At 44.0% G+C, this 69,650-nt stretch overlaps 1 protein-coding gene across 1 annotated transcript; it reads left to right on the forward strand.

The window, feature by feature from the left end:
* The first annotated feature begins 878 nt into the window (after window positions 1–878).
* LOC129822275 (G protein-activated inward rectifier potassium channel 4-like) lies at window positions 879–40,660 on the forward strand. The gene is made up of 4 exons (XM_055880414.1): window positions 879–1,354; window positions 13,672–13,754; window positions 17,868–18,741; window positions 38,732–40,660. Exons 2-4 carry the CDS (start codon window positions 13,692–13,694, stop codon window positions 39,088–39,090), a joined length of 1,296 nt encoding a protein of 431 aa, XP_055736389.1. The 5' UTR covers window positions 879–1,354; window positions 13,672–13,691; the 3' UTR covers window positions 39,091–40,660.
* The last annotated feature ends 28,990 nt before the right edge of the window (window positions 40,661–69,650 follow it).

Here is a 69,650-nt window from a genome sequence, read left to right on the forward strand (position 1 = left end):
TTTTGGTCAATTGTGTTTTCAATTTCATCAAGTGTCTTGTTGGCATAATTCATTTTTTTGCGTTTCAGTGTTTGTTTATACAGTTTCAGAGTTTCAAAGTATTCATAGCGTTGCTCTGGGTTATTTTGCTGCTTATACTGTTCATTTGATTTTTGTCTTAGGTGTTTTCTAATTGTTTTACATTTGTTATCAAATCATTTTTCAGAAACATTTTGGTTTTTGTTTCTGATGTTGCATTTCTTTGGTTTTCTGAAATTTGCTTTTGACGCTGCTTTTTGGAATATGCAATTCATGTTTTGAGTAGTAGAATTGACACCTTCTTTATTGTCTTGGTATTGTGAGTTATTGAAGAGCTGTATAGAGTTCATCATTTCATTTGCGTTCGCTGTTTCAATTAATCTTTCTGCACTGTTTTTAGCCCATCTGTACGATTGGTTTAGGTTGTAGAGTTTATTGGGCTGTTTTTTTATTGAATATTGCTGGCTAATTTCCTCTCTCTCTCTCTCTCTCTCTCTCTCTCTCTCTCTCTCTCTCTCTCTCTCTCTCTCTCTCTCTCTCTCTCTCTCTCTCTCTCTATCTCTCTCTCTCTCTCTCTCTCTCTCTCTCTCTCTCTCTCTCTCTCTCTCTCACTCTCTCTCTACCTCACTCTCTCTCTCTACCTCACTCTCTCTCTCTCTCTACCTCACTCTCTCTACCTCACTCTCTCTCTCTCTACCTCACTCTCTCTCTCTCTACCTCACTCTCCCTATACTCCCTTTCTCTCTCCCTATACTCACTGAGCGGCAAGTGGCTAGAGTATTGGGCCAGTAATCAGATCCAATCCCCGAGCTGACATGGTAAAAATCTGTCATTCTGCCCCTGAGCAAAGCAGTTAACCAACTGTTCTCTGGGCGCCGTGGATTTTGATTAAGGCAGCCCCCCACACCTCTCTGATTCAGAGGAGTTGGGTTAAATGCGCAAGACACATTTCAGTTGAATACATTCAGTTGGACAACTGACTAGGTACCTCCCTACTCTCTGCCTCTCACAGTGTTTTTCTCTTCCCAGCTCATTCCTCTTTGCCTGCAGAGTGAAACGTGCCATGTGGCACAGGCACACACACGTAAAGGATAAATCCTAAGAGAAAAGATCTCTGCGTGGAAGTAAGAGAAGGGCAAGAGGGTGAGGGGGTGGTCGGGGGAGGAAACACACACTCAAGCACATAGGACTAGAGCGGTGAAAAGGAAAAGAGAAGAGCTGGGAGGCAGAAGTGCTGCTGAACAAAGCAAGGGAAGGAGAGGGGAGTCCATGGGAGAGTAGCAGCCGTAAAATGCCTCGACGGGAGCCTGCCAGCTGCTCCTGTGGCCACCTAAAGGTAAGACTCATGTTAGACTGAGAAAATGTAGGGAGACACGACCGGAGCAGAGAGAGAAGGAGGGAGAGAAAGTATAGCCTAACGCTGTGGTTATAGGGTACCCTTGGGCTGCAGCTGAGCCGTTCGATCTGCCTTTGAATGCGATGCCATGCTGTCATTACCTTCCGTAATTCATCACCTCGCCATCATCCATTTAGCCGCGTGTCAGATCAAAGTGTGTACGTGAATTAAAACCATATAGTATGGTTGCTATGCTCCCTAAGAGAGAGATACCTCAGATACCTCCAGCCTGCACTGCCTGCGACCTCTTTCCCATCACAGCCTGCTTGTGTTCTATATCACTAATGTCACTACAGTGCATTTGTTTGCCCTCATTCTGAGAGCTAGGTAATCAAAAAACAATGGGTTTCCAGCCCTGTCAGACCAATGTGAGATGCTGCTGAGGCTACTGCCTAGTTGCCTGATGCGAGAGGATGCTTTAATTCACCTATTGTGGAATGCAGGATTTTTAACGAGTGCAGCAGCCAACAGTGTGGGGGTTTACTACAGGGGGTGACAGCACATCGTTGTGTTGTGTTTCCGATTCCACACATTCAATGAAAGAAGGTGGTGAGAGAGGGATAGAGAGAGACAGAGAGAGAGAGAGCGAGAGAGAGAGGCCATTATCTGTTTGCAGTAGCTTTTCGCTGGAATATCGGAGACTAGTCAAGAATTTAGAGCAAATCATTTGCATTGATTCCGTTGGAGCACTCGCTGAGCCGGGGATTAGAGAAGCTGGTTTCAGGGCTGTGATGTGCTATTGTCTGCTCTTATAGGCTATCCTGGTTGAGTGCACTCTGCACAAAATATCTTTAGTTGTCCCTGTAAAACTTTCTTGACAATGGGGTCTGTGGCCATGTCCAACGGGCATGTTTTTCCTACGCAATGTTCCCGGGAATGTTCTCAGCAGGGAATGCAGAGGTGGTTTAAAAGTGTTCAGTATGTGATCATTATTTTTTCTAACATTTCCCATTGAGCAGTGTAAAGGTAGGGCTAACAGGCAAATGCTATAGGAGAAGGATGGTGCAGAACAGTAGTATATAGCACATATTTTATTCTATGCTCACCTTTTTAACCTTTTGATTAAGTTTGTGTGTGTTTATGTGTGTGTGTAACCAGTCCATTGGTATAGGTATCACTTCAATATGACATGAACTGTTGATGAAACGGTGCAGCCTGGACGGCTGTTTGATTGTTGCACGGGGTGAAAGTTGAAGCACCGTAAGTGATTTTGATGGATGGACCTTTGACCTTGTAAACTGCATTAGAGTTATGCTGTAACTCCTTTTGGAAAGCCATCATTATCAGCCAGCCTCTGTGCATCACCTCAGTCAACCACTGAAACCAACCCAGTCTCTCTCATGTTGTGGACTGAGGTTCGATTCAGCCCAGAACGCTAGCCCAAATCTAATGAGACATTGAGATGAGATTACTGTGTGTGTGAATAATTAATTGTGTCAATTTATTTTGTGAAAGCCAGGTTTCTGGATAAGGTGGTAGGCATGGCTGTGATAAAAAGCAGCCCATCCCCGCCTGTATTGCAGCAATGCATCTGTGTCAGGAGCTTAGCCAAGCGTGAACAATTCTTTGTATTAAGTGCTATGGAAACTGTGTCTGTATGATTTGAAAAGAAGGCTACTGCGGCCCTGTAAAGCCACTCAGCTAGGCAGAATGGGAGAGCATTTCTTGTCCAGGTTAATTGGCCGTTACCGAGGTGGAGGTGGAAGTGGGAGGAGAGTAATAATTGGGCATGCTCTAATTTGTCCAGTGTCACCGACTGGAGAACAATGTGGGATGACATTGAGGTTTTAGAGACAGAGCTCCTTGTAAAAGCAGTGATGTGCTTTATCTTGAAGGGCATTATGGGGATTAAGATGCTGCAGCTCGTACGGACTGGAGCTCCATTGTTAAAGGGCGGCTGAACTTCCTGATTTGGCCCCGTTTCAGATTTGGTTTGTTAAGAAATGCTAGAGGCCATGACTGAATTCAAAAGTTAGTTGGTTTCGTGGTGTCGTTTGATCTGGGTGACTCCTGTGTGTTTGCCGGTGGGAAGAGTTAGCCAAATTATTTAGCCAATTGGCTTCACCTGGCTGTTGTGAAACAGTAGCAAAATTGGTTTGACTTTGGATATCCTATCTCTGGGTCGATCTTGTCAATAAATGACACAGTATTTTCTGTAAATGAGACAGTATTTTCATGGTACACGTCTTTTAAGCTCTCATTAAATGCTTTCAACATCTGTATGTTCATTTCTAGAAATTATAGTTGGAGCTTTTTAAGTTGTTGAAATTTGGAGCTATTGTAATTTGAACATATCCATTGTGTAATTTTGGATGAGACTGAATTTATGACCCAAATTATCCCATTTGCACTTTGTAATACGTTTTGATAGTAAAACAAATGTTTCGGACTCATTTCGATGCCACATACAGTCGGCTGTTTTCCAAACGTGAAGTTGGATTTTAGGGGCAGTTGCTCTTTAACTCTGATAAAGACATTCTAGAGGAGATCTCATGATACTGTTCCTTGTGGCCAGCTAGTTAACATGCAGGTCAAGTTAGTTGAACCTTATCTCTCTTAGGGTCAGACTGGTGCATCAGTCCTTTCTCAGTATGTGTTCACCTTAAGTTACCTTGGCTAAAACCATCTGCCTCATGACCATATTATTATTATTTACTTCAGAAATTTATTCATGACTTTATAGCCCGTGCATCAATCGAATTAACATAATACAATTATCCCCATCAAATCCGTCAGTTTAAGCTAGAGATATCTGGGGGTTTATATGGGCTGCCTCTCAATCCACCGCATCCGCCTATGTCGTCCTTTCTCATCTGTGGTGGAAAGTTGCAGAGCTACAGTCCTGTTTGTCAGACCAGTAGACATCGCAAAAATCAGTCTTCTCACAAAAACGTCTGTAGACTCTCACAAACATGATGGTGTTCTCTGTTTTGCTCCACGACCCCCACAAGTGTCACAGACTCGTCTGAAGGTAACCTATACAAATGTATGGAAGTACGGAGGGAGTTTTGTGCCAACAAAAAAAAAGAGTTTAAATATGTGTCCAAAAAACTAAAATATTTCCTGAGCTTTCTTATATCACCTAGATATATGACAGACACTTCAAAACCTTATTCCTCATTATTTATTTTTGTCTAGCCTTTTTTTGCCATTTATGAATGTGTTATTCAATGTGTTTCTATGGGCTACAGTAGAAAAGGCCAATATAAATGTTTTTAAAATAAAACATTTTAAATCCAAAAATTCGAATTCAAATAGTTAAATGATCCATGGTATGACCGTCTTAAAACAATGTTAGGTTAGTAGAACCCTTTCATATGACAATATTCATGTATTATTTGTTCTATAATTTGAACCAGTAGTGGTGTCTCCTGGAGAATCATAATTAGAACCCTTGCTATCATTAAGGTGAAATAAGTTAACAACTTGTTGACTTAACCATCTCCAGACGGCTTTTCCTTTGCGTACACATCTATCTATGGGGCCCAGTGTGAGCATCCATCACCCAGGGTGAGAAGTTTCCCTCGGTCACAGCCCATTAACACAGGGAAAGAGACATATGTTCAGCATAACGGGCTCAAGGCTTATTGAGTGACACCATGGATGTTCTGATATGGTATGCGGTAGTGAGAAGGAGCGGCCTCCTCAAAGGACTGGTGCAGGGACAGTGCGAGGTGCCGCAAGAATTCTAATTAGGTCTGTGTAACCTTTGGCTCTTTCTGCATGCGCTCAGCACCCCCTCCTCTCTTCCTCTCCTGCTTTCTACCTCCTCTTGTCCATCCATCCCTCACTCTCTCACTCCTGTGAATGTGGGCTCTGGGCCGTAAATCACAATAAGAGGCTGACAAGCCACCTGATAAATGCGGGACATGGTGTTGGAGCTCCTGTCCTCTTCTTTAACCCCATCCTCCTCTCCTATCACATTCATGTCCTACAGGACTGCTCTGGTCCAGTGGACTGGGTGTTGTTGGCTTGGCCTGGTGCTCAGTCCATCCAGCATCACTCAACAGTGTTGGGGAGTCTGGGGCATCACTTTTATAAATACACGTACCCTTAGCACAGGGGCGCGAGAGGACGAGATTCGAGCAAGCAGCAGTTATTCCTGGCTGTGGCTGTGTGGTGTTTAGTTTTTTGGTCCGTTGTCAGTTCATTAGACTAATAGTCTCCAGTGTGGGCAGGACGTCTAGCTGAGGCGGTGTCAATTGCTCAGGAGAAGGTGATCCGTGAGAGATGATACAAGTACTAGACTGTATACGCTCAAGACCGGCTATCAGCCACGAGGAGGGGAAAAAGGAATCTGGGCCTGAAGCCAAGCTTGCTGGCATTCACAGGCTTTGGAGATATTTTTAGTAATTTGCCCTGACCGACCTCAAAGTGTCATAAGTGAGCAAAGATAGGGATGAAGCGCAGCACTGTGAGCCACTTGTCTTATGCCTCGATCACACAGTGTCCGTACATTTTGGCACACCAGAAATACATTAATTTCCAATGGAACACTTTGCTTGCCTGATAGCATTGCGTTGCAGAGGCAGTTGCAGTGTGTTCTGTGTGGTGCATACGCTGGAATTATCAAACGTATGCATCAAACTGTATGCGTAGACGGCTTGACAGAAATGGTAGCAGAAGTGGAATGTTGAACTTTTGTTGCACACATATCAAGATTATGCTGCCTACCATTTTGCGCAATGATGCTCTCAGTGTGATTGAGGCATTAGCCTGTGACTAACTCATGAATGAGAGCCTAGTAACCATGACGCTGCTGCTGAGAGTTGGCTCTGGGAAGAAGAAGCAGGGAGGGGGAGAGAGGAGCAGGGGAGGGGAGGGGAAGTTCCAGTAGGCTCCCAATGCTGGGCTACAGAAATGACAGAGACATTGGAACAACTTATTCCACTAGATAAGATATCTATCTTCTGCACTGATTGTGCAGATCCTCCCAGTGCAGATATTATTGATGACTCAGCTCTCTCTCTCTTTTCTCCCCTCTGTCAGACCTATGCTTTGTTTTGATGACTCCTCAGAATTGAATTTTCTGTGGAAAATAGAAAGCTTCTGTATGACCTCAGAATATATGGATCAGTGCCCCCAAATAGCATAATTTGTATTGTAAACCAAAGTGTTACTGCAGAATTAGCAGTCTCTCACTGCACTCATCATTCTCTGCAGAATGCACAGTACTGTGGTATACTGTAGCTTGTTCACAGATCTAGCTTGAAACCATTTGCAAAACATGCACGTCTCATGGATATTTTCAGGCAGGAAATGTGCTTGTTTGAGTCCCCTTTTAAAGAGCTTTGATTACCTTCAAATGATGTAAGATAATCGAGAAAATGAAGTGCTCCAAACCCAGTTATCTTGTTGATCAAGTTTTGTGTCTTCTCAGGCAGAGTAATGACTAGTGGCTAATCTAAAGCCTCATTATTATGGTCCTCCAGAGGCCAGTTTAACTCTGTTGGCCGACGGCCGTGTTATTGGAGCAGTATTTAATATTGATACTAGCCTTGTCCTGGCCACCTAACTCCTCACAACTAGCCCTCACATTTCCAAACTGCACAGTGGGCTGACATCGACTACATTTTAAAGAGCCTCTAATGAAGATAATTAAACCTTGCAATAGCTGTTTGTGTAACTCAAACAAAGACATGGACTGTCCTCAAAAAACATAATGTGTACAGGTGGAAACATTATGAGAGAGAGAGAGAGAGAGAGAGAGAGAGAGAGAGAGAGAGAGAGAGAGAGAGAGAGAGAGAGAGAGAGAGAGGAGAGAGAGAGGAGAGAGAGAGAGAGAGAGAGAGAGAGAGAGAGAGAGAGAGAGAGAGAGAGAGAGAGAGAGAGAGAGAGAGAGAGAGAGAGAGAGAGGAGAGAGAGAGAGAGAGAGAGAGAGAGAGAGAGAGAGAGAGAGAGAGAGAGAGAGAGAGAGAGAGAGAGAGAGAGAGAGAGAGAGAGAGAGAGAGAGAGCAATTGCAGGTTTACTTCTCCGCCACCAACAGATGAGCACTCACTCTATCAGAGCCTAAACCCAATTCACCCAAAGTTACCCTCTTAAAGATAAAACGCTGATCTGGAATCTGTGTTTGCACAACCGCTGGTGAGTCTGCAGTGAGAGCAGAGCAGCAATCAAACACAGGCAGAGTATGCACACAGGTCCTGGGTTCACCAGTCACTGGAGAGATGTTTAATGCATGAAAGCCTAAACTGACTTGGAAAGCAGGACCTGGCGACACTATAACGCATTCACTATTCTGGGCCTTGTGTGTCTTGTATTCCTGTCTGTCTGTCTCAAATGCCTGTCACGTCGCTCTGCCCTTTGCTTTAGATCCGTCAATGTCAACACTGTATTCCTGTGTGGATCTCATGTGTGACGTGGGCCATCGCTCCTCCACCCCGCTTTGCATTTTCTCTCCATGATGCCTTGCCTTGCATCTATCACTGATCAAAATGGAGCAATGTTAGAGCATGACGACAGAGACAAATCAGATGGTGTTGTTATTCTCAGGTAGAAGCAATCTGGTGATTGCTTTCTGATTGGCAGAGGTGGAATTAAGACACTATTATTCGAGTCACAAGGTTTGAGACTCTAGTCGAGTCCCAAGTAGAATGGGTCGAATCTCGAGTCAAGTCCAAGTTGTGCATTCTAAGAGCAAGTCGATTCTAATCATACGTTTTTTCAAGTCAAGTCTCAAGTATAAGAAATAAGCTATACATGCAATGAGTTGTCTATTTATTGAGGCTACCAGACAGCACTTTTCATTATTTTGTCTACAACATATTTTGATTATGTAATAATTCATTTTAACAACAAATTCCAAATGCAAGCTTCATAAGTAAATGATGCATTTCAAGCAATTTTGACATACTAGTAATTACTAGCATAGTCAAGTTTTGACTATGCTAGTAATTGTTGCTTGAGGCTCCATTGCTGGTGAGTTTGCAAAGTAAACAGTTGATATTCTTGATCACAAATATTTTGTAGCTGCATATTTATTTATGGCAATGCTCTCCTTACAATTTGATGTTTGTGTTGCACCCGATCCTATAGCTGTATAGCAAATCAGAAATCTGTCGGCTAGCTCAGTGATTCTCAAAGTTTTTGACCCCCATTCCCAAAAAAGCAGTGGTTCAAAGCTTACGAGCATTGCGCACACAATGGCTGCGCAAATGTAGTCTGTCAATACAGCCAGAAATGGCAATGCATTTTCAAAACTCAAGATACAGAAATAAACAATTTTTTTACACCTGCATTTGAGCTGAAAGTGATTCATGTTAGCAGCCAATATCAAGTAGGGATATCATGCCGTCACTTCTCTAAGCAAGAAGAATCATACAGCCTAACTACCTGTGCACAGGAGGTTGCAGGATCAGATGGAAAGCATGGTCTGTCTGCACCAAACACTATCACTTTGGAGGGCTGCCTGCCCGAAGAATGCTTGTCAACTGGGTAGCCCTTTTCTTCCTCACAAATACTGTTATTAATTCACCAGAATATTTCTTCATCCCACAATACTGAAAGCAGTGAGATGTTACAGCTGTCTTTAGACATGTACCCAGTAACCACCCAAACCTTGAGAATGTTTTAACTTATTGTGTGCATAATGTTGCTGCTACCGTCTCTTATGACCGAAAATAACTTCTGGACATCAGAAAATCGATCACTTACCACGGACTGGAAGAAACTTTTTCCTTTAACAAGTCCGACGAGAAGTATATCCTGCTTTCACTGGAACAGGCCCAGATCCACGCCTTTTCCGTTAAGAAAAGACGCTGGAAAAGGGGACGCAGATTGGGAATCCTTCTGAGAAGTCGGAGGCGAGCGAGTAAACTCCCAACTCCATCCTCCTTGCTAACGTGCAATCGTTAGAAAATAAAATTGATGACCTATTATTAAGATTATCCTACCAACTAAACATTAAAAACTGTAACATCCTATGTTTCACTGAGATGTGGCTGAACGAAGAAAAGGAAAATATAGAGCTGGTAGAATTTTCCATGCACCGGCAGAACAGAGACACTACCTCTGGTAAGACAAGGGGTGAGGGTGTGTGTCTTTTTGTCAATAACAGCTGGTGTGCGATGTCTAATATTAAAGAAGTCTCAAGGTATTGCTAGCCTGAGGTAGAGTACCTTAAGATAAGTTGTCAACCACACTATCTACCAAGAGAGTTCTCATCTATATTATTCGTAGCCGTCTATTTACCACCACAAAGCGAAGCTGTCACCAAGACTGCTCTCAACCAACTCTATAAGGCCATAAGAAAATGCTCACCCAGAAATGGCGCTCCTAATGGCCGGGGACTTCAATGCAGGCAAACTTAAATCAGTTTTACCAAATGTTTACCAGCATGTCACATGTGCAACCAGGGGGAAAGAAATCCTAGACCACATTTACTCCACACACAGAGATACATAAAAAGCTCTCCCCCACCCTCCATTTGGCAAATCTGACCACAATCATATCCTCCTGATTCCTGAATTCAATAAAAAACTAAAGCAGGAAGTACAAGTGGCTCGCTCAATACAGAGCTGGTCAGATGACGCGGAAGCTACACTACAGGACTGTTTTGCTAGCACAGACTGGAATATGTTTTGGGATTCATATGACTGAGGAATACACCACCTCAGTCATTGGCTTCATCAATAAGTGCATCGACGACGTAGTCTCCACAGTGACTGTGCGTACATATCCCAACCAGAAGCCATGGATTACAGAAAACATCCGAATCGAACTAAAGGCTGAGCTGCCACTTTCAAGGAGCGGGAGACTAATCTGGACGCTTATAAGAAATCCAGCTACGCCCTCAGACGAACCATCAAACAAGCAAAGCGTCAATACATGATTAAGATTGAATCCTACTACACCGACTCTGACGCTCGTCGGATGTGGCAGGGCTTGAAAACTATTACGGACTACAAAGGGAAACCCAGACATGAGCTGCCCAGTGACACGAGCCTAACAGACGAGCTAAATACCTTTTTATGCTCGAATCAAGGCAAGCAACACTGAAGCATGCATGAGCGCACCAGCTGTTCTGAATGACTGTGTGATAACGCTCCCAGTAGCCTATGTGAACAAAACATTTAAACAGGTCAACATTCATAAAGCTGCTGGGCCAGACGGATTACTAGGACGTGTACTCAAAGCATGCACGGACCAACTGTCAAGTGTCTTCACTGACATTTTCAACCTCTCCCTGACCGAGTCTGTAATACCTGCATGTTTCAAGCAGACCACCATAGTCCCTGTGCCCAAGGAAGCGAAGGTAACCTTCCTAATTGATTACAGACCCATGGCACTCACGTCGGTAGCCATGAAGTGCTTTGAAAGGCTGGTCATGGCTCACATCAACCGCATCCTCCCGGACACCCTAGACCCACTCCAATTCGCAAAGCGCCCCAACAGATCCACAGATGACGCAATCTCAATCACACTCCACACCGCCCTTTCTCACCTGGACAAAAGAAACACCTATGTGAGAATGCTGTTCATCAACTACAGCTCAGCGTTCAACACCATAGTGCCCATGAAGCTCATCACTAAGCTAAGGACTCTGGGACTAAACACCTCCCTCTGCAACTGGATCCTGGACTTCCTGACGGGCCGCCCCAAGCTGGTAAGAGTAGGCAACAATACATCTGCCACGCTGATCCTTAACACCTCAGGGGTATGTACTTAGTCCCCTCCTGTACTCCCTGTTCACCCACGACTGCGTGGCCAAACACGACTCCAACACCATCATTAAGTTTGCTGACGACACAACAGTGGTAGGCCTGATCACCGACAACGATGAGACGGCCTATAGGGAGGAGGTCAGAGAACTGGCAGTGTGTTGTCAGGACAACAACCTCTCCCTCAATGTGAGTAAGACAAAAGAGATGATTGTGGACTACAGGAAAAGGCGGGCCGAACAGGCCCCCATTAACATTGACGGGGCTGCGGGTCGAGAGTTTCAAGTTCCTTGGTGCCCACATCACCAACGAACCATCATGGTCCAAACATACCAAGACAGTCGTGGAGAGGGCACGACAAAACCTTTTCCCCCTCAGGAGAATGAAAAGATTTGTCATGGGCCCCCAGATCCTCAAAAGTTTCTACAGCTGCACCATCGAGAGCATCCTGACTGGTTGAATCACCGCCAGGTATGGCAACTGCTCGTCATCTGACCGTAAGGCGCGACAGAGGGTAGTGCGAACGGCCCAGTACATCACTGGGGCCAAGCTTCCTGCCATCCAGGACCTATTTAAGAGGCAGTGTCAGAGGAAAGCCAATAAAATTGTCAGAGACTCCAGTTACCCAAGTTATAGACTGTTTAATCTGCTACCGCACGGCAAGCGGTACCGGAGCGCCAAGTCTAGGACCAAAAGGCTCCTCAACAGCTTCTACCCCCAAGCCATCAGACTGCTGAACAATTAATATAAATTGCCACTGGACAATTTACATTGACCCCCCCTCGTGTACACTGCTGCTACTCATACTGCTGCACACTGACTCGGTACTGGTGCCCCCTGTATATAGCCTCATTATTGTTATTCTTATTGTGTTCTTTTTTATTATTACTTTTTATTTTAGCCTACTTGGTAAATATTTTCTTCTTCTTGAACTGCACTGTTGGTTAAGGGCTTGTAAGTAAGCATTTCACGGTAAAGTCTACACTTGTTGTATTTGGCACATGTGACCCTAGATGCCTCACAAGTCCTCAACTTGCAGCTTCATTAAATAGTACCCGCAAAACACCAGTCTCAACGTCAACAGTGAAGAGACGAATCCAGGATGCTGGCCTTCTAGGCAGTTAAAGTCGAGTCCCAAGTCTTGAGGCTCCAAGTCCGAGTCAAGTCTCAAATTCTATTTTCTATCAAGTCGAGTCTCAAGTCATCAAATTTGTGACTCGAGTCTCACTCGAGTCCAAGTCATGTGCCTTGGGTCCACACCTCTGCTGGTTGGTGATTATGGAACACATAGTTCATACTCTCTGTCACTCTATTGGATTATTTTTAAACACCAGTGACCCTATCAGTCATTACACTTTTATATAACTGAAATGGTGTTGTGAAATTGCAGCTAAAATTAGTCCCTATCGACTTGCCCTCTCCCACTCTCATATCTGTAGTGCTGACGTCCCGTATGTGTTATTTAATCCTATTGCCAAAAAATATTATTCATAATTTTTTCCCCCTCTGTCAGTTTGAGTATGCAATTGATGTTTAAAAATACAATTTCTAGCACATTAAAATCAGAGCACAGATACTGCAGTCTGTCACTAGATCAATGTATTACACCAATAGACCTAAAACAACAACAAAGAAACCACATTTACTGTTCGAAAAGAAGTCTTCGAAACTACATCAAATCACATGTCATGGTGTTACTTCAAAAAAAGCGAAAGAGTTATTATTGTAGGCACATGGGAAGTTTAAACAAAGAAATTAAGACATAAAAATCTGCTGTGAACAGATTGTGAAGGGTCCAGGCTGGTGATTATTGTGATTCAAGTAGTGGTCAGCTTGTCCGTGCAGCATCAGGGCTTTTAACAGTTGGGTTGGTGTTCAGCCCAGGCAGCGTACTGGCACTGATGTGTTCTCCTCCTCTCCTCCTCGGGGGGATAACAAAGGTTGAACATGGTAGCTACTGACAGCTGAGACTGCTTCATTCAGAGATTACAAATTAGCTAACAGAGTGAGTCCCATTTCTCATGTGAGTCCAGAGTTACTCCACACATTAGCATTCTGTGTTGGTGAAAAATGTCTGTCATATTATGATGAACTGAGGCTCTGTTTTAATGTCCTCACTACTGACTTCACTGTCCTCACATATCACCTACTGTAGCACGAAGTAATGAATGAAGTAATGTACTGGATTTGCATTCTTAATGGAATAATAGTATGATTGTTGGAATATACTGTTTTAGCCTAGATTTGACATGAAAATGGAGACCTGAGCATGCATTGTTAAGATTCAGGCTCACTGTTAGTAGTGGTTCCTATTCAAACAGATGACTGGCATAGTAGTATTGATTTCGTTAAAGTGATTGACATGATATGTGTAGAAAACTATTTTTTGGCAGGGTTATCAGTCAATGCAGTATTGACTATGCAGAATTTTTCCTGACCCTTGATTTTTCCTGATTGATCTTAAGGGATATATTGTGAAAAACAATCTATTGTTGAGATTTGATTGATGCATAATTCTGTGCATTAATGAAAGTGAAATGCTGAATTCATTGGATATTCCCAGCTTGTTGAATCTCCATCTCCCTCTCTCCCCACAGGTGTTGAGCTCCACCTGAGGATGGCAGGAGATTCTCAAGTCCACATGGATCACGACATGGAGATAGGAGTCACACCCACAGCAGTAAGAACATGTTTTCCATACACACACACATTCCTCTCCCTCCCCCAATTGTCCTGTGTGAAACTGCTGGGAGGTAGAGAGAGAGCGAGGAAGAGGGAAAGAAAGAGGGGGTGGTGAAAGATGGAAGTGTCTGGTGTAAGGGGAAAATATAAGGGGACGAGGGGGAAACATTGTGGATCATGAGTTTCCTATTAGAAGGGTGATCATGTGTGTACCTGACTGTCTCTGCGGAAGAGGATGGATGGTTCAGCCCACTACCATGGAGAAGGAAAGAGAGGATGATTGTGAGAAAATGACTCACATGTCCTGATAATGGATGGTGAAATAGTCCAGGTTATTTGTCTTTATTCCAGAGGCGATTTAATTTATTCTTCCTGAGTGTGGTGAGGCAAACCAATTGTGGAAAAACACCAGCACACAGCAACTGCTAATTAATTTGTTTATGGAGTATCCGCCCTGGGGACGTCATTGACTCTGGGCTGGCTGCACTACTGTAGCACTGTCTGTGATGGCTTCATCAATCACTCAATTAGGAATTTCTTTAACACTCTCAAATGGAAACAAATAGGTCCATTGTCTTTGATTTAGGACTGTACAGGTACAGATGTAGGATCTTAATTTGTTCACCCTGTTGGAGGATAACTTGCAATGCAGGAAATGTAAAATGTGTAGTGTATTCAAGGTTTAAAAAATATTCTGAAGTTTGTAATTTCCACTTTGAAATTTACAAAAAATGTAGCAACCCCTACAAAAATGTCCATTCTAATCCACATGATAATTCACATTTCCTGTTGCTAAATGATTATTTTCCTGCTGTAGAAAAATGGCTCAAATTAAATGAAGACATTACATTTTCAAGTAACCCCTGCTTTCTCCCAAACACACGTCACAGGATCCCAATGTCATTGAGTGACTAATTGCTGTATTGGTCAATGGGTGTTGTCTTTCACTTCACTGTCAAAACTTTCATTACTATATAATATAATAAAGCAACATCTGGTACATGGAATACTTTCCTAATGTGCGTGTGTTTATAGAACTACAATTAAGAGTCCCTAGCTAGAATTTCAAACAGTAGCTATGTTTCCATTAACTTGTCCAGTGATTTTTTTTGTCGACATTTACAAAATGTTCAAAGAAAATAGGTTTGACAATTGTCTGCTATGGTGCGTTTCCATTTAACTATCTTGTGTCAACAAAAACAGCTGGCCGAAATGACGTCACAGCTAAAAAGAATCTACAGTGTTGATTAAAAATGAAGTGGTTGATGTATTTCCATTACCTATTTAGACAAATTGCCGATTAATAAATTGGTGACAGGCTGTATGCCCTCCCACCTATCCGTTTCATGTCTCAGGTAGCCCATAAAAACCAGCATGGATGGAATGCAAGAATTGACTAATTTACCATATTCTAATAATTCTCGTGTCAACGTATCGCCACGGTCCGTGCCATGGTGAAACTTGCACACCTGTAGATGTGAAATAATTGGATGGTGAAACTTGCATTCAGCCAACCACAAAAGTCAAAGCAAATAAGCCATTTTTGAAAGTCAGGACAAGGATCCTACAAAGATAGATTTAACAGGCAGTAGGCATTTCAAATTAAATGTGGAGTGGGGCTTCATCGTTACGTGTTGACATCACATGGACTGTGTACCTTCAAAATTATTGGGCAAGCATTTAATCGAAAAAACCCTTTTCCATCATAATTTGTCGCAATATATAAAGTTTATTGCTCGACCCCTGTCGAATGGATAAAAATGTTGTAGATCTTTACAGAATTCCTCCTATATCTGCTGTTTCCATTAAGTGTCACAATTACTTTTTGTTTTGCTTTTGTCGAATAAACCTGGGTCAATGGAAACCTGCTTACATTATTCAGATCTATATTTAAATCATTTGCAGGACTATAGCATGTATTTTCAAGGGCCTGTCTTTAATTTGAATTCCTCCAATTGAACATAGGGAGCCATTCTTTCAGTTTTGGAGCTGGATCTGAATCATACTCAATGCAGGTTGCAAAAAAAAGAGACTAGATTAGCAGCCTCCTATGTTCCTATCCAGGCCTGCCAGTGTCCCATAGGGAGTGAGGTACAGGAGAGGCGCAGCAGTGGAAACAGATCGCCTGTCTGGAGCTGGGCCAACAATGAGGAATGAAGGCCCCATACCCTTGTGGTCTCTCTCTCTTCTCCCTCTCACAGTCATGATGCACCATGTGCTTGGAGAGACACTCTCTCACACAATGTTATGGGAGCAGTGCAGCTACAGTATCAGGACCCTTCATTTCAATTAGCCAGGGCAGCGGTTCCCAAACTTGTTATAGTCCCGTACCCCTTCAAACATTCAACCTCCAGCTGCATACCCCATAAGAAACATAAGAATGAGTGAGTTTTTGCCACAACCCGGCTCATGGTAAGGGACAAAGAGTTCTTATAAGACCAGGGCAAAAATAATAATATAATAATAATCAATACTTTTGCTTTATTTAACCATCTTACATAGAAAACCTTACTTGCTAACCGAAAATGGTGAATAACTCACCACAGATTAATGAGAAGGGTGTGCTTGAAAGGATGCACATAACTCTACAATGCTGGGTTGTATTGGAGAGAGTCTCAGTCTTAAATCATTTTCCACATACAGTCTGTGCCTGTATTTAGTTTTCATGCTAGTGAGGGTCAAGAATCCACTCTCACATAGGTACGTGGTTGCAAAGGGCATCAGTGTCTTAACAGCGCAATTTGCCAGGGCAGGATACTCTGAGCGCAGCCCAATCCAGAAATCTGGCAGTGGCTTCTGATTAAATTACATTTTCACAGAACCGCTTGTTGCAATTTCGATGATCCTCTCTTGTTCAGATATCGGTAAGTGGACTGGAGGCAGGGCATGAAAGGGATAACGAATCCAGTTGTTTGTGTCATCCGTTTCGGGAAAGTACCTGCGTAATTGCACACCCAACTCACTCAGGTGCTTCACTATATCACATCTGACATTGTCCGTGAGCTTGAGTACATTTGCACAAAAAAATCATACAATTATGGAAAGACCTGTGTGTTGTCCTTGTTAATGTAGACAGAGAAGCATTCCAACTTCTTAATCATAGCCTTAATTTTGTCCCGCACATTGAATATAGTTTCAGAGAGTCCCTGTAATCCTAGATTCAGATCATTCAGGAATGTCAGGCATTCCCTTGGTAGCATGAGCCTCTCGCTGGGTGCTGCAGTGTACCCAAGTGGCGTCGAGAGCAACTGCTTGCATGCGCGTTACTACTCCTCTATGTCTACCTGTCATTTCTTTAGCGCCATCAGTACAGATACCAACATGAGCAGCAGCTACGTTTGGTTACATACGGACCGTTAGTGGAATTCCTACAAGAGAGTAATGGTTAATGTGATTGGATGTTAATTATTTGACTAGGCTACCTGTATTTGACATTGTGATGTTATTTCACTGAACACTAGATGGTTTAATTTTATTTTTGCCAGTGAAACAAGGCTACTCAGGCAAGAGAAAAACCTCACCCAAATGTATAGCCCCGTTGGAAAATATAAATGGACTGTTTTTAAATGTGAATCACGTTTTTATTTGGCGTAACCCCTGACGGCATTGCACGTACCCCAATGAGGGTGGCAGTTGAAGGTGGTTGAGGATGAAGTCAAAGCAATTACTTAAAAGGTTGAGAATGTGTATTTTCTCATATAACATGACAGTGTGACAGCACTGCAATGCACACATTGTAGCAACAAGGGTAATATGAGGAAATTCCACACAGACATTTCACACAGACATATGAAGACATTTCACACATTTTAGCAACAAGGGTAATAGGAGGACATTTCACACATTGTAGCAAGAAGGGTAATATGAGGACGTTTCACACATTGTAGCAACAAGGGTAATATGAGGACATTGCACATGAATAGAGGCAGACATTTTTGCTGACCTGTTGACCTGACCAGGAAAAACAATGGTCTCAAGCGATAGACTGTAACGAGAACCCAGTGTTATTCCTGAACAGGTCACTCCTGGCTCCACACATTAACTACTGAAGACAATGATATTGTGACCAATGTCTCAGCGGAACTGTCTCTCTTCCTCTCTGTGTCTCCAGGTGCAAAAGCTTCCCAAACACATGCGGGAGACCCAGATCTCCACCGAGCGCACCCACCTCATCTCCGACTCTGTCAAGAAGCCCCGGCAACGCTATGTGCAGAAAGACGGCAAGTGCAACGTTCACCACGGTAACGTGCAGGAGACCTACCGTTACCTTAGCGACCTGTTCACCACCCTGGTCGACCTGCGCTGGCGCTTCAGCCTCTTCATCTTCACTCTGGTGTACGTGGTCAACTGGCTGTTCTTCGGCCTGCTGTGGTACATCATCGCCCTGATCCGAGGGGACCTGTGGCACAGCGACGAGGAGGGCTGGACCCCCTGCGTTGAGAACCTCAACAGCTTCGTTTCGGCCTTCCTCTTCTCCATCGAGACGGAGACCACCATTGGCTATGGCTACCGCGTCATCACAGAGAAGTGCCCTGAGGGCATCATCCTGCTGCTGATACAGGCCATCCTGGGCTCCATCGTCAATGCCATGATGGTGGGCTGCATGTTTGTGAAGATCTCACAGCCCAAAAACCGTGCCGAGACGCTCATGTTCTCCCACAAGGCGGTGATTTCTGTGCGGGACAACAAGCTGTGTCTCATGTTCAGAGTCGGGGACCTGCGTAACTCCCACATCGTGGAGGCCTCCATCCGGGCCAAGCTGATCCGCTCACAGCAGACCAAGGAGGGGGAGTTCATCCCTCTCAACCAGACGGACATCAACATCGGCTTCGACACGGGAGACGACCGGCTCTTCCTGGTCTCCCCACTCATAATCTCCCACGAGATCAACGAGAAGAGCCCCTTCTGGGAGCTGTCCCAGGCACAGATGGATAAGGAGGAGTTTGAGATCGTGGTCATCCTGGAGGGCATGGTCGAAGCTACGGGTACGTCCTCTTGAACCAAGGCTAATAGGTCACCAGAGTATAGGGCACCAGGTTAGTGGTCACCTGAGTGAAGTTCACTAGTGTATTGGACCCCTAGCCCATAGACCCCTCATGTAGACCTGAAACAATTAGATAGTTATATAAGCAATATGGTAGTAGCGCCACCTTGTCTTCTGATAGGCTTGGTGGAATTGACCAATAATTTAGCATCTACACTAGTGAATAGGGGGTAGGGGACAGCTTGGTGTTGTTTCTGAATAGGGCCTTGGTCAGTTCCATTTCAACTCTTGTCTGTTCAGTAAACCCATTGTGGTTCTCCATATTCATTGATAATGTCATGTCTTTCATTCAACAAACCAGACAATTTCCAACCCATACAAACACAATTTCTAAAGGTACCATGTGGTTTGGATCTGCATATACAGTAATAAATATATTTACCAACTCAGGTAAATATGGTTGTTCTAGTTTCATAAGAGACCATGTAAAAATAAAAAATATATAGCTTTTTGAGGGCATAGGTTATGTCCTGTTACCTTGACCATCTTTGTAATTTTCCACAAAGACAAATGACCCCAAAAATAACAGTGGGCAGGGTCTTTATTTGGAAGGTTGTTGCAGGTAGGCAAATGTTTCCACATCCATACTGAGGCCCGCATCTCCCCTATGTTGGTGCATCAGGGAGGCCTCTTTGAGATGTTTGTTTGTTAAAGGAAGGAGCGTTAGCCTCCCACGCTGGTCTGTGTTTAGGGAGAGGTGTTGCAGTAATGAAAGAAACTGCTCCAGGGGGTTGCAGACAGTACTGGTCTGGCTAACGTATTCTCTTCTCTGGAATGTTACCACCAAAAACACAGAACCACCTTTTTATACACGTCTGTAAAATAGCCAGGAATTCACATTTAAATTCAAACTGTAAAAAAAACTGGCCCATGCCTAGTGAGTTGCATCCCAGAGACTTGAACTATTTGCATTCACGAGATCCCCAGCTAGCTTCCTGGTAGCCTTGGAAGTCTTTGTGTTGATTGAGGAAATCTGTTTATCACAGTAGCAGAGGGAATGCCGACACTTGTACAGCCCTGGCCACACTCCACTGCTAATTCCTTATTTGCTCCAAATATGTTCCTGTGGTGAATTAGTCCACTCAGGTAAACATTGTATGTGCAAGCCTAACGCATTGTGTATTGGCCTTTGTTCAAGGACAGATTATAATGCACTAATCTAAATAATAATGCATTATACATGTCACTTGCTTACTTTATTCAGTAGGGTCATGATTTTTCTTCTTCCTAGTAGATATTAATGTTTTTAAAAAGAAAGGGGAAACAAGGCACTCTTCATGTAATTACAATGCCTTTATTTGTATGGCATGTTCAATGGAACAAATATTTAAAAACTCATTTAAGTGACGCATTTCGGCAGCATGGCCTTCGTCAGGGAATACAAAGATACAATGATGCAATTATTTCTTTGTGCTCCTTGATGAAGGTCTAGCCCAAAGGCAAGCAGATGGCGATATTGAGTCGCTTCATTTTACAGTCCAAAGGGAATGTATGCAGCCTGCTATACACTCGTATTCCCGTGGACCGGTTCGTACATAAAACATTCTCCATTCAGGTAGCAAAGACGTCAATTTCCTCCTTAACTCGATTTAATGGCGAGAAGGTGGAAAAAAACGGGGAAAATAAGCATACTTTCTTCATGAATCACCTTTTTCCACCACCATACTGGACTGGCTCAGCCAATCAGGTTGCAGCAGTCTGTTGTTTACCCTGAATATACGCAATGTCAGGAAGTAGCATTAGCCACCCAAGCGTATTGGTGGGAAATTGTTTAGAATAGTCAGTTTGTAACTCCACAGTTTGTAACTCCACTTACTACTTGTAGCGGTATAGTCTGTTTGTTTGAGTTGTTGGTTTGGCTAGCTTATTGTTCCAGTCGGGAGCTAACTAGCACTCACTCATGTGGCTGCTAGCGCCGTCATGAAAAGGGACATGAGAGAAGCTCTACAATATTAGGTTTTTCTAAGTACAGAGAACGCTCAAGAGCAGGCAACATTTAAAAATAATATTTAGACCTGTTTTACTTTTCTTTAATGTAGTTTTATAATATTCTAAAACAAGCAGACAACAATAAAATTCTGTTTGAAAAAACAAACATTTTAGCTGTGAGGCAATTGGGTAACATAGGTAACCACAGGTTGTTTTCCCCACAGGCGAACGGGTCCACGACGTTCTATCTAATACCGACTGGGACTACTGCACATGCAGCAAATACCCTACCTAAAAAAAATTGGGATTAAAATAAGAGCTATATATTGGTAAGACACCAAGAGAAAACCAAAGTACTATTTAGACACTATTCATATATACACATATTAATATTCCTATATGCAGTACAGTTAAATTCGATCTTTAGAAAGAGGAGAGGATCTGTGATACAATATGTTTTTTTAATCTTTTTTTTCTTAAATTAAGCTTGCTTTTTGCCTGAGTAACCGATGGTGGCAGAGCATTACGCGATAGCATGACTCTATAAATAACTGGGTGACGCATTAAATCTGGTCAAAATCATTCATTTTGGTTTGGGTAACGTGAAGAAACCCATTGTGGCGTGTCTGGTGGGACATGTCTGTTTGAAGTGTATGCAGGTAGCCTAGCGGTTAAGCGATTTGGGCCAGTAACTGAATAGTTAATGGTTTGAATCCCTGAGCTGACTAGGTAAAAAATGTGCCGATGTGCCCTTGAGCAAGGCACTTACCCGAATTGCTCCTGTAAGTTGCTCTGGATAAGAGTGTCTGCTAAATGACAAAAATGTATGTAAATAGATTATACAAGCACGTAGGCATTTTTAACATAAAAATATTTCTCAAAAAGAGAAGTAGTCAATCTTTCCTCAACCAGGAAAGACTATCATGCATAGTGTTGCTGATGACTTCGTCAACCATTTTGAAAAGAAGGTCGACGACATCCGATCCTCGTTTGCTAAGTCAAACGACACCGCTGGTTCTGCTCACACTGCCCTACCCTGTGCTTTGACCTCTTTCTCCCCTCTCTCTCCAGATGAAATCTCGCGTCTTGTGACGGCCGGCCGCCCAACAACCTGCCCGCTTGACCCTATCCCCTCCTCTCTTCTCCAGACCATTTCCGGAGACCTTCTCCCTTACCTCACCTCGCTCATCAACTCATCCTTGACCGCTGGCTACGTCCCTTCCGTCTTCAAGAGAGCGAGAGTTGCACCCCTTCTGAAAAAACCTACACTCGATCCCTCCGATGTCAACAACTACAGACCAGTATCCCTTCTTTCTTTTCTCTCCAAAACTCTTGAACGTGCCGTCCTTGGCCAGCTCTCCTGCTATCTCTCTCAGAATGACCTTCTTGATCCAAATCAGTCAGGTTTCAAGACTAGTCATTCAACTGAGACTGCTCTTCTCTGTGTCACGGAGGCGCTCCGCACTGCTAAAGCTAACTCTCTCTCCTCTGCTCTCATCCTTCTAGACCTATCGGCTGCCTTTGATACTGTGAACCATCAGATCCTCCTCTCCACCCTCTCCGAGCTGGGCATCTCCGGCGCGGCCCACGCTTGGATTGCGTCCTACCTGACAGGTCGCTCCTACCAGGTGGCGTGGCGAGAATCTGTCTCCGCACCACGTGCTCTCACCACTGGTGTCCCCCAGGGCTCTGTTCTAGGCCCTCTCCTATTCTCGCTATACACCAAGTCACTTGGCTCTGTCATATCCTCACATGGTCTCTCCTATCATTGCTATGCAGACGACACACAATTAATCTTCTCCTTTCCCCCCTCTGATAACCAGGTGGTGAATCGCATCTCTGCATGTCTGGCAGACATATCAGTGTGGATGACGGATCACCACCTCAAGCTGAACCTCGGCAAGACGGAGCTGCTCTTCCTCCCGGGGAAGGACTGCCCGTTCCATGATCTCGCCATCACGGTTGACAACTCCATTGTGTCCTCCTCCCAGAGTGCTAAGAACCTTGGCGTGATCCTGGACAACACCCTGTCGTTCTCAACTAACATCAAGGCGGTGACCCGTTCCTGTAGGTTCATGCTCTACAACATTCGCAGAGTACGACCCTGCCTCACGCAGGAAGCGGCGCAGGTCCTAATCCAGGCACTTGTCATCTCCCGTCTGGATTACTGCAACTCGCTGTTGGCTGGGCTCCCTGCCTGTGCCATTAAACCCCTACAACTCATCCAGAACGCCGCAGCCCGTCTGGTGTTCAACTTTCCCAAGTTCTCTCACGTCACCCCGCTCCTCCGCTCTCTCCACTGGCTTCCAGTTGAAGCTCGCATCCGCTACAAGACCATGGTGCTTGCCTACGGAGCTGTGAGGGGAACGGCACCTCCGTACCTTCAGGCTCTGATCAGGCCCTACACCCAAACAAGGGCACTGCGTTCATCCACCTCTGGCCTGCTCGCCTCCCTACCTCTGAGGAAGTACAGTTCCCGCTCAACCCAGTCAAAACTGTTCGCTGCTCTGGCACCCCAATGGTGGAACAAACTCCCTCACGACGCCAGGTCAGCGGAGTCAATCACCACCTTCCGGAGACACCTGAAACCCCACCTCTTTAAGGAATACCTAGGATAGGATAAAGTAATCCTTCTAACCCCCCCCCCCCCCCCCCCTTAAAAGAGTTAGATGCACTATTGTAAAGTGGTTGTTCCACTGGATATCATAAGATGAATGCACCAATTTGTAAGTCGCTCTGGATAAGAGCGTCTGCTAAATGACTTAAATGTAAATGTAAATGTAATGTGTTGATGTTAGTTTTGTGTGTGCAGTTAACGACAAGGCATTTTGAGCCAGCTGCGACTTTGGTAGGTCTTTGTCACACCTGACCATATTACCAGACAGTAATCAAGATGGACAAGACCAGAGCCTGAACAACTAGTACAGTTGATGTTTGTGTCAAAAACGCAGAACATCTTTTTATAACATATTTCTCCCCATCATATAAATGCAGTTTAAATGCAGTGACTACAAGAAAAACACAGCAGCATAATTAGGAATATTTTAATGGGTGGACAGAGGATTTTCTGTCTGCGTTTTAACCTCCCCTGTTTTTAAAATACAGAAATCTCCAACCACTAATTTGATCTGTCACTGCCTTTCATACATCTGAACATTTCTGCTCTATTTTTTGTGGGGGGGGATTTTTTAATTTGTCTTTTCATACCACCAGTAGTCAACCATCACACTCACACTGTGCCTGATGCCTAGACATAGGCATTAAATCGCATCACTTTCCTCTGGACCAGTAAGAGCATGGCAGACTGGACCATGTTGTCATGGCAAGCACTGATCATTGAGTAATTCTGACCCCTCCCCCACTATGTCATGATACTAAAAAAATTTTTTTAGCAATCACACGTTTTTTAGCAATCACACGGAATTAACAGAAGGACATCTCCTGACCTGGGAATTGTGGCCTTCAACCATTTTGCATTAAATTTTGTTAATCTGCAGGAGAGGAAATCAATGCTACGGGGGGATATGGTCGGCTCTTGCTAATGACATTGATTTTGTGGACTTTGTGTAAATTGCATCTGTACTGCATCTGACGAATGGCCCAAGTGATCAGTCATCTTGGTATTGGCTATAAGCCAGAGGAACCATAGGTCTACAACTCTTACTGTTGGATCGAAGCCCACAGTACCTAATTTGGGAATGATGGCTCACCTTTTTGTCATTACAAAGGTTTGTTAGCCTGCTCTGTTATGGCTAGATAGATTCTATATGAGGTACATCATCTGCTGCAGTGATAAATTACTAGGCTTGTACGGTAGTTAACGTGCTGTTGACAGACAGTAAGGATTTTCAGACTAATAGTGGAATCCTCTGGATGGTTAGTGGGATCCATTCCTATAGCCAAGCAGATGATTTGCTAAACAGCCACCAATGCAAAACACATCTCCATCTCTTGAAGTACAGTAAACTACACTTTTTGTGTACATTTTTTGCAGTGTGGACATTTATAGCCCTTCAGCAAGCATCTGATTGCATAAGCATAATGTCAGGACCCGGTGTGAGAAAGTCACTAATAAATCGGCAGAATCCAGAAGATGAGGCAGACACAGCAGTACTAGAGACGGTGGTTTAATCAAAGGAAAGATCTTCCGGCAAAAATATAAATCCACAACGTCCAAAACAAAAGCCAAGAGACAAAAATAGATATCTTCCAAAATACAAAGAAAATCCACAAAGTGGTAAGAACAGCAAGGGAAAAAACAAACGTCAAAAGACTAATCCAAAATAAACAAGAACAATACCAGAGAACCTCTGGAAACTCCAACAAGAGAAAAAGTTAACAGCAGGGCTGGGGCTGGGTGCTAACGTACAAACACTGAGCAAAGAACTGAGGAACACACAGGGTTTAAATACTAACAAGGAACACACAGGTGCAAACAATAATAGAGCAAGGAAAAAACAAAAGGTTCAAAAAAGGTGCAATGGGGACATCTAGTGACAAAAACCAGAACAGTCCTGGCCAAAACCTGACACATAATCTCATTGACAAAAATAAAATCTGACATTTGCTGCTGCTGTCAACAGAGTCTATCATATAAACACTCATACACACAATCTGTAAGGTATGAGCTGCCTGCAGATAGAATGCTACAGCGTTCTGAATTCTGACAGAGACAGCATATTAAGAGGTGATGAGGGATTGGAACAGCTTCAATTTCATGCTAATGACCTTACCACCCTGTAGATTGGACAAAAACACTGAGTCGGCAGCTTATATCACTGACAACTTTAATTTCTCTCTCGCCTTGAGCATTTCAGATAATTAGAAAACATTAATTAATGTCAAAGAACATTATGTCAATGTCTTTGTCATTGCAACAGTAACAGATATAAAGCAAATACATCAAATAGTCTTGTACGATACTCTGATTATCATTGTCACAGCACATATATTATTAAAATGTCCATACACTATTTATTAGAACCTGCTTCAAATGCAATATCACAAATGAACATCTTATGAGACCCTCTACATTTAAAATTCAAGCCAAGCTAAGCTAATAACCATTTTAATCCTCCCTGACAAACTGAACAGAAAACACATGTCAGCAAGTATTGCAATGCACAAGAGAAAACAAGGTGTTCTGTGTCCCCATACAGCCTGCATTGTGTTACCAGCAGTCATCCTGTGTGTGTGTGTGTGTGTGTGTGTGTGTGTGTGTGTGTGTGTGTGTGTGTGTGTGTGTGTGTGTGTGTGTGTGTGTGTGTGTGTGTGTGTGTGTGTGTGTGTGTGTGTGTGTGTGTGTGTGTGTGTGCGACGAGTTCTGTCGGTGAACAAATGCCATTGGCTAAGGCTAGGACAGCTCCAGTGCAATGAGTGGCGCTTACTCAGGTGTTCAAAAGTGCATATCAGACCAAGAGCCTAATGATTCTTAGGTAGTTCTTTACGAGTTTAAGTTTAGAAAACAATCTCTCCACAGAAGTTACAGAGATGATAAAAACAGCTTGACTGTCACAAACGTCGTAACTTTGTAGAGAGGACCAAGGCGCAGCGTGATAGAACAGCATCTTCTTTTTATTTTGAAAACGAACAAAAACAACAAACAGACGACCGTGAAGCTATTCAAACAAATAGTGCTGACACTAAACACTACACATAGACAATTACCCACAATAGCCTAATGCCTATGGCTGCCTTAAATATGGCTCCCAATCAGAGACAATGAATGACAGCTGTCTCTGATTGAGAACCATTCAGGCAACCATAGACATACCTAGACACCTACACTCAAACACAAACCCATATACTCTACCAAAACCCCCTATACCATACAACCACCCAAGACGAGACAAATACAGACAAACATCCCCCCTGTCACACCCTGACCTAACCAAAATATTACAGAAGACAAAGATAACTAAGGCCAGGGCGTGACATTGACTGCCGTAGCAACATCAGGGAAACTGGGCAGAAGAGAGCTTCAAATACAGCAGTTCTACAACATCTTTAATTTAGCCTCATATTCAAATGAATTGCTGGTCTCAACATGTGTAACGGCTGTCGCTCTCCTCATCCTCAGACGAGGAGAGGAGAGAAGGATCATCAGACCAAAATGCAGCTTCAGGGAAATAAGCCATCTTTATTATGAATACGACGATGGCAACACGAAACACAAAACACTTTCAAATTTACAAAACAAGAAAACGACGTTGACGAAACCTGAACATAAACTTACATAACTACACGTAAACTCACGGACAGGAAACAGACGACATCGAAACGAAAACGAACAGCCAAACAGTCCCGTATGGTACATACATCGACACGACACAGGAGACAATCACCCACAAACAAACAGTGAGAACACCCTACCTAAATATGACTCTTAATTAGAGGAGAACGCAAAACACCTGCCTCTAATTAAGAGCCATACCAGGCAACCAAAACCAACATAGAAACAGATAACATAGACTGCCCACCCAAAACTAACGCCCTGACCAATTACACATACAAAAACAACATAAAACTGGTCAGGACCGTTACATAACCCCCCCCTCAAGGTGCGAACTCCGGACGCACCAGCACAAAGTCCAGGGGAGGGTCTGGGTGGGCAGTTGACCACGGTGGTGGCTCCGGCTCTGGACGCTGTCCCCACACCACCATAGTCACTCCCCGTTTTTGTCTTCCCCTCCCAATGCCCACTCTAAAACTCACATCCCCTAAATAAACAGCCAGCACCAGGAGAAGGGGCAGCACCGGGACAAAGGGCAGCACCGGGACAAGGGGCAGCACCGGGACAAGGGGCAGCACCGGGACAAGGGGCAGCACCAGGATAAAGACCAGCACCGGGATAAGGGGCAGCACCGGGACAAGGGGCAGCACCGGGACAAGGGGCAGCACCGGGACAAGGGGCAACACCGGGACAAGGGGCAACACCGGGACAAGGGGCAACACCGGGACAAGGGGCAGGTCCCGGCTGATAAACTCTGGCAGATCCTGGCTGAGGGACTCTGGCAGGTCTATGCAGGCTGACGGCTCTCGACGCTCATGGCAGACTGACGGCTCTCGACGCTCATGGCGGGCTGACGGCTCTCGACGCTCATGGCGGGCTGACGGCTCTCGACGCTCATGGCGGGCTGACGGCTCTCGACGCTCATGGCGGGCTGACGGCTCTCGACGCTCATGGCGGGCTGACGGCTCTCGACGCTCATGGCGGGCTGACGGCTCTCGACGCTCATGGCGGGCTGACGGCTCTCGACGCTCATGGCGGGCTGACGGCTCTCGACGCTCATGGCGGGCTGACGGCTCTCGACGCTCATGGCTCTCTGACGGCTCTGGCTGCTCATGGCTCGCTGGCGGCTCTGGCAGATCCTGTTTGGTTGGCGGCTCTGGCAGATCCTGTCTGGTTGGCGGCTCTGGCAGATCCTGTCTGGTTGGCGGCTCTGGCAGATCCTGTCTGGTTGGCGGCTCTGGCAGATCCTGTCTGGCTGGCGGCTCTGGCAGATCCTGTCTGGCGGACGGCTCTAGCGGCTCCTGTCTGGCGGACGGCTCTAGCGGCTCCTGTCTGGCGGACGGCTCTGTAGGCTCATGGCAGACGGGCGGCTTTGCAGGCTCATGGCAGACGGGCGGCTTTGCAGGCTCATGGCAGACGGATGGCTCAGACGGCGCTGGGGAGACGGATGGCTCAGATGGCGCTGGGGAGACGGATGGCTCTGGCCAGATACGGCGCACTGTAGACCTGGTGCGTGGTGCCGGAACTGGAGGCACCGTGCTAAGGATAAGCACCTTCCTACTAGTGCGGGGAGCAGGGACAGGGCACACTGCATTCTCAAAGCCCACTCTATACCTGATGCGAGGTACCGGCACTGGTGACACCGGGCTGAGGACAAGCACATCAGGATTAGTAGGGGGAGAAGATACAGTGTGTTCAGGGCTCTGGAGACGCACAGGTGGCTTAGTGCGTGGTGCCGGAACTGGAGGCACCGGGCTAGATACACGCACTACAGGGAGAGTGCGTGGAGGAGGAACAGGGCTCAGGATACGCACTGGTAGCCTAGTGCGTAGTGTAGACACTGTAGGTACTAGGCTGGGGCGGGGAGGTGGCGCCGGAAATACCGGACCGTGGAGGCGTACTGGCACTCTTGAGCATTGAGCCTGCCCAACCTTACCTGGTTGAATACTCCCGGTTGCCCGACCAGTGCAGGGAGGTGGAATAACCCGCACCGGGCTATGTAGGCGAACCGGGGAAACCATGCGTAAGGCAGGTGCCATGTATGCCGGCCCGAGGAGACGCAATGGAGACCAGACGCGTTGAGCCGGCCTCATGACACCTGGCTCAATACCCAATCTAGCCCTACCAGTGCGGGGAGGTGGAATAACCCGCACTGGGCTATGCACTCGTACAGGAGACACCGTGCGCTCTACTGCGTAACACGGCGCCTGCCCGTACTCCCGCTCTCCACGGTAAGCCTGGGAAGTGGGCGCAGGTCTCCTACCTGCCCTTGGCCCACTACCTCCTAGCCCCCCCCCCAAGAAATTTTTTGGGAATTACTTACGGGCTTTTTGGGCTTCCGTGCCAGACGCGTTCCCTCATAGCTCCGGTTCCTCTCTCCGGTAGCCTCTGCTCTCCCCAGTGCCTCCAGCTGCTCCCATGGCTTTTCGGGCTTCCAGCCACGTCTCCTTGCTGCCTCCTCAAACCACCGCTCCTGGGCTTTAGCTGCCTCCCTCTCTTCCTGAGAGCGGCGATTCTCTCCTGCCTTAGCCCAGGGACCTTCTCCATTCATTATCTGCTCCCAAGTCCAGAAATCCTTGTTTTCCTGTCGAGCTTTCCCTTGCCGCTTGGTCTTAGCGTGGTGGGTGATTCTGTAACGGCTGTCGCTCTCCTCATCCTCAGACGAGGAGAGGAGAGAAAGATCATCAGACCAAAATGCAGCTTCAGGGAAATAAGCCATCTTTATTATGAATACGACGATGGCAACACGAAACACAAAACACTTTCAAATTTACAAAACAAGAAAACGACGTTGACGAAACCTGAACATAAACTTACATAACTACACGTAAACTCACGGACAGGAAACAGACGACATCGAAACGAAAACGAACAGCCAAACAGTCCCGTATGGTACATACATCGACACGACACAGGAGACAATCACCCACAAACAAACAGTGAGAACACCCTACCTAAATATGACTCTTAATTAGAGGAGAACGCAAAACACCTGCCTCTAATTAAGAGCCATACCAGGCAACCAAAACCAACATAGAAACAGATAACATAGACTGCCCACCCAAAACTAACGCCCTGACCAATTACACATACAAAAACAACATAAAACTGGTCAGGACCGTTACAACATGTTACGGAAAGAGATTAACTGTATAGGAAGCTCTGGGGACAGGTCGTCTGGACTTGACAGCCCATAAATTAGCAGATGCAAACAGATTATCATATTTAGCAGATATTTAACAAAAAAAGCGGTTTGTGATTTCGTTCATACTGGTGAACCGGCGATTGAATTGTGCGGTTGCAATATCAACAGTCATTCAAAACATTTTCACACAAAAAAAGCAGGACATCAGGAGACCAGGGGAGTCTCTCAAGTAGGATTTAATTTGATTTAATTTAATTTGCCTTGACTATTGCAGTCCATTTGTGTAGGCTAGGTATTCCCAAACTGGGGTATGCGTTACATTTTTGTTTTTAAATCTTCACATTTTCAAACAGTCAATTTATGATTTCCAATGGGGCTATACATTTGGGTGAGTTTTTTTTCTCGCCTGACTAGCCTCGTTTCACTGCCCCCTCCCAAAAAAATCAACCATCTAGTGTTCAGCGAGATAACAACACAATGTCAAATACAGTTAGCCTAGTCAAATAATTAACATCCAATCGCATCAACCGTTACTCCCTCGCAGGAATTCCACTAACGGTCTGTATGTAGCCAAACGTAGCTGCTGCTTATTCCGTTTGCTCAAAATTGGATTAATTGTTTAAAAAAAGTAAAGCCTGCGTCCGTAGAGACACATACCAGCTCTACTGGTAGTATTGCTACTACCAGCAGTACTACACCTGCACTTGTCGACGACACAAGTTTTACTGCTTCAACGAGCACATCCAATGCTAGCATCAGTAATTGTACATTTGTTGTTAGACCAGCTAGCATGGACACTGACATTTGTGAATCTGATGCAGCCGAAGAGCTACTGCCCCCTTATCTGGGAAAGCACCGTACAACAGACAGGGACGTTGGACCATCGAAGAGGCGCAAATATGATGAGAACTACATTGATTTGGGGTTCACTTATATTGGGAGTAGTGCCATTCACTCAACCCCAGTGTGTTATATGTGCAAAAGTACTGTCTCACAACTCAATGAAACCTTCACTCTTGCGCAGACATTTAGAAACAAAACATGCCAATTCGAAAAATAAGCCACAGGAGGTTTTTGAGCGAGAATTGAAATTACTTTTGAGTAGTAAGACATGTATAAAAGCAGCAGATACCATTAATAAGAAGGGGCTAGAAGCCTCTTATATGGTAAGCTACTGAGTGGCTAGGACAGGCAAGCCCCATACTATTGTGGAGGACTTAATTATTCCTGCTGCCGTGGATATGGCTGGGACAATCCTGGAAGAAAAGGCCCAAAAAACTATACAGACAATGACTTCATTAAACAACATTGTTTCACAATGCATCAGTGACATGGCAGTAGATGTTTTGAAACAATTACTGCTACGCATACAAGCCAGTGAATTCTATGCGTTACAGCTCGATGAGTCAACAGACGTGTCGGGCCTGGCACAGCTCCTGGTATATGTCCTTTATGTTTATGGGGGGTCAAATAAGGAAGACATCCTCTTCTGCAAACCACTGGAAACAAGGACAACAGGAGAGGATAATTTTAAAGTACTGAACTGCTTTGTGACATCAAATGGTCTTAGGTGGTCAAGATGTGCTGGTATCTGTACTGATGGCGCAAAAGCCATGACAGGGAGACATCGTGAAGTGTTAACACACATGCAAGCAGTTGCGCCGGACGCCACTTGGGTACACTGCAGCATCCACCGAGAGGCTCATGCTACCAAGGGAGCCAAGGGAATGCCTGATAACTTGAAAGACGTTTTGGACATTACAGTGAAAATGGTTAACTTTGTTAAAGCAAGGTCCCTGAACTCTGTGTATTTTCTGCGCTATGTAATGACATGGGCAGCGACCATGTAACTCTTTTACAACATACAGAAGTGCGCTGGTTATCAAGGGACGAAGTATTGACACGTTTCTTTGAATTGAGAGACGAGATTAAAGTTTTCTTTACTGACCATCATTTTCACTTGTCTGACCGCTTGCATGATGACGAGTTTCTCACACGACTGGCCTATCTGGGTGATGTTTTTTCTCGCCTGAATGATCTTAATCTAGAATTACAGGGACTCTCTGCAACTATATTCAATGTGCAGGAAAAAATTAAGGCTATGATTTAAGAAGTTGGAATGCCTCTCTGTCTACATTAACAAGGACAACACACAGGTCTTTCCATAATTGTATGATTTTTTTGTGCAAATGAACTTAAGCTTACGAACAATGTCAGATGTGATATAGCGAAGCACCCGAGTGAGTTGGGTACGCAATTACACAGGTACTTTCCTGAAACAGATGACACAAACAACTGAATGTGTTATCCCTTTCATGCCTTGCCTCCAGCACACCAATATCTGAATAAGAGAGCCTCATCGAAATTGCAACAAGTGGTTCTTTGAAAATGTAACTTAATCCGATGCCACTGCCAGATTTCTGGATTGGGTTGCACTCAGAGTATCCTGCCTTGGCAAGACACTGATACCCTTTGCAACCACGTACCTACACTACCGTTCAAAAGTTTGGGGTCACTTAGAAATGTCCTTGTTTTTGAAAGAAAACTATTTTTTTTGTCCATTAAAATAACATCAAATTGATCAGAAATACAGTGTAGACATTGTTAATGTTGTAAATGACTATTGTAGCTGGAAACGGCAGATTTTTAATGGAATATCTACACAGGAATACAGAGGCCCATCATCAGCAACTATCACTCCTGTGTTCCAATGGCACATTGTGTTAGCTAATCCAAGTTTATCCTTTTAAAAGGCTAATTGATCATTAGAAAACCCTTTTGCAGTTATGTTAGCACAGCTGAAAATTGTTGTCTCAATTAAAGAAGCAATTAAACTGGCCTTCTTTAGACTAGTTGAGTATCTGGAGCATCAGCATTTGTGGGTTTGATTACAGGCTCAAAAGGGCCAGAAACAAATAACTTTCTTCTGAAACTCGTCAATCTATTCTTGTTCTGAGAAATGAAGGCTATTCCATGTGAGAAATTGCCAAGAAACTGAAGATCTCGTACAACGCTGTGTACTACTCCCTTCACAGAACAGCGCAAACTGGCTCTAACCAGAATAGAAAGAGGAGTGGGAGGCCCCGGTGCACAACTGAGCAAGAGGAAAAGTACATTAGAGTGTCTAGTTTGAGAAACAGACGCCTCAAGTCCTCAACTGGCAGCTTCATTAAATAGTACCTGCAAAACACCAGTTTCAACATCAACAGTGAAGAGGCAACTCTGGGACGTGAGAGTGGATTCTTGGCCATCGCTAGCATGAAAACTAAACACAGGTACAGACTGTGTGTAAAAATTAGTTAAGACTCCAAATCAACCCAACATTGCCGAGTTATGTGCATCCTTTCAAACACACCCTTCTCATTAATCTGTGGTGAGTTATTAACAATTTTCGATGAACAAATAAGGTTTTATATGTAAGATGGTTAAATAAAGAGCAGAATTATTGATTATTATTATTTGTGCCCTGATCCTATAAGAGCTCTTTGTCACTTCCCATGAGCCGGGTTGTGACAAAAACTCACACTCATTCTTATGTTTAATAAATGTATTGTATATTGTGTGTGTGGCGGGCTTACAATGATGGCAAAAAAACAATATTTGAGAGTGCGCTGACCCTGGTGCTAGAGGGGGTATGCAGCTGGAGGTTGAATGTTTGAAGGGGAACGGGACTATAAAAAGTTTGGGAACCACTGGTGTAGGCTATAAGCCAGACAAAACTCACTGAGTTCAACAGTAAATAGTGGCTGAATTTATCCTCTGTTAGGCTATTTGATGTGTAATTTTTATAAAAAGTTTATAAATAGCAACTAATTACGATATATAGATATAGATAGTACACTGCATAATGAAACAATCCCTTCTAAGCTAGGGTTTTGAGGATGGAGGGACTGCATTCTTTGGCATTAATAGACTTTGCGGGGGTCCAGAGAAACTGTGTTACCTAGTGGTGTGTGTGCGGGCATGCGCACATGCGTACGAGCGTTCCATTGTGTCAGCTGAACTCACTGTCAGGCAGCACACACACAGCTCTCTAGATAGAAATAGCCAGCGGAACCCTGATGTTGAGGTGCTGGCTAGTGTTCTTAAGGGGCCAGAAACACGTTCCAGTGTTCTATTGACTCTCAGAATTAAGAGGGATCCAGGTCCAGTATGTGAGTGAATGGGCTCCGTTGTGCTGCTGCTGGATGCTAAATGAATGATGCAGAGAGATGACATCCCTCTCCCACACATGCCTCTTCAATTTTGATGGCCCTGAGAAGTGACTGTGGATGGGGATGGAGGGGAGGGGTGGGTAGAGACCACCGTGGCGTAGTGTTAAAAAAGCCCATGGATTATTCCAATCCCAACTTTGAGAAGAGCTGTAGAGAAATTGTGGTGAACAACAGCGAGAGCCTTGCAAAAGTTTTCTTCCCCCTTTGCGTTTTTCCTATTTTGTTGCATTACAACCTGTAATGGATTTTATTTGGATTTCATGTAATGGACATACACAAAATAATTCAAATTGGTGAAGTGAAATTTAAAAAACGATTTCTTTCAAAAAATTTAAAAAAATTAAAAACTGAAAAGTGGTGCATGCATACGTATTCACCCCCTTTGCTACGAAAACCCTAAATAAGATCTGGTGCAACCAATTACCTTCAGAAGCCACGTAATTAGTTAAATAAAGTTAACCTGTGTGCAATCTAAGTGTCACATGATCTGTCACATCTCAGTATATATACACCTGTTCTGAAAGGCCCCAGATTCTGCAACACCACTAAGCAAGGGGTACTACTAAGCAAGTGGCACCATGAAGATCACAGAGCTCTCCAAACCAGGTCAGGGACAAAGATGTGGAGAAGTACAGATCAGGGTTGGCTTATAAAAAAAAAAGTCCGAAAGTCTAAACATCCCACCGAACACCATTAAATCCATTATTATAAAGTGGAAAGAATATAGCACCACAACAAACCTGCCAAGAGAGGGCCGCCCACCAAAATTCACGGACCAGGCATGGAGGGAATTAATCAGAGAGGCAACAAAGAGACCAAAGATAACCCTGAACGAGGTGCAAAGCTCCACAGCGGAGATTTTAGTATCTGTTCATAGGACCACTTTAAGCCGTACAATCCACAGAGCTGGGCTTTACGGAAGAGGGGCCAGAAGAAAAAAAAAATTGCTTAAAGAAAGAAATAAGCAAACACATTTGGTGTTCGCCAAAAGGCATGTGCGAGACTCCCCAAACATATGGAAGAAGGTACTCTGGTCAGATGAGACTAAAATTGAGATTTTGGCCATCAAGGAAAACGCTATGTCTGGCGCAAACCCAACACCTCTCATCACCCCGAGAATACTCTCCCGCACAGTGAAGCATGGTGGTGGCAGCATCATGCTGTGGGGATGTTTTTCATCTGCAGGGACTGGGAAACTGGTCAGAATTGAAGGAATGATTGATGGCACTAAATACAGGGCAATTCTTGAGGGAAACCTGTTTCAGTCTTCCAGATGTTTGAGACTGGGACGGAGGTTCCCCTTCCAGCAGGACAATGACCCTAAGCATACTGCTAAAGCAACACTTGAGTGGTTTAACGGGGGACATTTAAATGTCTTGGAATGGCCTAGTCAAAGCCCAGACCTCAATCCAATTGAGAATCTGTGGTATCGACTTAAAGATTGCTGTACACCAGCAGAACCCACCCAACTTGAAGGAGCGGGAGCAGTTTTGCCTTGAAGAATGGGCAAATAGTTATGCACGCTCAAATTCTGTTTTTTGTCTTATTTCTTGTTTGTTTCACAATAAAAAATATTTAGCATCTTCAAAGTGGTAGGCATGTTGTGTAAATCAAATGATACAACCCTCCCCAAAATCCATTTTAATTCCAGGTTGTAAGACAACGAAATAGGAAAGATGCCAAGGGGGTGAATGAGCACTGGTTTACTTTTTGTGTTTTAGTAGCTTTTGGAGTTACGACGCCCAAAGACACTAGTCATAAAATAACTTCCTGCAGTGTTTCTTGTTGCCTATATGCACTGCTGTTGTTTTTAATGTTCTCAGAAGAGTTGGGGGATGAGAAAGTTTCACCTTATTTATAGACCAAATATTCCTGTTTTATTCCATTTTCTGACATTTTTGTTGTTGTGTAAACGCTGAAATCTATATAAAGATGTCCTTGGGTATGCATCCCTTTAAATGAGAGAATAAACTTTGTCCTATGTATAATGATAGGGACGGATGGTAGGGAGAGAGATAAATACATTTTGTCTGTTTACTGAACATTCTTCTCCAATATCCCTATTGCTCACTGTGTGATTTCAAAGAAAAGCGTGTCAAACTTAAAACAGAATGACTAACTGATTCATGAATGTGTTAAATATAGAATCTTGTTTTGTATTATGTAACAAGATGTAACATTTATATGATAATCTAACCACATATACTGTAGGTTTCTTGTGTAGCCTGAAAACATTTGCATAATATACACTGAGCCCACATGTAATTCATGTGTTAACCTAGATGTTGGAATTGTATAGAAAACATCTATTGTACATTATAAAGTGGATTTATTGCTTAATTTGAAACATGAACAAACACTGGTTACAGTCAACCAACCAGGTCTCAGAGGATTTCGTATTATTCTGTCTGTAAATCCCAGATATCCATTTAGTATGATATGTTACTTTTGGGTGGTATGTATTAATTTGTGGCTGTCCATCACCCATTTCATATGCTATTTCACAATTCATATTATATGTTACGAATTTACTAAACATATAATATGTTACAAATTTACTAAACGTATATGTTACGAATTTACTAAACGTGCAATATGTTACGATTTTGCAAAACATACGTTATGTTAAGAATTCTAGCTAGGTGGCTAGGTTGCTAACGTTAGCAACCTTTGAGTTGCTAGACATTCGTGTAGTACGCCCACCCATCCACCCCGACCAACCACCCTGCTTTTATTTTTGTCTTAAGTAGCCATCTGTCTTATGTAACCATACCAAACGTAACATATCATACTAATTTGGTGTCCCAGATTTGTACTCATTCGGTATCCCAGTTTGTTTACTATGTTACGTCTAGACTATGAGACCAAGCTGAGTCAACAGGATCATACCACATCTTTCTCTCTCTTCCCATATAATAGATAGTGTTTGTGTCTTCTTCCCACCCAGAGTAATGGATTTACTATGCCCTGATGTAATCACAGCAGGAGAGTAGTAGGCTGCTGTAGATGCTGTTATTTAGCTACATATCACAGCAGATAGGTGGGTCTTTGTTTTCCCCAACAGACCAAGAGATGTTTATTCAGTGATTCACCAATACTTTTTTTTCCTATGCCAGTTACCTAAAGAAGCAGTTGGCTTCGCAGATCAATTGATTGTGTATCAAGGACGCTGTGTGCTGTCAATTACAATGAGGACCCTCCAGTATTTTGCCCTAGCAAGCAAAAGAGCAGGTAATTAACTGGAACTGAGAAGAATGGCTTTAAAGGGTTTTTATTGTCAAACCAAATTAGTTGTAGGTTGATCACTGTAAATGTGGTTATTTGTTGTCTTACTAACAGGTTATGTTTTATTCATATTGACCCTGACCTCTGACATGACCTTTGACCCTAAACGGCAGTTCCTGCCTTCTTGCTTGTACACCTACTGGAATACGTTTCCATGACATTTAACATTTACATTTAAGTCATTTAGCAGACGCTCTTATCCAGAGCGACTTACATTTAACCTTTTTATTTAACTAGGCAAGTCAGTTAAGAACAAACTCTTATTTTCAATGACGGCCTAGGAACAGTGGGTTAACTGCCTTGTTCAGGGGCAGAACGACAGATTTGTACCTTGTCAGCTCGGGGATTTGAACTTGCAACCTTTCGGTTACTAGCCCAACGCTCTAACCACTAGGCTACCCTGCCGCCCCATGACAATGTATTATTGCACAAACTTGTGTTCATAGATTTATTTATATGTGGTTGTCAGTTTCATATAGTTTGATACTTGTATTAGCAAAGAACAATCAATAATACCAAGATAAACCGTAGACACTGCAGCCCAAAGCTAAAAGTTATTTACTGAGGTAAGTGATGGCAGTTACTGTTTTTTTCCCTTGCTTTCACTGTAACTTTTTTGCAGCTACTGCAAACATGACCTCCCATTTTCTCCATAACACCAAACAATGGTGGCAGGATATACTGTATGTTCACATGATAAAGCAGGTATTAAATGTCATTAACACATTTTTGACCAAATGTGCAGTTACTGCCCTTTTGCTTGCTAGGGCAGTATAGTCTACATACTCAATGTGGATAGATATTCCCCATGTATTATGTTGGACACTACAGCGAGGGCTGTATGGTTAGTGACATCTAATTTATAATACTTTGGATTCATATCAGGTTATGAGACAGAGGATCCAGAAGCATGGACATTGGTGTAGACACACAGAGAATCCCAGGTGGAATACATCTTCTTGGACCTCTCACTCCTGATGCTCCTCGTACCTTATTCTCACTGATCCTCTCTGACCTCAGACCGTTATTGACTCTGGAGTTGAGCCTTCTTTGTGAATAATTTACTATTACGCCCTCCTTCTGGCTCTCATTTTATGTGTGTGTGTGTGTGTGTGTGTGCGTACAGGGATGACCTGCCAGGCCCGGAGCTCTTATCTGGACAAAGAGGTGTTGTGGGGCTGGCGTTTCACCCCAGTCCTGTCTCTGGAGAAGGGCTTCTACGAGGTGGACTACAACAGCTTCCACGACATCTACGAGACCAACACACCGTCGTGCAGCGCTAAAGAGCTAGCCGCTACACTACGAGAGGGCCAGCTGCTCCCCACGCTCTCTCTGCTGACGCCCGAGCTCCCCAAACCCTACACCCTGGAGCCCATGTCCACCCACAACCCTCTCTCCAAAGAGGTGGACAAGGGGGAGGAGGGGGAGAGGGGGGAGATCAACGGCTCAGCTGCAGCTCTGAAAGAGCAGCCCGGACTGGACTGACTACTTCAGATAAGCCAAACTAGAGACAAAGTTACTAAAGACTATGCTTAATTTAGTCAATGGCCAGCTTGTTCCATTGCATTGCTTGGAGATCAAAGATCCCCCTCCCCATGCAATACTTCTCTAGAGTGTCAATCTATAGTATATATTTGTTTTGTAGACACAAATACACACAAACACAGACACACACACTTACTCCAGATAGGTCGTATTGTCTTTATATATTTGAGGCGACCACATATTTCCATTACACTAGTAATAGCTCAAGTGATATACTGTAACCTGAAGTGGAACAGGTAGCCATGATGAATGAATATCACATCTTACAAATGATCCAATAACTTCATTTTAGAGGTTGTTGATTCTGCTGATCGAGTATTGATTCCATCTATTGGCTAATATCTCCCCACGTTGCTCCCTGCTGCTCCTAACACAATGACAGAATATGTGCGGACCAGATCATTATCTTCAATCCCATCACGCTTTGTTATTACTCCACTATGGAAACTCTTAATTGAAGGCAATATGTACGCAGCCGCGCTTTAACCCTCCTTCATTCCTGTAGGCAGGAAGTGGAGCTCAGCTCAGTTCAGCTCATAGATCAAGCTTTGTCTCTTTGTATTGGGTACAATCATCTTCGTTTCACATTTTGTCCAATCACCCTTGCATTTCCACTGTCATGCTTAATCGCATTACGTGTGAGGAATATACTAGAGCAAAACACAGGGCCCAGAGAGTTCCTCAGTATTGGAACCAGAGCAACGTGCAGTACCTCATTTTGATACTCATGATACATAAGCACAAGTCCTGTGACCCTGATATGCCCCCCTTTCCTCCATCCCTGTCCCCCCTCCTGCCCCTGACTGGTGCATATTTTAGTGCATGGTGTTGTGTATAGGCTTCTGATGATACAAGCAAGTTTATAATGATGTCTACGCTCATGCGTGTTTCTTCCCTGCACTGTGACATAATATAAGCTATTAGTGCTATTCCTCTTCTTTAACCTTTGGTTAGTTCTCTTTATATAAAAAAACAATGAAACTATTATTCGAGAACACAAATTTTGCAGATGTCCAGATTCAGTTTTATTCTACCCATAGTCCTGGTCTGGACTCAGCTAGCTCCTGTTGTCTCTGCTTGAGAGAGTGTATGACCCTGTCATATTTTCTACAGTTGTATTTTGAGGATGTTTGTGACAGAGCTTGCATGATAATGAACTGTCCCCTCGACATAGCAAGTTTAATACACTGCTAATAATACAGGGTATTTTCTAGGCATGCAAACTGCAATTAACATTTTCTACAGATATTGACAACCAATACGTGGATGATAGCTAAAATGACAAATCTCTTAAACGTTAACCCTTCCCCCCTTCTGTAACATTTATTTGCATTTTTCTGGACACTTGTCCCATCAATGTATTTTATTTCACTGTGACATTGTAGCATCATATTTATGCCATTTACATAAAGATAATTTATCATTAGAGAAAAAAAACTGCTCCCATATCTGGAATGTCATCTGTTTTCTGTGTGTTCTCATGGGAATAAACCTAATATGGCCAAAAGCACATGACAGTATGTTTCTGTTAGAGAACCGTGTGTGTGTGTTTGCATGCTTGTGTGCATGTTTTAGTGGGTATCTGTGTCCGCCTGTCCGCGCACACGGTTTGTTAGTGTGTTACGCTAGTGTCCCACCTGGCCAACATCCAGTGAGATTGCATAGCGCCAAATTCAAATACAGAAATATTCATTATAAAAATTCAGAAAACAAAACATATTTTATATAGGTTTAAAGATTAACTTCTTGTGAATCCAACCACGGTGCCAGATTTAATAAATGCTTTACGGCGAAAGCATACCTTACGATTATTTGAGAACATAGCCCAGCAGACAAATCCTTACAAACAGTAACCAGCCAAGTAGAAGAGTTACACAAGTCAGAAATAGAGATAAAATGAATCCCCTACCTTTGATGATCTTCATATGTTTGCACTCAGAAGACATTCATTTACTCAATAAATGTTCCTTTTGTTCGATAAAGTCTCTTTATATCCAAAACCCCCGTTTTGTTTGCGCGTTTTCTTCAGTAATCCACAGGCTCAAACACAGTCAAAACAGGCAGACAAAAAAATCTAAATTGTATCCATTAAGTTCATAGAAACATGTCGAACGATGTTTATATTCAATCCTCAGGTTGTTATTAGCCTAAATTATCGATAATATTTCAACCGGACAAAAACGTTGTCAATATAAAAGGTCAACAAGAAAGGCACTTTCTCTGGTCGCACGCATGAAAAATCTCTGTGACACGGCAGGGTCCACACATTCAGACTGCTCTTATTCCCTCATTTTTCAGAATACAAGCCTGAAACAATTTCTAAAGACTGTTGACATCTAGTGGAAGACATAGTAACTGTAATTTGTGTCCTAAGTCAATGGATACTGTAATGGCATTAAATAGAAAACTACTAAACCAAAAAATATATACTTCCTGAATGGATTTTCCTCAGGTTTTTGCCTGCCAAATCAGTTCTGTTATACTCACAGACACTATTTTAACAGTTTTGGAAACTTTAGAGTGTTTTCTATCCAAATATACCAGTTATATGCATATCATATCTTCTGGGCTCGAGTAGCAGGCAGTTTAATTTGGGCATGCTTTTCATCCAAAATTCCGAATGCTGCCCCCTACCCAAGAGAAGTTTTAATTTAGTCCTCTGTAAGTATGTGTGGTTAGGAGTTATTCCCCTCACAGAGAGAGAGAGCTACAGTGGCTTGCGAAAGTATTCACCCCCTTGGCATTTTTCCTATTTGTTGCCTTACAACCTGGAATTAAAATGTATTTTGGGGGGGGATTTGTATCATTTGATTTACACAACATGCCTACCACTTAGAAGATTAAAAATATTTTTTTATTGTGAAACAAACAAGAAATAAGACAAAAAAACTGAAAACTTGAGCGTGCATAACTATTCACAAAGCCAATACTTTGTAGAACCACCTTATGCAGCAATTACAGCTGCAAGTCTCTTGGGGTATATCTCTATAAGCTTGGCACATCTAGCCACTGGGATTTTTGCCCATTCTTCAAGGCAAAACTGCTCCAGCTCCTTCAAGTTGGTTGGGTTCCGCTGGTGTACAGCGATCTTTAAGTCATACCACAGATTCTCAACTGGATTGATGTCTGGGCTTTGACTAGGCCATTCCAAGACATTTAAATGTTTCCTATTAAACCACTCAAGTGTTGCTTTAGCAGTAGGCTTAGGGTCATTGTCCTGCTGGAAGGTGAACCTCCGTCCCAGTCTCAAATCTCTGAAAGACTGAAACAGGTTTCCCTCAAGAATTGCCCTGTATTTAGCGCCATCCATCATTCCTTCAATTCTGACCAGTTTCCCAGGCTTTGCCGATGAAAAACATCCCCACAGGGATGGTATTCTCGGGATGATCAGAGGTGTTGAGTTTGTGCCAGACATAGCGTTTACCTTAATGGCTAAAAAGCTACATTTCAGTCTCATCTGACCAGAGTACCTTCTTCCATATATTTGGGGAGTCTCGTACATGCTTTTTGGCGAACACCAAATGTGTTTGCTTATTTTTTTCTTTAAGCAACGGCTTTTTTCTGGCCACTCTTCCGTAAAGCCCAGCTCTGTGGATTGTACGGCATAAAGTGGTCCTATGGACAGATACTCCATTCTCCACTGTGGAGCTTTGCAGTTATCGTTGGTCTCTTTGTTGCCTCTCTGATTTATGCCCTCTTTGCCTGGTCTGTGAGTTTTGGTGGGCGGCTCTCTCTTGGTAGGTTTGTTGTGGTGGCATATTCTTTCCATTTTTTTATAATGGATTTAATGGTGTTCGGTGGGTTTTTCGGATATTTTTTTTATAACTCACCCCTGATTTGTACTTCTTCACAACTTTGTCCCTGACCTGTTTGGAGAGCTCCTTGGTCTTCATGGTGTCACTTGCTTGGTGGTACCCCTTGCTTAGTGGTGTTGCAGACTCTGGGGCCTTTCAGAACAGGTGTATATATACTGAGATCATGTGACACTTAAATAAAGTCCACTTGTGTGCAATCTAACTAATTATGTGACTTCTGAAGGTAATTGGTTGCACCAGATCTTATTTAGGGGCTTCATAGCAAGGGGGTGAATACATATGCACGCACCACTTTATACTTTTTAATTTTTTAGAATTTTTTGAAACAAGTAATGTTTTTCACTTCACCAATTTGGATTATTTTGTGTATGTCCATTACATGAAATCTAAATAAAAATCCATTTAAATTACAGGTTGTAATGCGACAAAATTGGGTTAACACCAAAGGGGATGAAAACTTTTGCAAGTACTGTAGTGGAAATGAAGGTACAGCTTGAGCAAGACCTGGTTTCACCCAAGGCTCTGCAAAACAGTTTTACACATGCTACCTGACAACTGGATTAGAGGTGCATCGAATCATGAGAAACAGACTTAAGCAGTCATTTGGCACACCACATTGGTGTGGAACAATCTCCTCTTGCACAGAAGCTCTGGACACAAACACACTGCTCAGCACAGGCAGCTGGTAGGAAATAATGATACAAAAAGAAATAGAGATCTAAGGCTATGTATGAATTTAGCACCATCTGTACTGTACATACAGCGTGTATTGAACCACAATTCCTTGGATGACTACCAAGAACTATGTGGGTGATACAGTTTTCCTGTGCTCATCGGTATTGACCAAAAACATAATGTCATAGGTTACCAGGGAAAGGAGCCAAATCCTGGCTGTATGATTCCCAGCTTATTCACTGTTGCCTATCCAAATGATTTATGAGTAAGAATCCCTGGTAACAGAAATATCTATACTCACCACCCAGCAGCAAAACTCCATCTCTGAGTCAGCTTCCTCAGTGTATTAGGAGATTCGTAAGGAGATTCATTTGGATGTGGTTCCCCCTGAAACAGCCTGCGAAACGATTATGAAGATGTCACAGCTATTAACCGGGAACAGAGAAATAACCCGCCACAAAAGTCACTGCCATAATCACATTTCTGCTTAGGTTCAAAGCAAAGGCTAGCACAATCAGATCAAGCTACCAACAATAGCAAATATCCACATAGAGAATTTTTGGGCGCGTCGGAGCCGTCAAATTGGTGAGCTATTGCAACCATTGCCATGAAGCAACATCCGCCCACTGGTATTAGATGTTCAGAAGGAGAAATTGTAGGCTACATAGAACAATAATGATAATAATGAGGGTTTCTATCATTATACTGGAGGTGTAGATTACATCTCAAATTCCAGTGTTCAAACTTGGAAAGAAGGCTGCATGGGATTTCTCATAACGCAACTCAATGGCAATTTCCACTTTAAGTTTAATGACAGGAGCCTCTTGTGGATTTTACAGCTGTTACGCAGTTCCACCTCAGACACCGCTAAAAAAAACACTATGTGGATCAGATTGAATAGACGCTAGTCTTTTTTACAGTTATTTAACTAGGCAAATCAGTTAAGAACAAATTCTTATTATCAATGACAGCCTAGGAACAGTTGGTTAACTGCCTTGTTCAGGGGTAGAAAGACAGATTTTTTACCTTGTCAGCTCTGGGATTCGATTTTGCAACCTTTCGGTTACAAGTCCAACACTCTAACCTCTAGGCTACCTGCCACCTCAAAGTGTGTGTTTGAGTTTGGAAAAATGCAGTTGAGACTTGGGTGCCATAGAAATACGTACCTGTTCATTGCCAAGGCCGTACATGGATTGAGGTTTTTAAATCAGAACCTTGAACTTCAAATATCTACTGGCTCCAACATGACATAACCTGAAATGATGACAAAGGTTTCATGAAATTATGATTTACTATTTATATGAAACTGTGTGTGTGTGTGTGTTTGCGTGTGTGTGTGTGCATGTTTTCCTACATTTTTCAGAATGTCCTGGCAAGGTCGGAAAACAATCATTTTTTAGGGTTTGGGGTTAAGGTTAGGAGTTAGGGTTAGGTTTAGGGGTTTGGGGTTAAGGTTAAGATTAAGGAAAATAGGTTTTTGAATCATTTTTACTCCCCAAAAAGTCCTGAAAATTCATGAGTGTTCGTCAAATCAAATTGTATTGGTCACATACACATGGTTGGCAGATGTTATTGTGAGTGTAGCGAAATGCTTATGCTTCTAGATCCGACAGTGCAGCAGTATCTAACAGGCAATATCTAACAATTCCACAACAAAACCTAATATCTAACACATTCCACAACACAACCTAATACACACAATCTAGTAAAGGAATAGGATGAGAATATATAAGTATAAAATATATGGATGAGCAGTGACAGAGCAGCTAAAATGCAATAGATAGTGAAGGATACAGTATATACATATGAGATGAGTAATGTGAGATATGTAACCATTCTTAAAGTGGAATTATTAAAGTGACTAGTGTTCCATGTCTTAAAGTGGCCAATGATATCAAGTCTGTAGGTAGGCAGCCGCTACTCTGTGCTAGTGGTGGCTGTTTAACAATCTGATGGCCTTGAGATAGAAGCTGTTTTTCAATCTCTCTGTCCCAGCTCTGATGCACCTGTACTGACCTCGCCTCCTGGATGGAAGTAGGGTGAACAGGTAGTGGCTCGGGTGGTTATTGTCCTTGATTATCTTTTTTGCTATCCTGTGACATCGGGTGTTGTAGGTGTCCTGGAGGGCAGGTAGTTTGCCCTCGGTGATGCGTTGTGCAGACAGCACCACCCTCTGGAGAGTCCTGCAGTAGTGGGTGGTGCAGTTTCCATACCAAGCGGTGATACAGCCCGACAGGATGCTCTCAATTGTGCACCTGTAAAAGTTAGTGAGAGTTTTCGGTGAAAAGCCACATTATTTCAGCCTCCTGAGGTTGAAGAGTGTAACGAACGTCGTCGGGAGAAGGAGAAGAGGACCAAGGTGCAGCGTGGTACGTGTCCATATTTATTAAATGAACACTGAAATAACAAAGCTAATGGCCGAAACAGTTCTGGCTGGTGCAGACACACAAAACAGAAAACAACTACCCACCAAGCACAGGTGGGAATGAGGATACCTAAGTATGGTTCTCAATCAGAGACAACGATAGACAGCTGCCTCTGATTGAGAACCACACCAGGCCAAACACCTAGAAATACAAAACATAGAACAAAACATAGAACGCCCACCCCAACTCACACCCTGACCAAACCAAAATAGAGACATAAACAAGGAACTAAGGTCAGGGCGTGACAAAGAGGCGCTGTTGCGGCTTCTTGACCACACTGTCTGTGTGCGTGGACCATTTCAGTTTGTCCGTGATATGTACACAGAGGAATTAAAAATGTCCACCTTCTCCACTGCTGTCCTGTTGATTGGGATAGGGGGGTGCTCCCTTTGCTTTTTCCTGAAATCCACGATCATCTCTTTTGTTTTGCTGACATTGAGTGAGAGGGTTTTTTCCTGACACCACACTCTGAGGGCCCTCACATCCTCCCTGAAGGCTGTCTCGTCGTTGTTGGTAATCAAGCCTACCACTGTAGTGTCACCTGCAAACTTGATGATTGAGTTGGAGACGTGCATGGCTACGCAGTCGTGGGTGAACAGGGAGTACAGGAGGGGGCTGAGAACGCACCCTTGTGTTGAGGATCAGCAGAGTGGAGATGTTGTTTCCTACCTTCACCACCTGGGGGCGGCCCGTCAGACGGTCTAGGAAGTCCAGTCCATTTATTTAAAAAAAATATGTGTGTATATATACAGTATATAAATAGGAGACAGGATGCACCCTAATTATTTTTTTCTTTATAGTAACAAGCCTGTTTGTTTATATTCTGCTGTATTTTTTTGTCTGTTACTGTTCATCCCGAAATCTGGATGAAAATACAATGTTTTGAGAAAGAAATACATTTTATTCCCCCCCTTTCATTTCTGTTTATAGCGTAAATATATACTGAATATGCATACATACTGTATATATTTGTGCACATACATGTACGTGTGAGTGCTATGACAACTGCCATTACTCCACTGCACATGCAAAAGACACAAGATAGTAGTGTTTTAGATTTGTCACATCCATGTATAGTTGGCGTTTGTTTGTGTGTAGAGTTTTGATGCAAAAACACAATTTTGAGAAGAGTTAAAATAGTTTTGAATGAATTGTTTGGTTTTGCAAGAGAGGTGTGACGTTTTGCATGTTGTGTGCGTGTTTTGGGGCTTGTGTGTAGAGTCTAGAGAGAAAAGGAGCCATAGTTTCAGAAATCATGTGTAAGCAATTGTCAAAAACTGTAAAGCTGATCTACCCCCCCTACCCCCCCCCAAAAAAAAAAGAAGAAGAAGAAAATAAATAAAAATAACCAGAACAGAACATCCTGTTTAAGCAAGATATTTTAACTTAGGGAAAAGCAAGTGGGAGGAATTCACTTGGCATTTGTTCCAAAACAATGGAGTGGGCCCACTCTATCTCTGACCCTACTGAACAACACCCACGCACTACTGAACACACACACACTCCACTTTTAGAGATAGCCTGTACCTGTAAATGTATTAATTTTGAATTTACATTTACATTACATTTAAGTCATTTAGCAGACGCTCTTATCCAGAGCGACTTACAAATTGGTGCATTCACCTTAATTAGTAGACATACTGTCTTGTGTTATTTTTCTCTGAACTATACTGAACAAAAATATAAACGCGACATGCAACAATTTCAATGATTTTACTGAGTTACAGTTCATATAAAGAAATCAGTCAATTGGAATCATTTCATAAGGGCCTAATCAATGGATTTCACATGACTGGGCAGGGGCGCAGCCATGGGTGCGCCTGGGAGAGCATAGGCCCACCCACTGCGGAGCCAGGCCAAGCCAATCAGAATAACTTTTTCCCCACAAAAAGGCTTTATTTACAGACAGAAATACTCCTTAGTTTAGTAATTTCTCCGGGTGGCTGGTCTGAGACGATCCAACAGGTGAAGAAGCCAGATGTGGAGGTCCTGGGCTGGCCTGGTCACAAGTGGTCTGCGGTTGTGAGGCCGGTTGGACGTACTGCCAAATTATCTAAAACGACGTTGGAGGTGGCTTATGGTAGAGAAATGAACATTAAATTATCTGCCAACAGCTCTGATGAACATTCCTGCAGTCAGCATGCCAATTGCCTCAAAACTTGAGACATCTGTGGCATTGTGTTGTGTGACAAAATTGGGTATTTTAGTGGCCTTTTATTGTCCCCAGCACAAGGTGCACCTGTGTAATGATCATGCTGTTTAATCAGCTACTTGGTATGCCACACCTGTCAGGTGCATTGATTATCTTGGCAAAGGAGAAATGCTTACTAACAGGTATGTAAACAAATTTGTGCAAAAGATTTGGGAGAAATAAAGCCTGTGCATTCTCCTCCAAGTGTTGAGGTGCATCTGATGGAGAGATGATCACATACCCCAGTGTTATGTGATCATCTCGCCATCAGACAGGCCTTTAACTTCACCTCGGGGCCAGAGAGGCGAGAGACTCTTTTATGCGTCAGGGCTGCTTATGGGTAGAGAAATGTGTCCCATTTTGCCTTGAACACAAATAGTTACATTTTGAATCATAATGTATGTAGTTTATGTCTGCAGAGTTTGAGTGATCCTTTCATTGACAATTTTTGTTCGTTAGACAGGAAACAATAAAGAGCCATCTGATAGTACCTTCTGTCTTGGAGCTTTTCAGTCTCATAACATGCAGTTAAGGAAAAGGGTATCCAGATGGTTATTGGAGAAATGACTACATCTCCCTAATGATTTGGACATCTTTAATGAAGGAACATTCAAATGAGGATTAAACAAAAAAATGAAAAGTAGACTTTTTAAACCTCCTAATGTGCTTGAAGTCAATGGAATAGTTCAGCTACACTTTTGATTTGGATTAAAACTATGGTAAATAAAACAGGAGCTGCTGGTTTCTTTCACATTTTGATTTGTGTACATTTGTAGTTGTGTAGAATTATATTGAATATAATAATTAACTACATTCATCAATATGACTATATTATTATGTGAATAAATGCAACAGGTCCTGTGCGTCTCTGGAGTATCTAGTCATGGTAGCGAGCCTTACATCACCTCTCGGTATTACTATAATGAACATGTGTCTAACTTGCACCATTATGCAATTATTAAAAGGGTAGAGACAAATACTGTACCTAATCCTGGCGACCAATGTTCTAGAGAGAGGGTTCTGTTCAAAGTGAGAAAACCTACATCAATGGTAAATCAATAGGCCCAAACAATGGCTACAAGTAGAGGCCTCAGTTGTGTCTTGAAGTTCTATCGTCAAAAGATACTTTGTTGTAACAAAGTTCTGAGCTTCTGCAGGGCTTGATTCTGCGCAGAGACAGTTTTCTATACTAATATTAAAACTCTACAACCAGTTAGGATGCAGCCTCCTTGTTCAGCCGAATCTGATTAACAGACTTCAAAAGGCAGACAAATAGTTCTGGGCTATTTAAGATTTGATTCAGAAACATCAAAACTCCCACCACAGTATACAGTACGACTGAGTCAGTAGAACTACCTGTAGTATGGCATCTACAGTAGAATCATGTCCACTGTGTACAAAAATGTTGTGAATAACTATCTGTAAAGAACACTTGAATAACTGTCTGACAAAATACCAACTAGGCGCTGATGTTAATTGAACATCTCCCATGTTGGTTCAACGTAATTTAATTGAAAGACGTGGAAACAACATCGATTCAACCATTGTGTGCCCAGTGGGTATGCCCTGAGGTACCATTTTCATGGCCAGTTTTAATTATAAAAGAATATGGACTGCCTACTTTGCAATTTGCTACTTATTGGTATTGAATAACAGTAGGGACCAAATGACATTTGAGCCACATTTTCTTTTCTCTATTATTTGTTTACTAGAGTTCTTCACCTTGACTATGTGTTCCACACTTCCACCTACACACTAAAACACAGTGTAAAACACAAGCGGTATTCTGTCCTCACTCTCACTACAGTCGTGACGCATAACTGGATGACTAAACAGTTTTTCCTCCTACTGACTCACTCCTCACTACTGCAGGAGTTTAACAGTATACATTTTTCTGCTCACCTGTACAAAATGACACCTATTGTCCCTCATAAATAGAATATATTTAATTTAAACTGCAACATTAAGTTTGATAGATTCCGCGTAAGGCAAAAAACACCCCATTAGTTATTTTATTAAGCGGAATATCTTGTCTACTTACAACGCTGTATTGGGGCACATATCCATACTGCTACGTTATTCTTCTTAGCTTTTAGGGTTACAGATATTCTGGACCAGTTCGCGGACTCTGACAATTCCAGGACTAAAATTGTCCCTTTATGTTCAAGGGATTTTCATACCATTATTACATACTGTAGTTGCAGGGTATATTGACTTCTGGAACATTTGGTGGGTTAAGTCAGGCCAGGGTAAAGGGTATTGAAGATAGATAAAAATGAGTGTGGCCAAGGGGGAAAAACTCTAGTGAAAGTTCAGTGATTACTCATGTGATCCATTTGAAATCCTCAGTGAGTGAACCCTGGCTGACCCCTCTGGCTGTGAACCTTTAGCCGTAAATTGCATTAGGATTATGAGGGAAGCGCTGGATGACAAGGAACAAATTCATAACAACCAGAACCATCCTTTTCCTTAGCCTCTGCAATTTATAGATTTACTGTACGTATGTACTGTATTGACTGCGTATGTGTACTGCCTGTGCCTTTGCGTAAATACTCTTGTATAGAAAGAAGCATGCTGCAAGATCCCGCTGGATGAGTAATCCTTAAATCGTCAGCAATAGTATAGTGCATTGTACTTACACATACAAAGCTAAGATGAAAGACAAATTGCTCACACAATTGTCACTGCTCTATATAACTAAACAAAAGAGTTTGCAAGCCTCAGTCTCAACCACACTTTATTGTTCTATAACGTGAGTTTCTTCTCCATTGCTGTTTGTCTCAAACAGAGAAAGTACATGCTTGTGACCTTTCCGCAGATTCCCCTGACATCCTCCAGCCTGCAGCCATAGTTCTCAGTCAGTTCTCTCCTCAGCCTCACTGCAGCATACTTAACGCTTCTCACAGAGTAATATTTAAGTGACAGAAACGCCTTAGATACCCCCCCCAAAAAATATACACTGCTCAAAAAAATAAAGGGAACACTTAAACAACACAATGTAACTCCAAGTCAATCACACTTCTGTGAAATCAAACTGTCCACTTAGGAAGCAACACTGATTGACAATAAATTGCACATGCTGTTGTGCAAATGGAATAGACAAAAGGTGGAAAATATAGGCAATTAGCAAGACACCCTCAATAAAGGAGTGATTCTGCAGGTGGTGACCACAGACCACTTCTCAGTTCCTATGCTTCCTGGCTGATGTTTTGGTCACTTTTGAATGCTGGCGGAGCTCTCACTCTAGTGGTAGCATGAGACGGAGTCTACAACCCACACAAGTGGCTCAGGTAGTGCAGCTCATCCAGGATGGCACATCAATGCGAGCTGTGGCAAGAAGGTTTGCTGTGTCTGTCAGCGTAGTGTCCAGAGCATGGAGGCGCTACCAGGACACAGGCCAGTACATCAGGAGACGTGGAGGAGGCCGTAGGAGGGCAACAACCCAGCAGCAGGACAGCTACCTCCGCCTTTGTGCAAGGAGGAGCACTGCCAAAGCCCTGCAAAATGACCTCCAGCAGGCCACAAATGTGCATGTGTCTGCTCAAACGGTCAGAAACAGACTCCATGAGGGTGGTATGAGGGCCCGACGTCCACAGGTGGGGGTTGTGCTTACAGCCCAACACCGTGCAGAACGTTTGGCATTTGCCAGAGAACACCAATATTGTCAAATTCGCCACTGGCGCCCTGTGCTCTTCACAGATGAAAGCAGGTTCACACTGAGCACATGAGCACATGTGACAGACGTGACAGAGTCTGGAGACACCGTGGAGAACGTTCTGCTGCCTGCACCATCCTCCAGCATGACCGGTTTGGCGGTGGGTCAGTCATGGTGTGGGTGGCATTTCTTTGTGGGGCCGCACAGCCCTCCATGTGCTCGCCAGAGGTAGCCTGACTGCCATTAGGTACCGAGATGAGATCCTCAGAGCCCTTGTGAGACCATATGCTGACACATGCACATTTGTGGCCTGCTGGAGGTCATTTTGCAGGGCTCTGGCAGTGCTACTCCTTGCACAAAGGCGGAGGTAGCGGTCCTGCTGCTGGGTTGTTGCCCTCCTACGGCCTCCTCCACGTCTCCTGATGTACTGGCCTGTGTCCTGGTAGCGCCTCCATGCTCTGGACACTACGCTGACAGACACAGCAAACCTTCTTGCCACAGCTCGCATTGATGTGCCATCCTGGATGAGCTGCACTACCTGAGCCACTTGTGTGGGTTGTAGACTCCGTCTCATGCTACCACTAGAGTGAGAGCTCCGCCAGCATTCAAAAGTGACCAAAACATCAGCCAGGAAGCATAGGAACTGAGAAGCGGTCAGTGGTCACCACCTGCAGAATCACTCCTTTATTGGGGGTGTCTTGCTAATTGCCTATAATTTCCACCTTTTGTCTATTCCATTTGCACAACAGCATGTGCAATTTATTGTCAATCAGTGTTGCTTCCTAAGTGGACAGTTAGATTTCACAAAAGTGTGATTGACTTGGATTTACATTGTGTTGTTTAAGTGTTCCCTTTATTTTTTTGAGCAGTGTATATACATATAAAAAAATAAACGTCTTGGATTTAATGTCGATAGGTAATGTTTTAGTAGTAATAATTAAACGTTGTACGTATAAGTGCATCTTTAACTGTGCTGTGCACTGTGATTGGTTTGTCTACCCTTCGGCATTGGATTAAGACTATATTTAGCCCTTTCGGTCATTGTAATGAGCACCTTGCTACTGGAATGCATTTGTGCTAGTGATAGCTTCCACTGATCCTTGCCAAGTCCACAGTCTTATCCCCACTGTTATGTTTGTTATTTAGCTCCTGTGAGTTTGTTTTGTTGGTATTTTGACTCACCGTACTGTTATCCTGAAGGGCCAGCATACTTTGGCAAAATGTTGTTGTCATGCGAGGTCAGGGAAGTGGGCATGTAAGAGTGAGAGCTAATAAACTTGTGTCATTGATAAAGAACAAAGTCTCGTTCTTCCAACACAACCTTGGCGACGAGGATAGCTGATACCGCACCCATCATCTCCACCATCTCTCTGCCTCCTCCGGCCCCATTTCTGATCCTGTCATTCCCTGGGAGCAATGGAAAGGCTTGCTTGAAACGTACCTGCTAGCCATAGGACTAGATACTTTTGCCGGCGCCAGGAAACGTGCTATCCTCCTACACTGCCACGGAGAAGAGGGGCGCCGCATTTTCAGCACTATTGTTTCTTAGTAGTCTCATACTAAGAAACAATAGCAGCTCTTAACAGACAGTCTCAAAACGTTCTACTGAGACGGCTTCTGTTCAAACAACGACGTCAGCGAGTTGGTAAGTCAGCTAGCCAGTCTGTAGCTCATTTGAAAGCACTAGCATAGTCGTAATTTTATAGGAATACAAGACCACCTGATAAGAGATCAGGAAATTTGAAAAACTTCCAACCTCCGGGTACAAGAAAGACTGTCATGTGAAGATGCTAATTTAACCCTTGCTAATTCACACACTTGCTCTACAAATGTAATATTTTCTGGATCTACCTGTCACACTTCAAGGTCTCCAGATTGCCCCGCTACGGGCCAGACATGCAGATAATGTCAAAAGTTGCACCATTTTGGAAAGTGGCCGCTCCACTCCCGCCAAAGCATCAGCGAAACCACGTGCCTACGACAGCCACAACACACAGACAGTGATCCATACAGTGGGGCCCCACTCAGAGAACTTTAAAATGTGCCCTGGAAGAGAGCTGCGTTCCCACTCTCCTTGACACCAGTGCCAAGGTGTCTTTGCTAAATGCAACAACATACAACCTGTTCTTCCAACACGTACCGCTGCTACCTCTGTCCACCACACTCTGTGGCTACGGTCAGAGCAAGATAGATGTCGTCGGCCTCCTCCACCTCCCAGGCCTTAGACTCCTTCCAGCTTCACATCACATGCCGGGGTGCAAACAACATAGGCCTGGACCTTTTTGTCTCGGATTCTCTCTACAGGACAACAGTGGGACCAAGATACTTCATGTGTCTTCTCCGTGGCATCAACGGTATCCAGAGCTGTTTAGTGGTTTGGGATGTCTGACTGCATTCAACCACCGCTGCGCCGGATTCCCCTGGTCCTCCACAAAGACAACAAGGAGGATCTCCAATCGTGGCTGAGGATCTAATCGAACCCATTGACGCCTCTCCCTGGGTTTCGAACCTGGTGATTGTTCAGAAGAAAACAGGGGGCATCAGAACCTGTGTTGACATGCGAGCAGCCAACAAAGCAATAGTGCCTGACAGATATCCACTACCCACCATGGAGGAGCTCACAAAACACTTCCATGGCTCCCACGTCTTCTCCAAGCTCAACCTTCGACAGGGCTATATGCAGGTTCCTCTTCATCTGGAGAGCAGGAACTTAACGGCCTTCATTACTCACACCAGACTGTATCGCTACAAGCGCATGGCTTTTGGCCAAATTTCTTACAGAAGATCATGACCACTGTCCTCGCCAGCTGCCCTGGTGTTGTGGTCTACCAAGATGACATCGTGGTGCATGGGTCACACATTGCCACTCATGATGAGCGCCTATGGCAGGTGTTCACAAGCCTCAACCACCATCACCTCACACCTCACACCTCACACTGACTAGTGTGAGTTCTCAGCGTCAGCCATAGACTTTGTAGGGTTCCCGTGTCATCCAAAGGTATCTCTCCGCTGCAGTCGAATGTGTATCCAAACTTCGAAGTGCCCGCCTGCCCTCACATCAGCTTCACAGTTGGCATCATTCCTAGGTATGACCACCAACTACTACTGTGGTTTCTACCAGAATACTCCTTCATCACATCACCGCTGTGACAGCTTCTTAACCTGTTGGGGATGGGGGCGCTGTTTAGACTACTTATGCTAATGTGGCTAATTTTTTAAACGGCTTCCCACAAAATCCTTGATCGTACAATATGCATATTATTATTATTATTGGATAGAAAACAGTCTATAGTTTCTATAGGAGTTGAAATTTTGTCTCTAAGTGGAACAGAGCCCATTCTACAGCAATTTCCCTGACATGGAGTCAGATTTGAGAAATGTTGGCCACTCTTCTGAAGTCATTTAAAAGGGCACTGTCGTTGCTATGACTATACGGACACTTCTTACGTCTTCCCCTGGATGCCTTTACGTGATGACGATTCCAACGGGGTCGATTGCACGTTCACAGGCCCTACAAATGAAAAAACCCTGAAGCTAGTCATTCTTTGGGAGCTGCGTCATGAGCAAAGTGGACACCGGCGCGCACCTGTTCCAAGCGTTAGTTTAGCCTGTTATATTTCTCCGTCATCTTTTCACTCGTTATAGGAGTTAAAAACATCATAAGGTAGTTAATTTAAAGCGTTTTATAGCAATTTATATCCGTTTAGTGCGATTTTGGGACATTTATTTTTGCAACGATGTGAAAAGTTGGGCACGCTTTTCAGTTCATCCCGAACGCAGTTGACTTTTCCACATGGCAAGAGGACAGCTTTCCACCAAAAGACGATTTCTCCCAAGAAAGGATCCTTTGCCCAAGATACTGATGGAAGAACAGCTCAAGGTAGGACATTTTTATTATGATAAATCGTGTTTCTGTCGAAACATTTTAGTGGCTTAGGACGCCATGTTTTTTGACGTAGCTTCGCTTGGCGCAAACTGTATTGAAAAGTAAGGATAAATTAAAAAATGTAATAACGCAATTGTATTAAGAATTAAATTGTCTATCAATCCCTGTCCACCCTATATTTTTTAGTCACGTTTATGAGTATTTATGTATAAGAGTAGATCACTGTCTAAGTGGCGCAAGGACAAATTCTGACCAGCTGAGTTACATTTCACATTGTCTAACCATGATTTTGGTGGCTAAATATAAACATTTTCGATCAAACTGTATATGCATGTTGTAATGTGATGTTACAGGAGTGTCATCGGAAGAATTCTGAGAAGGTTAGTGAAAAAATTAATATCTTTTGGCGATGTTGACTTTTATCGCTCACTTTGGCTAGAATCAATGCTGGGCTGCTAATTGCTATGTGCTAAGCTAATATAACGATTTATTGTGTTTTCGCTGTAAGACACTTAGAAAATCTGAAATATTGTCTGTATTCACAGGATCTGTGTCTTTCGATTCGTGTATGCTGTGTATTTTTACGAAATGTTTGATGATTAGTAGTTAGGTAAACACGTTGCTCATTGTAATTATTCTAGTCCATTTGTGATGGTGGGTGCAATTGTAAACTATGCCATATACCTGAAATATGCACTTTTTTCTAACAAAACCTATCCCATACCATAAATATGTTATCAGACTGTCATCTAATGAGTTTTTTTGTTGGTTAGGGGCTATAAATATCTTAGTTTAGCCGAATTGGTGATGGCTACTGGTGTTGGTGGACAAATAAAAGATGGTGGATTATGCTAATGTGTTTTTAGGTAATAGATGTACATCTTTACATATTGTGTCTTCCCTGTAAAACATTTTAAAAATCGGAAATGTTGACTGGATTCACAAGATCTGTGTCTTTCATTAGCTGTATTGGACTTTAATGTGTGAAAGTTAAATATTTTAAAAAAATATTTTTTTTGAATTTCGCGGCACTGGTTTTTCAGTGGGGGGGGGGGGGGGGGGGGGTGCCGCTAGCGCCACGCTGATCCTAGACAGGTTAAGCAGGACACTCCTTGGAACTGGCCTGTCAGGCAGCAATCAATGAGCTAAAACACCTTCTCACCACATCTCCGACCCTGGCTCATTTCCACTTGATCTGCCCCACGCTGGTGACCTGTGACGCCTCAGCAGCACTCTCAGTCCGACAGGGCAAAGGTACTCAGTAGAGGTTCTCGCTTGCATCTGGGCTTGTGAACGGTGGCATAGCCACCTTTATGGTTGCTCCTTCACCCTACGAACAGACCATCAAGCCTGACAGCCCTGATGTCCACCACTGGCAGGGGACACAGGCCCCTCTGTCTCCATAGGTGGTCAGATCGCCTACAACAGTACGATTTCCAAGTACAGTTCACGCCAGGAAAATAATGTTGTAGCAGACTCCCTGTCCCGCCCCATCAGCACACAGAGCTCATCTACTCAGATGGTGACAGATGGTAAAGAGGAGTTGGTGCATCTTGCCTACTCACCTCTACAGAACGTGGTGTCCCTGCAGGACCTCGAGGACGCGTCGCCTGCAGAAGCATGATTTGGCACACTATTTGAGAACATCGGGAATGGATGGTCTTTCCATGACCCATCAGAACTGAAGTTATTCTCACATGTGAAAATGAACTGTCATTCTGAGGTGATGCCTGCATTGCACGCGGTTACTGTGCAGTGAACCTTTCTGTCCTCAGGAGTCGCGAAATAACAATGGCACATGAAGGTCATCTTGGCATTGGCAACATGAAACAGCGGTGTCGTGACATGGTGTGGTGGCCTGGCATAGATCGTGACCTTGAAGAGCTCGTCAGGTTCTGCACGTCATGCCTCATCAGTGGGAAGACTGGCCCACCTGCTCCTTCCCCTCTACAGGCCTTGGACTACCCATCTGGGCCTTGGGAGCACCTACAGCTTGACGTCCGTGGGGAGCTACACAATAACCCACACCATCAAAGGTTCCACATTGTGCTGTATGGCCTTCACTCTAAATGGCCCGAAGTCACCCCAATGGGCACAGTCACAGTGGAGACCATAGTCAATTTTCTGGATCAGCTCTTCGCTCAGTGGGGCCTGCCACGGGCCATTACCACAGACAAGGGACCCAAGATCGTATTGAAACCACTTCACCTCTTACCTAGCAACCAAAGGTGTCACACACATCCGCACTGCTTTCTATCACCCACAGGCAAACAGAGGGGGTGGATAGATTTAATCAGTGCCTAAAAAATGGACTGCGCATGCACATGGCCAGAGGTTGCTCTCTGGGGACTGCACTCTCCCAGAGCCTTCTCCACTACCGCTCAGCTTGTCATTCCACTACAGGAGTCTCCCCCGCCTCACTCATGTTGGGGCGTGAGCTTGTGCTACCCCTCACCAGACCTCGCCCACCAGTTGGGTCTTCAGTGCGGAAGCATCAGCATGACATGAAGCACAGGTTCGACAAAAAGCCCAGAGCTCAGCCACCAATCATCGAGGTATCTGAATCCGAGCATGTCGACCACATCGGGCCAACAAACTGAGCACATTCTGGTCCTCTCCAAGTCAGGTCAGTCGTCAACTGGGCCCAGTGACATTTCAACTGGCAGATGGATCTCGTTGGCATGCCAGCTGTCTACTCCGGGTTCCTGCTCCCATGAACACAGTAAACGTGGCCACTGCTCCAGTGGTCAGGCAGGACATTCCTGTTGCCATGCAACCTGCTCAGCCTCCTGAACAACAGCCAGCTATGTCTTCTCTTGAGTCCAGACATCAGGGCTCGTGGGCTTGTGCACCCCCTGGGCATTTTCAGGATTTTGATACTACAGTTGAAGTCGGAAGTTAACATACACTTAGGTTAGAGTCATTAAAACTCGTTTTTCAACCACTCCACAAATGTCTCGTTAACAAACTATAGATTTGGCAAGTTGGTTAGGACATCTACTTTGTGCATGACACAAGTAATTTTTCCAACAATTGTTTACAGACAAATTATTTCACTTACAATTCACTGTATCACAATTCCAGTGGGTCAGAAGTTTACATACACCAAGTTTACTGTGCTTTTAAACAGCTTGGAAATTCCAGAAAAGTATGTCATGGCGTTAGAAGCTTCTGATAGGCTAATTGACATAATTTGAGTCAATTGGAGGTGTACCTGTGGATCTATTTCAAGGCCTACCTTCAAACTCAGTGTCTCTTTGCTTGACATCATGGGAAAATCAAAAGAAATCAGCCAAGACCTCAGATTTTTTTTTTTTGACCTCCACAAGTCTGGTTCATCCTTGGGAGCAATTTCCAAATGCCAACTGTTATGTTTGTTATTTAGCTCCTGTGAGTTTGTTGTGTGGGTCTTTTGACTCATCGTATTGTTATCCTGAAGGGCCACCATACTTTGGCAAAATGTTGTTGATATGTGAGCTCAGGGAAGTGGGCATGTAAGAGTGATAGCTAATAAACTTGTGTCGTTGTTTAAGTCTTATTCTTCCAACACAACACCCACATCCACTTCACTTTAGCTTCCCCTTGTGTTGTGATCCTATTGTTTAGCCTACGTGCTCTAGGATCAGACAACACTGGACGCCTGATTAACATGGACTTGGGTTTGAAAGGTAAGCTCTGTTAAGACGTAGTGCATACATAGTGCTGTAGCATCATCTAATTGAAACCCAGGCCTCTCAAGATATATAGTGAGGCACTTGTATAATTGTGCTCCATGAGGAAGACAGAGGCAGACCCTCTTGGGATGTTTTGGTACTGTGCTGTCCTGACCTAACCTAGTATGTATGGAGAGTGTGTGTTCAGTTATGCAACCATATGCAGAGGGGCTTAGTTTAGCATTGTTACGGTCCATTCATGTTTGACAGGATCGTTTTCAATGGCTTTCTTTTAACTCTCCCACATTGACTACAGTACATGCCATAGATAATTGGAACTGTAGCTATTTGGATTAATTTACGCAGATGACTGTAATGACTGCTTGAATCTGCTCAACACAGTATGCAGTATTTTTTGCTATTTATATATGTTAATTGAAATGCAGTAAATTGAAATGCAGTATATGTGTTTTATAAAATTAATGGTCCCATAGAGCCTTTACTTGAACAAATGTAATTTCAGAAACAAAACAATAAGACACTGGGGTAGACATAAAATGTATTATATGTGCATGTTATGCTGTGGTTTCCCTGATATAGTCCAACTCTTGTTGATGACTAATATTAGCTCTCTTTCCCAAGCAGGCAGGGCACCTTACCCCAGCCCCCCCCCCCCCCCCCCCAGTACTGTACCACACCACACTGGAGGTGAGAACTCATAATAGGTTTTTCTGAAAAATGAAAAACCATCTCTAATTTGGCAGTGCATTAATATTTATACCATGAGGTGGTGGCTAAGGGAAAGTTCTCTCCAAAAAGTAGTTAGTTTTGTTGTTATTGATTATGAAGAATGTGATGCCTATTATACAATATAATGACTTATACAAGATAACGTTTAGTTAATCAATTCCTTAAAAACATTTTTTTACAAAAGATTCAAAAGAACCTCCTAGCCACATTTGAAACCATAGAGGACCCCTGTTCAATTTGTCCATGTGAAGTTGAAAACCAAGTACTTTGACGTCACTCTTCAGTCACAACTGACTATTTAATCTCTTGCTGTTATCACTCATTGTGACTCACTTCCACCACTCAGTGTTAGGACATCACTGTAACCCAAAAGGCTATTTTATAATGTATTATTTACTTTATGCCCACTGTTTTACACATCACAAGTTCTTTGGGAGTTAAGTATGTCTCTGAATGTACAATACTTGTTACCCACTGGACTTGACCAGTGAGTTTCCTTCTCAGGTGACTGAGGAGGAATGAGCTTATAAGGCCTCTTTAATTACAGTTGGATGACTCCCTGTATGCTGGCTGTTCTCTGCTAGTACTTCTTCTCTCTCCTCAGAGACACAACCAAGGCACAGGAAGGCTGAAGAGTTGAGATGGAGGAACATTTGACTATTGGGTTGTTCAATTATGTTTTTACTATGCTAAATCCTTTGAGGGAGATGGCCCAGCTCAAGTCATTCATTAAAGTGTGTATTTTATTTCTAAGGACATTTTAAAGAGCTTGCATTACTACAAGAAAGAACAATAAGATATGATGATTATTCAATCAGAAATTATCTGCTCCAAAGTACTGCTTTTGGTTTGTGTAATTTATCAAGGTGGTGAAGGTGAAGACATTACTATTTGATAACCAGGGATATTGATATCTTGCAATCAATGTACAGTGTGTTACCCTACTAATGTGTAGTATATCAATGTATAGTTGTCACGTTCCTGACCTGTTTTCTGTTATTTTTGTATGTGTTTAGTTGGTCAGGACGTGAGTTGGGGTGGGCATTCTATGTTTTGTGTTTCTATGTGTAGGTCATTTGTAATTAGCCTTATATGGTTCTCAATAAGAGACAGGTGTTTGACTTTTCCTCTGATTGAGAACCATATAAATGTAGGCTGTTAACACTGTTTGTTTGTGGGTGGTTGTCTTCCGTGTCTGTGTATGTGCACCACACGGGACTGTTTCATTTTGTCGTTCATGTATGTAGTCTGTTCCTGTTCGTGCGTTCTTCGTCATTTTGTAAGTGCTCATAGTTCAGGTCTGTCTACGTTCGTTTGTTATTTTGTAGTTTGTTGAAGTGTTTTCGGTTTTCGTCTTTACTTTAATAAACTTCATTATGTCCACAATCCACGCTGCGCTTTGGTCCAATCCCTACTCCTCCTCTTCTTCCGAAGAGGAGGAGGACAACCGTTACAGAACCACCCACCTACCATGGATCAAGCAGCTAAAGCCCAGGAGCGGTGGTATGAGGAGGCAGCAAGTAGACGTGGCTGGAAACCCGAAAATAAACCCCAAAAATGTATTGGGGGGGGCTAAAAGGGAGAGTGGCGAAGTCAGGTAGGAGACCTGCGCCTACTCCCTGTACTTACCGTGGAGAGCGAGAGTACTGGCAGACACCGTGTTACGCAGTAGAGCGCAGGGTGTCTCCTGTACGCGTGCATAGCCCGGTGCGGTACATACCAGCTCCTCGTATAGGCCGGGCCAGATTGAGCATTGAGCCATGAAGCCGGCTCTACACATCTGGCCACCAGTGCGTCTCCTCGGGCCGGCTTATATGGCACCAGCCTTACGCATGGTGTCCCCGGTTCGCCTACATAGCCAGGTGCGCGTTATTCCACCTCCCCGCACTGGTCGGGCGACGGGGAGCATACAACCAGGTAAGGTTGGGCAGGCTCAGCGCTCAAGGGAGCCAGTACGCCTGCACGGTCCGGTAATTCCGGCGCCACCTCCCCGCTCCAGCCCAGTACCACCAGTGCCTACACCACGCACCAGGCTTCCAGTGCGTCTCCAGAGCCCTGTTCCTCCTCCACGCACTCTCCCTGTGGTGAGTGTATCCAGCCCAGTGCCTCCAGTTCCGGCACCACGCATCAATCCTCCTGTGCGTCTCCAGAGCCCTGTACGCACTGTTCCTTCTCCCCGTACTCGCCCTGATGTGCGTGCCCTCAGCCCGGTACCACCAGTGCCGGTACCACGCACCAGGCCTATAGTATGCCTTGAGAGTCCAGTGTGCCCTGTTGCTGCTCCCCGCACTAGCCTGAAGGTGCGTGTCTTTAGCCCGGTACCTCCAGTTCCGGTACCACGCACCAGGCCTACAGTGCGTCTCAGCCGGCCAGAATCTGCCGTCTGCCCAGCGGCGCCTGAACGGCCCGTCTGCCCAACGGCGCCTGAACTGCCCGTCTGCCAAGCGGTGCCTGAACTGCCCGTCTGTACTGAGCCTTCAAAGCCGCCCGTCTATACTGAGCCTGCAAAGCCGCCCGTCTGCCATGAGCCTTCAGAGCCGCCCGCCAGACAGGAGCCGCTAGAGCCTTCCGCCAGACAGAAGCCGCCAGAGCCTTCCGCCAGACAGGAGCAGCCAAAGCCTTCCGCCAGACAGGATCAGCCAGAGCCTTCCGCCAGACAGGATCAGCCAGAGCCTTCCGCCAGACAGGATCAGCCAGAGCCTTCCGCCAGACAAGATCAGCCAGAGCCGTCAGCGAGCCATGACCAGCCAGAGCCGTCAGCGAGCCATGAACTGCCAGAGCCGTCATCCAGCCATTACCAGCCAGAGCCTTCATCCAGCCATGACCAGCCAGAGCCGTCATCCAGCCATGACCAGCCAGAGCCGTCATCCAGCCATGACCAGCCAGAGCCGTCATCCAGCCATGACCAGCCAGAGCCGTCATCCAGCCATGACCAGCCAGAGCCGTCATCCAGCCATGACCAGCCAGAGCCGTCATCCAACCATGACCAGCCAGAGCTGTCATCCAGCCATGACCCGCCAGAGCCGTCATCCAGCCAGGATCCGCCAGAGCCGTCATCCAGCCAGGATCCGCCAGAGCCGTCATCCAGCCAGGATCCGCCAGAGCCGTCATCCAGCCAGGATCCGCCAGAGCCGTCATCCAGCCAGGATCCGCCAGAGCCGTCATCCAGCCAGGATCCGCCAGAGCCGTCATCCAGCCAGGATCCGCCAGAGCCGTCATCCAGCCAGGATCCGCCAGAGCCGTCATCCAGCCAGGATCCGCCAGAGCCAGCCAGCCAGGATCCGCCGTCCCTCAGTCCGGAGCTGCCGTCCCTCAGTCCGGAGCTGCCGTCCCTCAGTCCGGAGCTGCCGTCCCTCAGTCCGGAGCTGCCGTCCCTCAGTCCGGAGCTGCCCCTTAATTTAGGTGGGTTTATTTGGAGGGTGGTCATTGAGAGGGGGATACGGAAGCAGGGAGTGATTATGGTGGGATGGGTACCACGCCCAGAGCCTGAGCCGCCACCGTGGACAGATGCCCACCCAGACCCTCCCCTAGACTTTTGGTGGTGCGTCCGGAGTTCTCACGTTGAGGGGGGGTTCTGTCACGTTCCTGACCTGTTTTCTGGTAATTTTGTATGTGTTTAGTTGGTCAGGACGTGAGTTGGGGTGGGCATTCTATGTTTTGTGTTTCTATGTGTAGGTCATTTGTAATTAGCCTTATATGGTTCTCAATCAGAGACAGGTGTTTGACTTTTCCTCTGATTGAGAACCATATAAATGTAGGCTGTTAACACTGTTTGTTTGTGGGTGGTTGTCTTCCGTGTCTGTGTATGTTATCTTAAGAGTAGGGGTGTTAACCCCGGTGTCCTGGCTAAATTCCCAATCTGACCCTCAAACCATCATGGTCACCTAATAATCCCCAGTTTACAATTGGCTCATTCATCCCCCTCCTCTCCCCTGTAACTATTCCCCAGGTCGTTGCTGCAAATGAGAACGTGTTCTCAGTCAACTTACCTGGTAAATTAACGGTAAATAATAAATAATAATAATGTGCACCACACGGGGCTGTTTCGTTTTGTCGTTCGTGTATGTAGTCTGTTCCTGTTCGTGCGTTCTTCGTCATTTTGTAAGTGCTCATAGTTCAGGTCTGTCTACGTTCGTTTGTTATTTTGTAGTTTGTTGAAGTGTTTTCGGTTTTCGTCTTTACTTTAATAAACTTCATTATGTCCACAATCCACGCTGCTCTTTGGTCCAATCCCTACTCCTCCTCTTCTTCCGAAGAGGAGGAGGACGACCGTTACAATAGTGTGTTACCCTACTAATGTATAGTATATCAATGCTCCAATTCATGTCTGTGTCATTCTTAATCCAATAATATTCACAGTGGGGAGCTTCCTGTCATGTGTTATTATATGGGCCACGGCACAGCGAGCCACCTGCAGCATGACAAAATCCTAATGTCAGGGGATGAGATCATGTGGAAGCTTGGTGACTAGGACACATTGTGCCACATACATCAACTGGGTTTGACAGAAACCACCTATGTTTTTGGATGAGTAGTGCTTAAATACACATTTATTTACTCTGCAAATTACCAATTGTATTTTTATTTAATTTGGTTTCTTCATAAACTGGTTAAGGAGGAGTGGAGGAGATAACACGCCAAGATATGTGTATGAAACCACTGCTGACACAGCCATTGTAGAAGATGTACACTGACTTCTGGCCAGGAGCCTTGACACCAGCAACTCTCACAGTGGCAAAGCATTTTCCCATTCCAAGAGCCCTGAGCCCTCAATACAGTCCACCTCAGTCTGCTGTGTCTGCTCCCAGACATTCCATTCCATTTTCTCTCACATCCTTCACATTATGTGACTGCTGACTTTTGTTTCACAGACAATTGGTTCCTTGGCTCAGTTTCAACTTAGTACCCCCTTGCAAACAGAAGAACTCATCCCCGATCCCCACTCTGTCCCGTCCGTTCTCATCATGGCCCAGGAGTCAGGACCACTTCAGTGTCCGATCAGATCCACTCCTCCTGACACCTCTCTTCCACAGGCCAATCAAGGGAGCTAAATCCCTATGACGATATCAATAGCTAAACCTGAGCCCATTGGCTCTCCTTGTTTTACACTTGAAAATGTGGCGATGTCTCTCAACACTATAGCTTCAATTTGCTCCCACAAAGGGAAGGGAAACCAGAAGTGTCTGAACATTTCAAATAGCACACCATTTTGGGACTTGTGCCCACACCTACCATCTCTGGACAATAAACAACATATGTAGATTGATAAATAAATTCACTTTATTAGATTCAGCTCTCTTCAGCTCTTGCTTGGCGCAACCATCTCATGTGCTCCTGTGGTTGTTATCATTGATTGGGTGTGATCAGGGTCTAATAAACCACCTAATATGTTCCTGTGGTGGAGTTTTGATTGGTTAATGTAATATTCCTTATGTTTAATATCAATAATAAAGTAATGTCCAGACACAGATCCAGTTGATGGTCATTTATTTAGAAGTGTTGATTGGCTCACACACTCACATTCGGGGATTGACTGACTACCATAAACTGTAGTACTATGGATCCACCATGAGGTGTCGTATTAGGTTAGTATTGTCGTAAACAATTAGCAGTGTTACTGCAATGTTGTGCATAAACAATTACAGTTAATGTTCTAATTGAGCCTAAACTTGGGCTATATTCATCCATGCTGCAGCAGCGAGGCTCCTCTGTGGCCTCCTCCCTCCACAGGGAGTCAGTCTAACAGCTCTGTCTCCACTTTCCTTCCATCCCTAATCTTCAATGTTTCATCTTTTAATGGCTGCTCATTTCCTCCTTTCCACCCTTTTCTGTCTCCCTCTCTGCATCACTTTCCCATCATCCCTTATAGTGGTGCAGACCTCCAGAGAACAGCTGTCAGTCACCTGTGGAAACAGTATAATAAGCTCAGACAACATGATTGGGACTCAAAATTGTGCAGCCGTTAAATGTCCCTCCCAGTCGCAGTAAGCCTCCTTTTAAATCTGCATACTAGGAGAAGCTGGAATATTAAAGTGGGGCGTAGGGGCGGGGGAATGAGATGCAACGGGCACAGTTGGAATCAGTGTGGAAGGAAGATGAAAATTCATTCCCAGTTTTTGCATTACCATCTTTCACTGCCAAGAAGAGCTTGGTCAGGTCCAAGGAGCAGAGAATTGGCTGGCAAATATTCTGCTAATCTATGGCTTCATACAGCTTTTTTCACAGGACAGAAACTGTTGCATTGCTGCCAGAGATGTAAAAAAACTGGTAGGACACCACTTGTATACAGATTGTCAGTCTGAGAGGGAAGTGCCAAGTGAAAGTGATGGGGTCACCTTGGGGTCATGATAGGGGCTGGACCAAATGATTGATGTATTACAATAATTGATTACGCTTATGTTGTATTAATAGAAGGGGAAGGGCTATAAGACCCTCCCCCACTACATTTATAGGGTCCTGGACAACAGATTAGCAATATATGCATTATAAGGTTTAATATTGTTCCACAGTTCTTTTCTAGTCTCTGCTTCTTATAAGAAACGGTCTGAGAGATGTGTGAGTTATTGCAGTCAAAACAGGGTGTCTGTGAGAAAGCACCTCAAGGCTAAAAGAGATACATAGACACAGAACCCTGCAGGGGTGTAACAGGTGTCGTCGTCTGAAGAGGAAGAATCGGACCAAAGCGCAGCGTGGTAAGTGTTCATGACTTTTATTGAACTGAACACTGGAACAAAATAACAAAGAGAATAAACGAAACCGAAACAGTCCTGTCAGGTGCAGAAAACACTAAACAGAAAATAACTACCCACAAAACACGGGTGGGAAAATGCTACCTAAGTATGGTTCCCAGTCAGAGACAACGATAGACCGCTGTTCCTGATTGAGAACCATACCCGGCCAAAACAAAGAAATACCAAAACATAGAAAAATGAACATAGAATGCCCACCCAAATCACACCCTGACCAAACCAAAATAGTGCCATAAAAGCTCTCTAAGGTCAGGTCGTGACAAGGGGAGTAAAGAGATAAGAGACAAGTCAAACATACCACTGTAAGCCACACAGGAATTGAAAATTACTGCTGAGCCCTTAGAAAACACTGGACTACTGTTTTCTCCTGCAAGTTTGCATTACTGTATATGCATGGGCTTGGTCTCATGAGTAGAAGGTGTTGACGTAGGCAGTTTCATCACTAGGGGTTGACTGCAAGCATATTAAAGCAACTTTGACCTTTTTTTATTTTGCAGAACTTACTCGGAAACATGCGTGCTATGTTCTCGTTGTCAACTTCTGTCTGCAATTGCATTAATAAAGGTTTGATTGATTGATGTACTTAAAGATATTGTCTGATTGTTGATTTCACCAATAAGCCAATGATTGACAAGGAACAATGAACCTACCCCAAGAAAAGCTAGGAGCTGAGTCACCACAGAAAGGAGGGTCGTTTGATGGTTTGAGCCAACATGTCCATTACCACAGCGATGAGTCCTGGTCTTAACTCCTGTCCTGATGCCTTGCTATATCATGTAATGGTTTCTAAAGACCATCATGCTAATGGGGAAGACAGAAATCAAATGTCACTACAGAATATAAATTAACTGGTGGAACATTTTAAAGGCAGAGAAAAGAAAAGTGTGTTTGTGAGCTAGATATTTACTAGAGTTGTCTAAATGTCAAACTAGGGTTGCATGCTTTTCTTTCCAGTAACTGGCCTTCTGGCCACACAGGCCTTAATGCGATCCAGAGGCTATTCAATCTTGTGTGTGTGTGTGTGTGTGTGCCCGCACGCGTGCTGTGTGAGACCACGCTAACTGGGACAGGAGCCAAGGGAGAATTTCTCTCCAGCTGCTCCTCCCAGCCTGCCTCTGTACCCCAGGGTTATCCCTCTCCTCTGGGACATCACCACACAGAACACATCCAGCTACCTCAGTTTCACAACATGGCTGAAGGGGGGAGAGAGTGTTTGGGGTTAGAAGAGGCTAAATGAGCACCTGACAGACCAGCCTGGTGCCTGTCACAGTCTTATTGAGAATCTATCGCACTCCTTTTTCTCAGAATACAGTTATAACACAATGCTTGAATCATTTGTGTCAATATGCTTAAACCTACAAGCGGCACTTCAGTTAGTTGTTTATAGACACATGCAAGTCCAGCTAACCAGATGCTAGAATACAAGGGGATTTATTTTGTCTGGTGCCCATTTGTGTGAGATAACCGTAAAGTGCAATGTTTGCCAGGATTGTCCTAAAATGCTCAGTCAAGCACAACCTTTCAGAAATGATCAGAGTCCAAGGAAAAGCTTTTATTCATGTCATAATTAGATCAAGGAATGGCCCCTGGAGTTCTGGGAACATGGCTTGACAGTTCCTTTGGAACAAACATTCTTAGAACACTGAAAAGAAAATGGACAAGAGGAGGTTACTTATACTTACAGCTATTTGCTCCATGTGAAGCATAAGGCTGAAACAAGCGCACATCATGACTGCAAGATGAGGTGAGCTGAGTATTGCATCTAACCATGTAGTGGGAACCAAAATGTGTTTACTGGTAGACACCCAGAACGTGATTTATTGTTTGCAGGCCTTTGACACCAGTTGCAGGGGGCAGAAACATTGCACTGAGATCCTTTGAACTCTGGTAGCCTTGAGTGCGTATTTTTGTGGCCACTGAGATGTAAAGCTATGTTGGCTCAAGGTATTCTTCAATTTGGTGCTCGGAGATAAGGCTCAGATGTATAGATCCTGCTTGTCCGACTCTGCAGCACACAGTCCCCTATAAAAGTGCCAAGCAGACAGTCTGCACTTGAGCCCTTTGCAGCCCAGATAATCATGGTCCACCTCATTTGCTGATTGAAGCACTTTGAACATAGAGAAATCTATTTAGGTTTGTCAGATATGGTCTCATTTTGAAAGAATAAGCCACACAGAAGAAAATATATTACTTCTTCAAGCCCGGAGTGCATTTAGGCTGACCACTGTTCCTCAACTCTCCCTCAATCATGCTTGGCGAAATATGTTTTTCTCAAAGCCTCTTTATGTAATCATATTTACTGCCAAGCGCCTCGTTGGGGAGGAGTTAAGTGGGAGGGAGAGAGCCAGTCAGTGGGGCCATACATAGTTGAACTCCACTGATTCTAATGACATATGATGATGTCACTTAAGGGCTCATTGAAAAGAAGGCTTGGATCACATACAATTCAGTTCCACACTGCAGAGTTGAAGGCATTCTGTACATGTTTTCAATCAGCTCCCTGTTTACAGTGGCATCGATAGACATACATCAATTTTAATGTTGTAAAATAAATCTCAAACACATGAAATTAGTAAAAGTGCATGCAAAAGTTGTTACAAATAATCATAGTACTATTTGGAGCAATACAGTAAACAAGTACTGACAAACCTACTGTAGAAGTCCTCAACATTATTTCAGAACGCCTCTTTCCGCTCCAAG

The sequence above is a fragment of the Salvelinus fontinalis genome, chromosome 24, assembly GCF_029448725.1.
Source record: "Salvelinus fontinalis isolate EN_2023a chromosome 24, ASM2944872v1, whole genome shotgun sequence".
Taxonomy (NCBI): domain Eukaryota; kingdom Metazoa; phylum Chordata; class Actinopteri; order Salmoniformes; family Salmonidae; genus Salvelinus; species Salvelinus fontinalis.

Coding starts and splice junctions, on each gene's coding strand:
- LOC129822275 (XM_055880414.1), top strand. CDS start 13,692: ATGGCAGGAGATTCTCAAGTCCACATGGATCACGACATGGAGATAGGA. Junction 13,755..17,867: donor TAGGAGTCACACCCACAGCA/GTAAGAACATGT, acceptor CTGTGTCTCCAG/GTGCAAAAGCTTCCCAAACA. Junction 18,742..38,731: donor GGGCATGGTCGAAGCTACGG/GTACGTCCTCTT, acceptor GTGTGCGTACAG/GGATGACCTGCCAGGCCCGG.